General features: G+C 32.2%; 2 protein-coding genes and 1 long non-coding RNA gene across 4 annotated transcripts; 2 read left to right on the top strand and 1 right to left on the bottom strand.

Annotated features, from left to right (window-relative positions):
- The first annotated feature begins 5,944 nt into the window (after positions 1-5,944).
- LOC120257177 (glutamate synthase 1 [NADH], chloroplastic) lies at positions 5,945-20,035 on the top strand. The gene is given in 26 exon segments (XM_039264755.1): positions 5,945-6,014; positions 6,320-6,931; positions 7,038-7,157; positions 7,447-7,560; positions 8,165-8,317; positions 8,427-8,527; positions 8,780-8,876; positions 9,365-9,474; positions 9,606-9,709; positions 9,879-10,058; positions 10,145-10,488; positions 10,606-10,676; positions 10,789-11,005; positions 11,007-11,259; positions 11,498-11,901; positions 11,903-12,368; positions 13,168-13,322; positions 13,597-13,758; positions 13,947-15,317; positions 15,319-15,513; positions 16,204-16,419; positions 16,574-16,842; positions 17,053-17,358; positions 17,852-18,119; positions 18,547-18,801; positions 19,340-20,035. Coding segments are annotated over 25 exon segments (6,579 nt in total). The 5' UTR covers positions 5,945-6,014; positions 6,320-6,559; the 3' UTR covers positions 19,616-20,035.
- Positions 20,036-41,841: 21,806 nt separating this feature from the next.
- On the bottom strand, positions 41,842-49,262 carry LOC120257178 (spermine synthase). 2 transcript variants are annotated; one of them, XM_039264756.1, is made up of 12 exons: positions 49,105-49,262; positions 47,843-48,066; positions 47,694-47,738; positions 47,462-47,538; positions 47,215-47,337; positions 45,705-45,809; positions 45,543-45,615; positions 45,263-45,334; positions 44,001-44,196; positions 43,590-43,719; positions 42,352-42,414; positions 41,842-42,218 (listed from the first exon to the last, which is right to left on the bottom strand). In XM_039264756.1, exons 2-12 carry the CDS (start codon positions 48,033-48,035, stop codon positions 42,213-42,215), a joined length of 1,083 nt encoding a protein of 360 aa, XP_039120690.1. In that variant the 5' UTR covers positions 48,036-48,066; positions 49,105-49,262; the 3' UTR covers positions 41,842-42,212. The 2 variants fall into 2 exon arrangements, with proteins under 2 accessions (XP_039120690.1, XP_039120691.1); XM_039264757.1 differs by lacking the exon at positions 49,105-49,262 and adding an exon at positions 49,002-49,083.
- A 3,048-nt stretch (positions 49,263-52,310) lies between these two features.
- On the top strand, positions 52,311-56,476 carry LOC120257179. The gene is made up of 3 exons (XR_005535559.1): positions 52,311-52,573; positions 55,750-55,850; positions 56,175-56,476. It is a non-coding gene; the product is annotated as an uncharacterized LOC120257179 (long non-coding RNA).
- Positions 56,477-72,089: the final 15,613 nt, after the last annotated feature.

Genomic DNA, 72,089 nt, shown 5'->3' with positions numbered 1-72,089 from the left:
AATTTCTTGTTTGGTTGGTAACTTAAGGTTTAGATTGATATTAAATAAAAGAAAATTCTAAAAAAATTAAAATTTATGTTGTTTTTGTTGAATTGAATAATTTATTTATTTATTACACATCTAATTATTTGTCAAAGGGCACTTAGTCCTATGGCACCCTGGTCCCTTTGTTCAGATAAAACGTGAATTCGACTTCCCGCCCTCGTAAAAATTGAGGATATGTGATGGTTGAACATGCTCTTCGTTGATAAAGCTAGGAGAGCACCTCCTGTGTGCATGTTCATTTCAGCAATGGTTTATCCACCTTGTCAATACATATATAATTATTTTTATATTATATAAAAGTTTTGATGTAATAGCTAGTCTAGGGTGATCTTCAATAGAACTTTAGGTATCCATGATATTGGGTTAACTAATGTCATTGATACACCTAACCTTTGAAACCTTGTTAGTGTTGGGTCCCATGTGATGTGAAACCTCATAATGGATGTCTTTGAGAAACTTTATCTCAACTTGACTTAATATTGACTACATAAAGCCTTTATAAAAAAATATATATATATTTTTAACTCAATCTTGTTGAAATTAATGGTTAAAATTTGTTAATGATTTTTTAATTATGAATATATATATTTTTTTGTTTAGTTGATTAAAATTTTTCTGCAAAAATATTATTATTTTACAATATTTTGTTTGTCTTAGAAAATAAAATGACTCAGTTCATAAATTATTTTACAAGTGACAAGAAATCATATAAAATTCTTTTATACATAAAAAAACTTATATAGATAATGTTAAAAGCATAATTATTTACTGTAAAGATAAAGTATTTTTTTCTCTCTTGATATATTTCTCTTAATATATGTAATTTTTTTTTAAAAGTTAGAATTTTAAATCTGTTTAATTTGTAAATGAGAACAACACAATACAAGTAGTTGAGTTATAGTGAAAATGTTTGTAATATATATTAATGAACAGTAAATTTATAGTGCCAAATTTTTTAATTTTAACCAAAGATAATTTTGTTTTTTGGTTGCTCTATGATTTTACAAAATTTTTATACTACAGTTTTAAGAGTCCTGAAAATTTATGAGATTTGTACACTACTTAATTACCTTTTTTTGCTATACTTTATCTTATTTATAAAATAAATAGAAAAAATATTGTACTAGTTTGTACTTCAACATTTGAGTTTTCAAGGACAAACGAACAATTAAATATTAACGTTGAATTTTTTTAGGATTGTTGACAAAACAGGAGTTTTTTAGGCTTATATATAATTAACTCTTATAATATATAAATTTGAAAACCCCTTAAATTTTTTTTTATATTTAACACACATAAAAATTTATAATTATATCTTTAATTTGATTCACCTGCCATGGCATGTTTACAAGGTTTGAAAAGGCTTGTGCAATTAGTTCCTTGCTAGTGTTTGTTGAATGTCTTTTTCTCATTAATCCCAAAATTCAATATTTTGCTTGTGAAGTTGGAATTGTAGGTTTACTAAAAAGGAAAATTAAAACATTTATTTTTCTCAACTAATGCATCATAATAACTCATTTTATTAGTTTTATGTGTGAAATTCAACCGCTAAGATATATATTTTGTATACTTAATATGTTGTCACACTCAAAGACTTTGAGGAAAAAATTTAAAAATATTTTATTAGTCTATTATTATGATAGAAAATAGAGGACAAGATGGACTTTGTTTATTTAAAATATTATAATTTTCCTTTAACATCAAAAGTAAATTTGTACACTTCTTCTACTAAAATAAACCAAAATATTATTTATATTACCTATGATCATATATATATATATATATATATATCCTCACTAAAGTATTAGTCAAACAATAAATATAAACATTGCGAATTGCCGCATATATATAGTTAAATATTTAACTTATAAATAGTATCAAATTCAAATTTTGTTAAGTAAAATAAGAGAAAATTATTAGAAACTCTTTGTAATCATAAAGTCCTTTCCACTTCTCCATTTACTTTTTAGTTGTTAGTTTTTGATTTTTTTTTTCTATTATGCGCTTTTTAATATTTTAATAAAATAATAAAAAAATATAGCACCGACACGAGCAAATAAAGTGACATTAAACGTGAGTGCCCTGGTGCCAATGCCTCCTTGTAAATTTTGCAAATTTTAATTTAATTTAAATTAAAAATAAATTTTTTTAAAATCAGTCATGTTTTGAAGATTTGATAAATTTAAAATTTTTTAAAAATAAAAAATGAATATAATAATTTTATTTTAATAAATATATATAAATACATAATTTTTAAATAAAAAGTATTGATTGAAGTGATCCCACGGACTCGGGTTCGTGATAGTTACGACTTATCCTCACCAGTTAGATTGCCTCAATTTAGTAACTTTTTAGAAAAAATGTTGCAATTTTTTAAAGTAATTACCAATTGATATCTATATTATATAATTAAAAAAAACTATAAACCCATGGCTAATAATGAATCATGTCTTGGTTCCCAGATAGTTACCATAGAACCAAGTCTATTGAATTATTATACATTTGATTTAGGAAAAAAAATTGATAATGAACAAAAAGTCCCTATGAAGTTTAGTTATTCATAAAAAAAAACATTTCTGAGTTTGAGTATTCACTTTATTGTTCTGACAACCTACTTTTCTGTCTTTTTGTCATAAATGTAACATACATTTGATGGAAATACCTTCAGTTTTTTAAACAAAAATACATAATATTAAATGAAAAGGTCATATATTAAATTGGTAGGTCAAATTTTTTTTAAAAAAAGTACTATATATTAAACGAAACTTATGTGATTAAATGAAAATATGAAATATTAAACGGAAACTATATAATTCAAGTAGAAATTATATGTTGTAAAATAGAATAGACTGTCAAAATGAGCTTTAAAAAGTAAATTGAAAAAAAAAAATCGTCACCGTAAATTTAAATGTTAGAAATTCTGATTGGAATGCTTTACAACTTTATTGTACTTATAATTTATTTTTCCAAAAAAAAAAACAATAGATAGGAAAATTCAAAACATTGTCTAATTAGGATCAAATCAAATTAAAAGGACAAAATCCAATCCAATAATTGAAGACAATTTAATAATTTAAGTGTCCAAACTCCAAACGGATGCAATTGGCCGCATGAGGCCTTCTTGCGTCATCTATGACGAACTATGTATGCTTGACATTGTCAACTTCCGACCTAACTTATCAAGACTGATATTCGCATTTATTACTTGCTTATTAAATATACTTCCTCAAATTATATATATATATATATATTATTTTTTATATTTTTTTAAGGGAAGTTTAATGATCAAATTTACAAAATCACTTAATCTATTTATTTTTTCCTTCAAACTTTTTGCCGTTTTGGTATGTTATTTTTATATCCTGTGGTTAGTAAACAAGTTTAGTGGTAATTTAATAATTTGATATGAATTCAGATTTAGAAGTACATCTTTGGAAAAACATTGATTTTTTTAAGATAAAAAAATTAAGATATTTTTTTAATGATTAATTATGTTAAAAAAATTTAAGTTAGCGTTTAGATTCAAACATAGAAGGAAAAGTAAAGGAAGGAAAAAGAAGAAAAAGGAAGAGAAAAGAAAAAAAAGGTTCAACCCTTATTTAGATAAATAAATTTGATGGAGATAAAAAAAGTTGAGTTTTCTATAAATCTTCTTTGGTTAAGAAAGGGAAGGGAAAGAAAGGAAAATGATATATAATAATATGATTTATCAATGATATCCTTATTATTAAACAAAAGATTACTCATTTTTACTTAAACACATGCATTATAAAATATTTTAAATAAATTCATATTTTAAGTAGATTTTTTTAATAAATATTAAAATTATTACAATTAGCATTATTAATTGATTTTGATTTTTATACTTTAATTTTACCCCTTTTCAAATACTACCATTTATTTTCTCCTTTCGAAATATATCATACATTATTGTCTTGTATATGAAAAAAATATTATTTACATCATCACAATCGACTGATGCTTGATTAGGCATACTAATATATAAAATAATTAAATTAATATAAAAACAAAAAAAAATACATAAAAATAAGGATTTACGATGGATGTCATGTGAATATTTGATTAAAATAAAGATCAAATTTTAAAAAAAAGTGAAAGAATAAACTTATGAAGTGATAATATAAAATTAATTTAAAAAAATTAAGGAGGGAAGGGCTCACTCTGACACTCCAAAACCCTCCCTTTATTTTACTTTCCCTCGCCGACTCTTAATCCAAACATAGCATAAGGATCTCTTATTATTTTTGACTTTTTTTAAATCGTAAAAGATTTATATATATATACATATATATTGAATTTTGATTAGGTGGACTCGGTTCAGTGGTAACAACCATGGAACTAAGACTGGCCCATTCTTAGCCATGTGTTTATAAATTTTATTATTTTTATTATATAGTATAGGGATATGTTAGTAAATATCTTAAAAGATCCATGCCCTTTACTTTAGAAGTTATTAAATCGAGATGATTCAACAGGTGAGGTCGAATCACATATCTCCATAAAATTTTAAATTTTTCTAATAAATCTTTTAATTAGTTTTAAAAAAATATTTAATAGTTTTTTGAATGTTAATATTAATAAATATTTATTATTATTAAAAATAAAAGTTTAAATGTTAAATGCCCTTTTATTAAGCTTGGATGAAAACTTTCATCTTAACGGAATGTTTAAACTAGAAAAATGGTCTTTTATAATAGAACGGAGGGACGAGGAAGTAAATAAGCTTATAAAATCTTTTGGCATTAGTGAAACTGAGTTCAAATCTTTTATCCATGCCGTGTTGGCTAATTTGTGGCTTCTAATATAACACATATCCTAATTTAGTTAATGTCATAAATCTGACTATGGATAGTCATTGATAGGTCCAAGCAGTCAATTATCTATTTTCATATCTCCTGTGTTATTTTTATTTAAAGTCATATAATATTGTATGTCTATTTTTATGATTGTTGAAAATGAAGTTTATCAATTTCAAACATGGCATTCATAATAAAAATTACATTCACTGATTAGTACCTCCATAGCAATAAATAAAAATATATAAAAATAATTAAGAAAGAAATGAAACTAAGCATCTCTATTTATAGAATAAATAAAAATTTTCCATTTTCTTTAAACTCAGTGACTGATATTGTAAATAATAAAAACATAAAAAAGCCAAATTAAATAAGTTTTTTGTTTAATTTTTAAGAGCATATATATATTAAATAGTTTTTTTAAAACTTTTGAGGGAGGGGCCAAAAATGTCTACTGCAGAATGCCTCTGTTTACCCACATTAAAAAAAGTAGATAAATATGGAGAAAAATGTGCGTGAATCTATAATTAAAAAATAAAATAAAATTTACTATTTCTGGTTGACCACGCACACCAACCAGCCTCACCAACATTTTTTTTTCATTTAAAAAAATAATCAGGAGTAAAATAACTAAATCATTAAAATTTTTCAAAAACAAATCTTCGAAAGCAGTTTCCGTTGACTAGTTTGACGGTGATCATAGAAAAAACTCACACCGGGGGGTGACTGTAACCACGTTCGGATGAAGAGAGAGAAAGAGGTGTTTTGAATGCGTCGGCCGCGGAGGTTCGGGCCCGAGCCCGAGCCTGCGACGTGGCTCGGCGGCGGCGCCCACAAGTATCGCGGCTGTCGCGTGCCGCATCGATGATGTGTCCTCTTCATGGGCGCCAGCTGTCACTATTTTAGCGGCCGGCCCTCGTGGGCCCCGCCCTCTATAAAAATATAAAAAAATAAAAAATTACAAAATTTAAAATAAAAAAATGGGGTTTTTTTTTTGGGAAATTCTAATATCGAGCGTGGTAGATGAGGTGGTCCCCACAGCTATCTTGCCTATAAAGCTCCGCCCTGGCCTCTCTTGTTTCGCCGTGTGAGTGTGAGAGAGAGAGAGAGAGAGAGGTAGGTGTCGGCGGAGGAGGGTCTGAGGCGGTGGAGGTTGCGCTCGATCTCCCTTGCTTTGATCTTTTGATGATCGTTTTTTGATTTGGTTATTTGGTGCTGAGTTTGGTGGAGATCTTGATTTTATTTTATTTTATTTTTCTCTTCTTTCATCTTTGATTTTGTGTTTATTTGGTGATTTTTTTGTCGGACAAAAATGATCTAGTTTGAGTTTTGGGGTTTTTTTTTTCCTCAGATTTATGCTGGGTTTGATTCGGTTAGGGGTTAGGTTTGGTTTTGGTTGTATGTGCGTGTGTGTCAGTGTTTTTCTTCTGAGTTCTTGGATTGTTTTGTTTTTGCAGAGGACGATCGCTGATAAAAGTTTCTGGTTCTCTGGAAACGGAAGAAAAAGGTTCTGAAACTGTGTTTTTGGGGTGGAGAACTGAGAGATCTGGTGTTTTTTTCGGATAGTTTTCGTGGGTTTTATTTGGAGATTTGGAATCCAGAACTCTGTAAATCTGTTGGCCTTCTGGGCTAGAACGCCGTCTCTTTGATCTGATAAACAAAGAGAAAAGCATACATCTGGGTAGGTGTGTTTATCAATGGCGGCTGTCCCGGGCTCTTCTCTCCAGCTTCGGAATGAGCCAGTGGCCCTCTCATCGTCTCTGAACCGTCAGAAGGTCTTCTCGGTAAAGAGCCGAGCAGTGCGATGCTTGGCTTCGAGGCGATGGGTGCCGAGCCCTGTGTCCCTGGAAAACAGGTTCTTTGGCGCTAGACTTCGCCCTTCAGAGAAGATCCAGCTATGGTGGTCCGATGGACCGAGCCGCCCCTCAAAACTGCGTGTCTTGCGCCCATCCATGGCCTTGTCAAAGGTGCCGGAGAAGCCCCTCGGGCTCTATGATCCTTCCTTTGATAAGGACTCTTGTGGCGTTGGCTTCATTGCTGAGCTATCCGGTGATCCCAGCCGGAACACGGTAGATGTTTTCTCTGAAAATATATATTTATATATATATATATATATATATATGATTGGATGTTGCGTGATGTATTCATGAATATAAATTCGGATACGTTTTCTAGGTGGCTGATGCACTGGAAATGTTGGTTCGTATGACCCACAGAGGGGCATGCGGCTGTGAGGCCAACACCGGGGATGGAGCTGGCATCCTCGTCGCTCTCCCGCACGAATTCTACAAGGAGGTATATGGTTTTAATATCTTCAGAAGATTACTTTCTTGTGAACTTGCCTTTGTTATGTTTTGATCTTTGTTGTCGTTGTCACTTGTGTCTTTTCATTGTTGCTAATCGCCAGCCTGTTCCCCCACTCTCGTTGATTTTTTATTTTATTTTATTTTTTTGGTGATGTGTTACTTGGATGGTCTTTCTTCAGACACCTTAGTTTGTCTATGGTTGTTCCTATTATAGCAGTTGGTTATTAATCAATGTACTGACTTGTTTGTTGTTTGTCTGGGTTTGTTGTGGTTTTCAGGTTGCCAATGATGCTGGGTTTGAGCTGCCACCTCCTGGTCAGTACGCTGTTGGTATGTTCTTCCTGCCCACAGATGGAAATCGGCGTGAACAGAGCAAAGTTGTGTTCACTAAGGTAAAAATTGTAAATTCTTGCTTTTGTTTGTGCAGTATGTAGTAAATTTGTAGGTTTCACCTAGAAGTTTCATTGTCTTGAGCGAAGGTACTATTTGGAAAAAAATACTATTCATGGCTTCTCTGAGAACAGCCAGGCAACCAAAAAGCTCTATTTTCTCTCCCTTAATTTTATTAGGAATGTTTCTCCATCTTGACGTTGGTTCTGATGGTTCTGTATTATTTTGTTACCTTAAAGTCTTCTTATCTACAAATTCCTTTCTTGATTCTGTTATCTAAAATCATTAGTAATATAGATGTTAAACCATTAACAGTTAACAAGCTAAGAGTTGAGTTCAAACTATTATGCCTGTATTGTTGACCTTAAAATTATATGTAAAGGAGTTCTGCATTTTGCTTTTCATCCTCTATAATCAAGAACTTTAAATGCTTTTCTTCATAATTGATCTGACCCTAGTATAGATATCTGTTCTATATGGGTAAACTGATTTGCTTTTTGTTATCTAAAATTATGATTTTAATTTGAATTTATCATCAATACTTTTAACTACCATGATTATCTTGATTTCCTTAAAACCGTGTTATTCATCCCTTATTCTGCACAGGTCGCCGAGTCATTGGGGCATGTTGTCCTTGGATGGCGCCATGTGCCAACTGATAATACAGGTTTGGGCAAATCTGCTCTTGAGACAGAGCCAGTAATTGAACAAGTGTTTCTCACCATAAGTCTGAGATCAAATGCCGACTTTGAGCAACAGGTCCTTTAATTCTTCAATACTTGGGGTTGATATGGGAAAAGATTGTTTAAACATGCTCCACATGGCTTGTTCTAACTATGCTAGCCTTTATTTCCATTGACAAGTGCAGATGTATATATTGCGGAGGGTCTCTATGGTTGCTATTCGAGCTGCACTAAACTTGCAGCATGGTGGAATGAGGGATTTTTATATATGTTCCTTGTCATCAAGGTTTTGTTTTTATCTTCTCTTCCATTTTGATCTTTTGCCTGGCCAAGTGCAAAGAACTTTGAAGATGCCCTAAAAAAAGAAAAAGGGTTCTATGCTTTGTCTTATGAAATTTAACAGATATCTGATGTCCACTTCTATGTTTCCTCTTTTTTTATGTATTAATTTTTTGTTTTATATTTTATTTTATTTTTACTTCCATTTGGGAAATCTTGTCGTTGCTCAATCACTTGGAACCTTTTCTTGCTTTGGCAGGACTGTTGTCTACAAAGGTCAGCTCAAGCCAGTTCAGTTAAAGGATTATTATTATGCAGACCTTGGTGATGAAAGGTTCACAAGTTACATGGCCCTGGTAAATATATTTCCCAATTGATATGCTTCCTTTTGCACAGACATTAACTCTGCATTTCAACGGCGACCTGCTTGGGAACTCTGGTAATCAATCTGATGTAAGATTAAGTGATGTGTTCTGTAAGACATCAGGCTTTGTATATTTTCTGTTCTGATGTATTATGTGCGATTTTGAATTTGGGTAATGGATGCATTGGGTAAGTTGAGTGGAAGCTCTTGATAGTTGATACATAGTAAACCATGTTGCAGAATCCTGATGCAGTGCTTCTTGTGGTCAGTTGAGGATGAGACTTCCAATTTGGAGGTGGAAGGGAAATAAAATTGGTCAAGGTAGCTTAGGGTCCCATGCTGCTTTGCATTGGCACTGAAGATTAAAAGGGCCTGTTGTCTTGATGAGAACTTGTTCTTCTTCCAAGAAATATTTTAAGTTAAATGGAGTCGTAAGAAGAAAAATTGAATAATTGGCTAATGGTCCTTGTTTTGTTGCAGGTCCACTCACGATTCTCCACAAATACCTTCCCAAGCTGGGATCGTGCTCAGCCTATGCGTGTCTTGGGGCACAATGGAGAGATCAACACACTTCGTGGAAATGTCAATTGGTACGCTATCAGATTAAATGAATGACAATCCTGTATTTAAATTTGTGTATGTAAACTTAGTTGCTGTACATTTTATGTTTGTATAATCAATGGTTAATTTTGTTGATATCCATGACTTCTCTCCCAATTAGGATGAAGGCACGCCAAGGTCTGTTGAAGTGCAAGGAACTTCGCTTATCACAGAATGAAATGAAGAAACTTCTTCCTATTGTGGATGCTAGCTCATCTGATTCAGGTAATTATTGCACCCTTAGGCTTGATAGGAATGGAATGAACATATTATGTAGGTGGTATTATGCCCATGATATTTATGTCTGCGGAACGTTTTTGACATGTCCTTATTGATGAATATCTCTACATAATCAATTGAAGTCCTCTAATGTTGAAACTCTTTGTTATTCTAGGGGCTTTTGATGGTGCCCTTGAACTATTAGTTCGAGCTGGTAGAAGCCTACCAGAAGCTATCATGATGATGATCCCTGAAGCCTGGCAAAATGACAAAAATATGGATCCAGATCGGATGGCTTTGTATGAATACTTCTCTGCCCTTATGGAACCATGGGATGGGCCTGCTCTGATTTCATGTGCGGTTACTTCTATGTTTTTACAATATTTGTTTAACTCCAAAATCGGTTGTTCTAACTTGTATTATTGTTGATATTGCATTCAGTTACTGATGGTCATTACCTTGGAGCAACATTGGACCGTAATGGATTGCGGCCTGGTCGGTTTTATATAACTCACAGTGGACGTGTTATCATGGCCAGTGAGGTTGGTGTGGTGGACATCCCCCCAGAAGATGTTTCCAGGAAAGGGAGACTCAACCCTGGGATGATGTTGCTAGTAGACTTTGAGAATCATTGTGTTGTCGATGATGATGCTTTAAAGAAACAATACTCATTGGCAAGGCCTTATGGTGAGTGGTTGAAGAGGCAAAAGATATCCCTCGAGGACATTGTCAAATCTGTGCCTGAATCAAGTAGGCCTGCTCCTGGCATTTTTGGAACACTTCCTGTAAGTGAAATATGGTTATGCAGGTTTTGTTTTTGTTTTTTTTTTTAATGGATAATGGCATCTACTTTCCTCGGTAAATCTCAGCTGACCTACATATCCTCTCATGCCTTATTTTAGGTGCACACTCGAGATGATGACATGGAAAATATGGGAATTCATGGTCTCCTGGGCCCACTGAAAGCCTTTGGGTAGTTTGCACTTAACATAGTCTTTTTTTTTTAATTTATTTTTTTTATTTGTGTGTATACAAGAATTGTTTTAATGGTTTTGAAATATTTGCATCTGAAATGTTACTTACAGTTATACTGTAGAAGCTTTGGAAATGCTGCTGCTTCCAATGGCAAAAGATGCCACTGAAGCTCTGGGCTCAATGGGGAATGATGCTCCTTTGGCTGTCATGTCAAATAGAGAAAAATTGACCTTTGAGTATTTTAAGCAGATGTTTGCTCAGGTCACTAATCCCCCAATAGATCCAATTCGAGAAAAAATTGTGACATCTATGGAGTGCATGATTGGTCCCAGAAGGGGACCTGACTGAAACCACTGAGGACCAATGCCATCGCCTTTCACTGAAAGGACCTCTTCTTTCCATTGATGAAATGGAAGCAATGAAAAAGATGAATTATAGAGGCTGGCAGAGCAAAGTGCTGGACATCACTTACTCCAAAGGGCGTGGTAGGAAGGGTTTGAAAGAGACACTTGATAGGATTTGTTCTGAAGCTCGAGATGCTATTCGGGATGGCTATACGATTCTGGTACTGTCTGACAGAGGTGAGGAAGCTTAAGCATTTATATAACAACTAAAACATCCTTAACTTCTCTCTCCCTTGTATTTGTGTGCCTTGGTGGTCTTGAATCATCTTCCCATGCACTCACCATGAAACTGAATTATAATAAGCGGTTGTTGAGGACAGAAATTATGGCAAACTAGCATATGCATTTCGCTGTATTTTTGTGCCTTATGTTTCCATTTTTACTAAGATCCACCTTGATGTTCCTCGTGCTTCAGGTTTTTCATCTGAAAGGGTTGCTGTAAGTTCCCTTCTAGCTGTGGGCGCTGTACATCAACATCTAGTTTCAACTCTTGAGCGTACACGAATTGGGTTGGTTGTGGAATCTGCTGAGCCTCGTGAGGTCCATCATTTTTGCACTTTAGTTGGATTTGGTGCAGATGCCATTTGTCCTTATTTGGCCATAGAAACCATCTGGCGGTTGCAAATTGATGGCAAGATTCCTCCTAAAGAAAATGGAGAGTTCCATTCACGGGAGGAGCTGGTTAAGAAGTACTTCAAAGCAAGTAACTATGGAATGATGAAAGTTCTTGCTAAGATGGGAATCTCCACTCTAGCCTCTTACAAAGGTGCACAAATATTTGAAGCTTTGGGTCTTTCATCAGAGGTTATCCAGAAGTGCTTTTGATGGGACACCAAGCAGAGTGGAGGGTGCAACGTTTGAAATGCTTGCTCGAGATGCACTTCGCCTTCATGAATTAGCATTCCCAAGCCGAGCTTTACCAGCAGGAAGCGCTGAGGCCATAGCACTTCCTAATCCTGGTGACTACCATTGGCGCAAAGGAGGGGAAGTACATCTCAATGATCCTCTGGCTATTGCAAAGCTGCAAGAAGCCGCCAGAGGAAATAGCGTTGCAGCATATAAAGAATACTCAAGGCGTATACAGGAGCTAAATAAGATGTGTAATCTACGGGGCATGCTGAAGTTTAAAGATGTTGCAGAGAAGATCCCCTTGGATGAAGTGGAACCTGCCTCTGAGATTGTGAAGCGTTTCTGCACTGGAGCCATGAGTTACGGCTCAATATCCCTGGAAGCACATACTACTCTAGCTATCGCAATGAACAAAATTGGAGGGAAGTCTAATACTGGTATGATATTTAGAAATCACAATAGCAAACTTTTTATCTTTTACTTATTCACAATTTATCAAAACTCAACTGATTATGCCCCTCCTTTTTAATTCTTACCACCGGCGTGATGGATAGTTCTCTTGGTCAAGGGATAAATATGGGATATGCCAAATTCATGCCCAATTGCCTCATTGAGAGTTTGGTAAACTGGAGGAATTGCTTTATCACCTTTATGCCACTTTCATCAAAGAAATATCCATTCAAGTGGTTACAAGTTTGGGAGATAGTTGGGATACATCTATACCAATTTTTGCGATTGATTTCTTATTTTAGATATCTTGCCATTGTTCCCTATAAAACTAGAGTATCGAAGGGTGGACCTTGTTTGATCTAGAAAGCATACTATAATTTTTTTCTCTTTTAACTTTTTGAGGATGCTAGATCTAATTGGATAGTTGCTCTCCAAAATGTTAGCAACAGGCTTGTCATTTACCTTTTGTCACTATTCCTTGTCAAGTCTTTTGACAATGATATTTTGAGCTCCTAAAATGCCTTGCTAGAAAAAAAAGGGAACATATTGTTTGCATTCACTGTACTTAGTAGTGATGGTTGGTTCAATTGCAGCACTTATTTTTCACAAGCTGACATCATAAAATCTGTGCTGTTAGTTGTCTCTTATGTAGTACTCATACATAATTGTCACAAATCATCCAACTTAGTTCAATGTTGGAGGATTAGTTGTTTTGGGAAGCTGAGGCATTAAATTTGAGATTTTGTTGTTTTTCTCTCAGTACATCATTTTCTTTGAACTGTTTAGGTGAGGGAGGTGAACAACCTTCACGTATGGAGCCTCTTCCAGACGGGAAAATGAACCCAAAAAGGAGCGCCATAAAACAAGTTGCAAGTGGAAGATTTGGAGTGTCAAGTTACTACCTTACCAATGCTGATGAACTACAAATAAAGATGGCTCAGGTATTTTCCCTGAACAAAGAATTTATTATTTGTCCTATATTGTGCTCTTCGTAGTCTGTACTAGGTCTTCTTCTTCCTTTGTGCTTCATATCTTCCTGCTGGAACAAGAGTTCCTCTTTTTTATGAAGCTATGTTCATGCACAGATGCTGCTGAAACTTTGCATCTTTTAACTGATGCATACCTTGCTGTTTGGTGAGATTATGTATGCTTGGAATTTGGTTTTGCATTTTTATTTTGCTTTAGGTCTGACAATCTCTTGACCTTGCGTAACAGGGAGCAAAGCCAGGTGAAGGTGGTGAACTGCCAGGCCATAAGGTCATCGGTGACATTGCAGTCACTAGAAACTCTACTGCTGGTGTGGGCCTCATTAGTCCTCCTCCTCACCATGATATATATTCAATTGAGGATCTTGCTCAATTAATTCATGATCTCAAGGTATTTATGCACAGACAACTCTTCAGTTAGGTGCTAAGGTTTTCTTAATATCACATGTTAAAAACAGTGTGTGGCGCTTTCTTTATTTTCTGCTTTGTGTATTTTTATATCTCTTATCTGACAATGAGTAATTGCTATTGATCATTGCTAATATGTGGTAAAAAACTAATTCCTTTTAATTTTTGTAGAATTCTAATCCAGGTGCTAGAATTAGTGTCAAGTTGGTCTCTGAGGCAGGTGTTGGAGTAATTGCCAGCGGTGTTGTGAAAGGGCATGCTGACCATGTCTTGATCTCAGGCCATGATGGAGGCACTGGAGCCTCCCGTTGGACAGGTATCAAGAATGCTGGGCTTCCTTGGGAGCTTGGCCTGGCTGAGACACATCAAACTCTAGTTGCAAATGATCTTCGAGGCCGAACTATTCTTCAAACTGATGGCCAGTTGAAAACCGGAAGAGATGTTGCAATCGCAGCTCTGCTTGGTGCAGAGGAGTTTGGTTTCAGTACTGCTCCTCTTATCACTCTCGGATGCATAATGATGAGGAAATGTCATAAGAACACCTGCCCAGTTGGCATTGCCACCCAAGACCCAGTGCTTCGTGAGAAGTTTGCTGGAGAACCAGAACATGTTATAAACTTCTTCTTTATGCTGGCTGAAGAATTGAGGGAAATTATGGCTCAGTTAGGAATTAGGACAGTTAATGAGATGGTAGGCCGTTCTGATATGTTAGAAGTTGATGAAGAAGTGATTAAAAGCAACGAAAAATTAGAGAATATTGATCTCACATTGCTACTTAGACCTGCAGCCACTATTCGGCCAGATGCTGCTCAACATTGTATTCAGAAACAAGATCATGGTCTTGACATGGCTCTGGACCAAATGTTGATTTCTGCATCAAGTGCAGCTCTCGAGAGGGCTCTTCCAGTATACATTGAGATGCCAATTCGGAATGTGAATCGCGCTGTTGGCACTATGCTTAGTCATGAAGTTACTAAACTGTATCAGATGAAGGGTCTTCCTACAGATACAATTCATATCAAGCTAAATGGAAGTGCTGGCCAGAGCCTTGGAGCTTTTCTATGCCCTGGTATTACACTTGAGCTTGAAGGAGACAGCAATGATTATGTTGGAAAAGGATTATCTGGTGGGAAGATTGTTGTTTACCCTCCTAGAGAAAGTCAATTTGATCCAAAGGAGAATATCGTCATTGGGAATGTTGCTTTATATGGTGCAACGGGAGGGGAAGCATATTTTAATGGAATGGCTGCAGAGAGATTCTGTGTTCGTAATTCTGGTGCAAAAGCAGTTGTAGAGGGCGTTGGTGATCATGGGTGTGAGTACATGACAGGAGGTACTGTTGTTGTACTTGGAAAAACAGGTAGAAATTTTGCTGCAGGTATGAGTGGTGGAATTGCTTATGTTCTTGATGTGGATGAGAAGTTCCATACTCGATGCAATACTGAGTTGGTCGATCTAGATAAAGTTGAAGAAGCTGAGGATATTGCAATGTTGAAGATGATGATTCAACAACATCAACGCCACACTTCAAGCATATTAGCAAAGAGAAGTGCTTGCAAATTTTGAAAATCTACTCCCAAAGTTCGTGAAAGTATTTCCACGAGATTATAAAAGGATCCTTTTGAAGTTGAAGGCTGATGAGCAAGTTGCCAAAGAAGCTGATGAGCAAGAAGAACGAGAACTGATGGAGAAGGATGCTTTTGAAGAACTCAAGAAGTTGGCAGAGAAAGCGAATCTGGTAATTTATTTTTGATAGTAAAGATTTTTTTTTTGGTTTAGAGATTAACTCATCAAGAACCCATTATATTGTTAGAGTATTATTGGCTTTCTATATTGTTATATTAGAGGACTTAGGGATATAATTTCTTGATTGTTCATTTTGTTATAGTAGTGTTTTCAATCAGTTAATTGGGAAAATCATTTGCTTCCCTGATTAGTATATTATTATTATTATTATTTGGTGTTTGACACATCGGTTGCTTAAGAGAGTGAGGCCCTTAGAGCCCTTCAAGGGGCGTGTCTCTCCCGCAGGTTTTTTTTTTGCATATATAAATATTTGAATTTGAAACCACTTGGTTAAACTACTCAAGCCTCTATCACTTGGACCAACCCCCATTGGTGTATATCTCTCCCCTGGGTGTTATTTGCATATATAAAGATTCGAATTTAAAACCATTTGGTTAAACAACTTAAGCCTCTATCACTTAGACCAACCCCTGTTGGTGTATATATTTTTATTTTCATCAGAAACATTCTGAATGTCATGATATGAAGTTTTGGTACGCTGATGCTGCCAATTATGTAGAAAATTAGGGTAAAAGTGTAAGTGTTGATTTAATGGCAAATATGACATAAAAATTTTGCTTTTTAGATCTAGTCTTTTTACTGAATGTTACGTTGGTTTCTAACATGCACTTTAAACAAACAGGTCGAAAGGTCAACAGCACCTAAGAGGCCAACTCAGGTTCCTGATGCTGTCAAGCACCGCGGGTTTGTTGCTTATGAGAGGCAGGGAATATCATACAGGGACCCCAATGCTCGGATCAATGACTGGGAAGAAGTTGCTGAAGAGTCGAAGCCTGGTCCTCTGTTGAAAACACAATCTGCCCGCTGCATGGATTGCGGAACACCTTTTTGTCATCAGGTAACTGATACAAAAGAACCTAAAAATGTTGCTGGTGGCAATGCTTGTGGGTTATGATTATTTTATTTGTGTGATATTCTTCATGGTGCTGGAAATAAATATAAATTAATGTTCTTAAATGGGAGGCTGATCCCTGCAATTCTATTGTCTTCAGGAGAACTCTGGGTGCCCTCTTGGTAATAAGATACCGGAGTTCAATGAATTAGTCCATCAAAATAGATGGCGTGAAGCTTTGGATAGGCTTTTGGAGACAAATAACTTCCCAGAATTCACAGGACGAGTATGTCCTGCTCCTTGTGAAGGCTCCTGTGTTCTTGGCATCATTGAGAACCCTGTATCCATTAAAAGTATCGAATGCTCCATCATTGACAAGGCATTTGAAGAAGGATGGATGGTGCCCCGACCTCCCCTTCAGAGAACAGGGTAAAAAAATTACTATTCATTATTTTCTGTTTTCTATATTAAAACATAATTTTGTTCGATGTGGCATTATAATACCTCTCCTGGTTGCTCATTTTGTTTTCCTACACTGTCCGTTCAGATTTTTGAACTGCCCATTCAAATGTTGGAAGTTTGTATTGTTCAATTCAGTGATGTTATCTGACATCAAGGAAATTGGAATTGTTGATGCAGGAAGAGAGTTTCAATTGTAGGAAGTGGCCCAGCTGGTTTGGCTGCTGCTGATCAGCTAAATAAAATGGGACATCATGTTACTGTTTTTGAGCGTGCTGATCGTATTGGAGGCCTGATGATGTATGGAGTTCCAAACATGAAGACTGATAAGGTTGACATTGTTGAGCGTCGTGTCAAGCTCATGGAAAAGGAGGGAGTTAATTTTGTGGTGAATGCAAATGTTGGAACTGATCCCAATTACTCTCTTGAACGGCTTCGGGCCGAGAGTGACGCAATTATATTGGCTTGTGGAGCCACAAAACCAAGGTAACAGTTAAATATTTTTACTTGGTTAAACATTTTTTAATGAACTTATATTTGAACTGTATAGTTTTTTTTTTCATGGGCATACACAAACTGTTCAGTGACTGGACAATGTTTAACAATATGATAATTAACTAATAATTGATTCTGGGGTATCACATACCTCCGAAAAGATCCTTTTGGTAATGTCTGGGTGTTTCGTACAAGTCAAAAATTGCTGTTTTATAAGTGAAGCTCTGCTAATGAATTGACATGGCTGGTAAGACTATTGCAAACAAGAGGCTGTGGTAACGCTTTAATGCCCTTTTTTTTTTCTTAAAAATTCTGTAATTTCTTTTTTCTTCCTCTATTTTTTATAATAGCTTTAATACGTATTGTACACTAAGTAATTTCATTTTGTTCATGAGATTGTGTTGGGTAAGTTGGGTTATGATCCAGTCTTTTAAACATGTTATCTTGTTTTTAGCACATGTTACTTACTTCAATTTCTGTTCAGGGATTTGCCTGTTCCTGGGAGGGATCTGTCAGGAGTTCATTTTGCGATGGAATTTCTACATGCAAACACCAAAAGCTTGCTTGATAGCAATTTACAGGATGGTAAATACATATCAGCTAAGGGGAAGAAGGTGGTGGTGATAGGTGGAGGAGACACAGGAACAGACTGCATTGGCACATCCATCCGACATGGCTGTACTAGTCTTGTAAACCTGGAGCTCCTCCCTGAGCCACCTCAAACAAGAGCACCAGGAAACCCTTGGCCCCAGGTTTGGCTCATCATATGTTCTTATACTTCGGATTTCTTTCTGGCTGTCTTTCTTAATGAAAGTAACAACCTTTATAAGCATTATAGCTGGCTTCTGAGATTAAACAAGCAAGCGAAATTGTTTTACCCATTTGTGATCTCACTAAGCGTTTATGAAATTCTGAATCTTTTTTTGTTAAATGTCCAGGCATGAAGCTCTATTTTTGTGTTTGTGGGCATATTAATATATTATTTTCTTTCCATGCTGGCCATTATGATAATTGCTTTTCTGATCCTTAATTATGGTGATTGAAGTATGTAATTTGCCTTTGTTCTCTCAAGGGATCCTCTAGTTTTCACCAACATCTACGCAAATACATCTGCAAACTTTATCTATTTCACAAAGAGTGCTTGCTCTTCTTTCTTAATTTCATCTTTTTTTTTTTCAGTGGCCTCGTATTTTCCGTGTGGACTATGGTCATCAAGAAGCCATCACCAAATTTGGCAAAGATCCTAGATCATATGAGGTCCTGACAAAACGTTTTCTTGGAGATGAGAATGGGGTCAAGGGACTTGAATTGGTGCGTGTCCGCTGGGCAAAGGATAGTAGTGGGAAATTCCAATTTGAGGAAATCAAAGGGTCAGAAGAGATAATTGAGGCTGATCTTGTCCTATTGGCGATGGGTTTTCTTGGTCCTGAACCAGTAAGTCTCCTCTTGATTTTAACTATTGTTCTATGTTTGATTGTTGTAATCTTATTCTGTGTACAATTTCCTTAGGTTTATCATAGTTTGTCCAATAACCTAGGGTTTGGTGTAGTGCTCGACTACTTCACTATCTAGGAATCTGATTATCTTGTTAGATACCCACATATAAGATTTCCTGCATTGAGCATAGTAACACCATTTTCCTTTTCCTCAATCTTCCACTCAAACTTCCTGCCATGATTAGTTTTATTCGACGATTTTATCTTTGAAATTATCCTGCTGGCTTCCTATTAGTTCCCATTTCAAGTAGGGGTATGAACTATTCTGTTTCTGTTCCTAAATCATACATGATACTTGCCGTCTTGTTTAGTTATTTCAATAGTTTCATCTTTGAAATTGTCTTTTTCTCAGATTCATACTAGTTTACACTATGAATGCCCTCATAAAACTTCCTAAATATAGTGTGGAATGCCTTTAGTATAACTCTGCAACTTCAAGAAAGATCATGTGACAAATCTTCAAAACTTTATTATAGACAATTGCTGAACGACTGGGACTAGAGCGAGACAACCGCTCGAACTTCAAGGCAGAGTATGGACGTTTCTCGACCAATGTGGAAGGAGTTTTTGCTGCAGGTGACTGCCGGCGTGGTCAGTCACTGGTTGTTTGGGCCATCAATGAGGGCCGTCAGGCGGCCTCTCAGGTGGATAAGTACTTGATGAAAGAAGAGGTTGATATTAACACTGAGAATGGCTCGTGCCAGGGAGATGTGGTCAAGAGTTTTGACAGCAAACAGAGTGTAGCTGCTTAAAGGCTTTCTTCCTCTAATTGCTACTATTTTCCTTTCTTCCTTCCAAATATGTGGGTTTAAATCCTGATTCTTACTGTAGAATCTAAAGCCATCAGCAAAATTTTAGGGTTGGCGAGCTGACTGAAGAATGGGTGTGGATTCTATTCTCTTCCTTTGAATTGGCTACGGTGGAAGATGATGCAAAGTTGGAAAAAGTTTTGTTAGGGGGGGCATTGCGTAGCCTGTTCTTTGTTTATTATTAGTATTATTAGTATCATTATTTTTCTTTTGTTTTGGGGTTTTAAATTTGTTTGTAGAGTTGCGTTTCATGGCTTGATAAATAATGTACATGAATGTATTTGTTTTGAAAATAATAAATATCAGGCATTGTTGCTGAAGGTTAGCAGCAGTGTATGAACATGGGCATCTCAGTTGGCCGGACGCTTCCTCTTTGTTATGCAACTTTGCTATTGTTCCAGTTTTTATTTTCAACTCTGATCTGATATGCATGTATATGTATGTATATATATATATATACTAGCAAGCGGTCCGTGTTTATGTTGCACGTGTTTATGTTGCAAGTATATGTAAATATATAAAATAGTTGGTTTTGTAGGCATATAAATAATTATTTTTTTATAAATTTAATAAATCGCAGATAGATAAGGGTTTAATAATAATAAAATTTAGTTTGAACTTTTATTTTAAAATAGGAAAAATTATTTTTTACCCCCTAATAGTTTAAAAAATTTCTAGACAACCCCTCTGACTTTTGAATTTGTCGGACATCCCTTCTTTTTTTGTTTCACTTCATTTTTTTCTCTTTCAGCTAATTCCGTCTAATTCATTTGATTGAATTCCATTTTTACCCTCAACAATGGTGGAAAAAAGCACATCATCTTTTTTAAAATAACCCAGTTTTTTCCAATCTTTCAAATATTTTTTGAAAGACCTTGAGCCTCACCGCGGATCTCTAGTGGCCTTCGACCATTTTCATCACCATCTTCTGTTGCTATGGGTTCTTCGGGTTTGCCTTGACGATGAAGTCGATGGGAAGGGCTCGGCCTTGAAAAGGAAGAGACCGACGAGAATCGATATACTAATGAGAGATGTGTTGTACTTTAGAGAACCGAAGAAATCGGACGAACGGAAGGAGGATGAGGAGGGGGAGGGTATTCGGTGTTTTGTAAGAGAGGAAGGAACGATTTAGAACTTATGTCGATCCCCTTGGAGATTCTTAATTGGTATGTGTGTTTTTTTTATTTCAAATTCATCCGATTTATGTCAATTCTTTTTGTATGGATAAATTTGAAATTGTCGGAATGTTTATGATGGGGTTGATTGCACAAACCAGGATTGATAAAAGAAAACAAAGTAATTTAAACAAAAATAACTATTGTTAAATAGAAACCAAGACTATTAAACGGAAATGCGATACCTTAAAACGCAAACCATAATTATTAAACAAAAACAAGATAACTTAAACAAAAACCTATTGTTAAACGTATAAAGTGTATTCGCAAACAAAAACCAAAACTATTAAACAAAAATTAGTAAACTTAATCAGATACGTATTAACATATAATGTAAAACTATTGGAACCTAACAAATTAAAAATAAAACATTTAACAATGCGCTCTAACATAATCGGATAAACAAAAATGAGTAAATTAAACAGTAACTGAGACTGTTAAACGAAAACGTGTTAGCTTCAACAAAAACCCGGATTGATAAACGGAAATAAAATAACTTAAACAAAGATAACTATTATTAAACGTAAAACGTTAAAATTTATCATTATGTTTAATGTATTTCTAATTTCGGAAAAAAATATTGATTGGAATCTACAAGATTTAAAAGAGTACTGGTAAAATAGTCTAAAGTTTATAGAACAAGAATTAATCCATGGTAAAATAGTCTAGAGATTTATCCATATATCCATAAAAAAGGTGATTCTTTTATGTTCTAATTCCCTAAAGTTCTTATTCCAAGATATTTTCTTTTAAACATTATTTTAAGCATTTATTAAAAAAGACCAATTGGATTTGAGTTTAATTTTGATTTTGATTTTTAATCTAATAATTTCTAAAGAGTTTGGGGATCTAAATTAATCAAAATATAATGTATTATTGTACTAGTAGCTTAACTTAGTCTGCTTCCACTTAATAGTGTATGTTTGTGTATAACTAGCCTAGTTTTCGCTTAAATAACCCAGTTTCTGCTTAAGTAACCCAGTTTTCATTTAAAATTGTATGTTTGTGTTAAACGCTACTTTGTAACTTAAACATGAACCAATATTATTAAACATAAACACATTTTTTTAAACAGAAAATACCTAAGTTACACGAAAACACATATATTTAAACAGAAACATACTTTAATCTAAAGTTTTCTCCTAATTCATCTCTGTCTATTTCTTCCGCAACTACATTCACCCTCTCCTTTGTCTCTTCAACCAGAAACTTAGTATGATTCTCCAAGTTCTCACCTTCCTCACTCTTCTCCTTCTCCTCTTCCAATGCCACTAGCTCCTCAACCTTTCCAACGATCTCCACGACCTCTTTCTCCTCAACCCCAACACCAGCAGAGCTTGTCTACAGATCCAACTCTCCACCAACGGAGTCCTCTAAAGGGTTCTTCGACTTCAAACCATTGATCTTTGTGTCTATAGTTTATTGCTGCCAAGAAAATAAAACAACATGGCAAACACCCATAAATCCAAGAAATGATTGAGGTCCGCTCCGGGGATGGTGCACTTCCGTCGAACTCCCACGCTGTCGCCGGCGGATCTAGTTGTCTCCACCGTGACTCCGATCTCCAAATCGGATCTGCCAACCCAACCCGAGATCTCACAGATTCCAAATGGAACGAGCAAACATGCCAAAAAAGAACAACCAAGACTCCGGTTAGAAGAAGACCTTTCTTACAAGTAGATAAAAGCCTGTATTAAAAAAAAGGTTACGCTAGTAGATGAAGGTCATTGTTGTCAAAAAAATTCCCAACCAACTCTGTTTAGTCACTTTAACGACTTGAAGGGTTTAAAAATAAGTGGAGAGAAAAGGAGGGTTTTTTTGGGATACCAAAATTGGAGAGGGGAAAATGTATATAAACGAAACTTTCAAGGGGTATTTGGCAATTAACACTTTAAAATAAACACAAATATGAATTTTTTTACATAAATAGTAGTGATTAAATATTATAAAGTTTGTCAATAATATAATATAATACAATAAAATGCACACATATAAAACTATTTTGATATTTGGTTTTTCTCACTTTTTATTGTTAGAAACTCCATACACATCGTTTCTTTGCCTTTGCAAACAAATGTAATGCATTATTATTTTCTCATCAATATAAAGAAAAAAATCATTAATCTTTTTGGTCACTCGCTTTATAATTTTTTATTATTATTTTTTTTGGTTATCAAGGGTAAAGCTTGAATTTGATGTTGTAATGTTGAAGTTGAAACATTATCTTCTATTTTTAGTTGTTTAGCAATTAGCACCATAAACCCTATGTTAAGTGGTTTTTCTTGGTAATACTTTCTTTGAGAGGCCTATAGTAGAATTAAATCTCGTTTTTCAATTGGGTTATGTTTTCTTGTACTTTTGACTTGGAGATTTCTTTAGCAAATGATAATGAGGAAAGATATGTAAAAGTGAGAATTTCAGCTTGTTTGTCAAAAATAGTTATTTGCATTTCTTTAGTGTTGTCCTTAATAATTAATGGAAGTCGTATTCTGTAGATTTATAAATAAGTGTGTTAGAGTATATATATAAATTAAAATAGTGAATAAGCATAGAAAAATATGTATTTTGAAGGGGGTCAACGTTATTACGTTACTTTTTGTGGTTTTGGGCCATGTTTTTGGCAAGAAAAATTTCCTTTCCATTCTTCAAGTTTTTTCAGGCATTCAATGCAAACAATATAGTACTAACATCTAGATATGTCGATATCTTCGATTTTAATGGCACATTAAAATTGAGCTTTCTGGAGTAATTTGGGAAAAAAAAATGTATATATATATATATATATGTATGTATGATTGAATTGTAAGATATAAATTTTAAGTAAATTATTCTTGAATTTTCGTAGAAGGGAAGATATTTACCTTGATGCTGTTTGGATCAAAACTTAGAAGTTGTTCAATTGTTGTTATTGTAGTTTGGTTATTTGAATAGGAGCCTCAATATTTTCATTGTCAAAGATCTGAATATTTTTTATAGTAGATGAATCCATGTATATATTATTGTATGGCTGATGAATATATATTTTTTTATGGTAGAAATGCATTTGATATTTTTTTTTTAACATGCATTATAATATACAACCACTAATTATGCATATCTTGATTAATGTTTTGAGTTGCCTATATATATATATATATATATTCATATTTTGAGTTGACTATATATATACATGTTCTGACTTTTGAGCTGGCTGCAAAGAAATTAGGTGAGACGAATTATTGGCTCAACTAAGTATTATATAAGATGTGTGATTAATTGATATTATGCGATTAATGAAGAATCAAGTTTTCTAAATGCAAACACAAAAGATAATAGCTTTTCATGTCTAATAGGGACAAAACATCATTGGGATGAGAGTAAATAATGGAATTTATGACATATTATAACATATTAGGTGAGATCTAGGTGTTGATAAGTTGGGTGAGTTTTAAATTATATACACACATAGCTCATAAGGAAGACCAAACCTTTAATTAAAAATGTACCATGTGTTAGCATTTGAGACCATCATGGGATGAAAAAGAAATTATAAAAAATGCATTGAATGTCTATTTATATTTATGTTTTAGTCCTTGAAAATGCATACATAAATGTTGATTGCTTTGGGAGAAGGGGATTGGTTGGCATGTGTCTGGGTCTAAGACCACCAAAAAACCTCCTTCACCTTTATATCTTTCATTACATTTAAATATAAAGATATACACATGAAGATATAAACATAAAGATATTAAGAATTACTTAGAATTTTTTGAATGAATTTGCAATATAGTTTGAGATTTACATATGTGTTTTGATAAGAATCTAAGAGAATGGATTATTATTTTTTTTAAAAAATCACTTCTATAAATGTAATGTTTTAAGTTTTTGTATAAAATATAATTTGCAATTTAAATTATTGTATAAGATTTAAGTGAGTTTTGCATTTAAATTTCTATTCTAATTAAATAGAACAAACTATATTATAACAAGATAGTGTTGATGGAAAGTTTGATAAATATTGCAGCTTTATAAGTATTAGTTTTTGATAATAATTGTTCTTACTATAGAAAAAAATTAAATAAAAATATTATTTACATAAATACTTATTCCAAGTGAAACAAATAAACATCTTTTCCCTACTTACATCCACACAAATTATAAATCATGTGTAGACCTGTCCATGGGCCGGGCCGAGCCTGGTTCGGGTCGGGCTTTATCTATAATTATTAATTACTAAAATTCAGGCTTGACTAAGTCCGGCCCGGCCCAAACATCTGAGCCTTAACCCTTGCCAGAATCCATTCAAATTTAATAACCTCAACACAAGGCCCACCCAAGCCCGCCCAAATAGGTTTTTCATCAAATAATATATAAGTTATAAAAAAAAACTTAACAATAATATTAATATGTGAATATGACCAAATATTATTCTACAAAACACTGAAAAATTAAAATACCAAATGCAAATATTTATAAAATTACAACAACTAAAATTCAAACCATTATAATCGATGACAATCAACAATAAATATATATTATATAAGTATATACAAAATTAATTAATAAATAATCAATGGAAATTCAAACCATTATATATATATATATAAGTATATACAAAACTAATTATTAAATATATTTTATATTTCGGGCCGGGCCGGGCCGGGTCGGGCTTTAAACAATGAAAACTAAACCCGGCCCATTTTTAAAATGGGCTTCTTTTTAGTCCAAGGCCCGGACATCGGGCCTTATATATTTGTCCAAGTCCTTCCATTTTTCGGGCGGGCCTTCGGGCTTGGGTGGGTAGCCTGCCCTTTGGGACAGGCCTAATCATGTGTTAGGTTATAAATTCATTAAATATGTATAATGTGTTGCTATATTTTGTAGGTGTCTATAATAGAAAACTTATATTAATATTTATACATTATCTATAATGATAATAAAGTAACTTATGATTAGAAAATGTTAAATTGATTGATTAAAAGAAAGTATTAAAAAAATACCTTACAAAAACATTGTTGGTTTTTTTCTTTATTTTTATGTTTTATTTTTCTTGATTTTGTTTTCATTGTATGTGTTGTTGAGTTGTCGTCATTAGGAACATCAATGAATGAAGTTTTATAATATTGCTTTTTTTTGTTTATATTTGGTAGAAGAGCAATAAGATAAATTTTTAATTTTTATATTGTTGTGATTTTGTTATTTATTTTGGAAACAAAAACAAACGATTTGTAAGAAATATTTTATTGTAAGTTGTGCAAGTTTTAGACTTGCATTAGAGGAGAGGATTGAAACATTCCAATAATTGACAAAATGCCGAATTGGAAAAAAATATTTTACATCAAGAACAAAGTTAATAAAAACAAACTACAAAATTAATTTTTAATCAAACGAAAAAATAATTATGAATCCTTCTTCACACATACCTTTTAATCTTCTTCTCCTCTTTCTCCTCTTCATCTAAAGAAAAAAGCAAAAACTAACAATCTCAAATCTTGAATCAAAATTCAAACAAAAGATATTTAAATGAAAAAAATGGTTCTTGCAATTTTTTTCTTTCCAATCTATAACATGTCAACAAATAAACCAAACAAAATCAAATATTGAATCAAAATTTCATGGGAGAAAAACAAATAAACAAAAAAATTTAAAGAAAATGGTACCTTTTTGAGCTCTTTTTTTCTCTAATATCCTACCTCTATGAACAAAACCAAAACCAAAATAAAAAAAACCTTCAAACTTTGAATCACATTTCAAGAAAAAAATAATGAAGGAAAATAATACCTATCTTTATATATAGTATTTTCTCCTTAATCTTATACCTATGAAATAAATCTTCTATGGTAAATTAAAAACCAAATCAATTATATTTGTATGTACCACCAAAAATAAAAAAAATTGTATATTATTATGCTCTTGAATTTTCAACAATGAAAAGAACTATTTTAATCATTAAAACCCAGAAATAACCAAAAAGTTTACTGATCCTATAAAAAAATAATAATCAAGGATCACTTTGTAAAACACAAAGCTTAAAATTAGAGCAAGAATTTAAAGATTTAATCATCGAAGTCCATATTATATATAAAATTAACAAAACGCAACTCGCAAAATCTATTTACATAAAAGCCCCTCCATCATTCGCAGGGCTTCTCGAAGCTCTCGTTGGCAGCCGACGAGCAATCAGAGGCTTTCGTAGGCCATCCAACGGTCCAAAATCCTTAATATTGCACATCCAAACCCATAGCTCCAAACATCCATGGCTATTCTCGTCGGAGATCCAGCCATCTGTTTCACATCAGACCAAGGATTTAAAAACCGGATCGGACCGGCCTGATTCAACCGGGAACCCGCCGCCAGTCCGGTTCAACCATATATATTGAATTGTCTCTTGATCAAACCGGTTATGAACCGGATTTAGACCGGGAACTGGCGAACCGGTTCGACCGGACCAGGTTTAAAAAAAAAAATTCAATGTGGCAGACTGTCTCTCACTCACGGACATGATGCCATGATCTCACTTCTGACTTCTCACAGTTCTCACTACCTTTTCAGTTTTGACTCTTTTGAGTCTTTTGACCATTTCTTGCTTTCTTTGTGGAGAGAATACAGTATAGCTTGAGGGCCTCAACATAGAGAAGAAGAAGAACGACGAGCGAGAACAGAGAATCCACGGGCTTTGTAGTTTGTAATACCTCTCTTTCCCTTTTTGTTTTTTGGTCTTGATGTTTGTTTTTTGTTCAAAGTATATGATCTATTATTTATTTGGTTCTGATGATGAAAGTTGTGATCTTTTTCTTCAAAGTATATGATCTAATGTATGCTTAGAGGTGATCAAGTTTTTGTCTTTATGGATCTGAATGTTGTTGATTTAATCTCTTAATATTTAATGCCAAAGCTTGTAAATTGTTTTGATGTTCTTGTTTCAACTCAAAACTCAAAAGCAAGTTGTTGTCCATGTTGTTCTCTTTTGAGATGATGATGATGATGTATCTCCTGCGTTGACTGTGATTGCTGAATTCCTTCCTTCTTCCTAATTATTAATTACTAATTTTTAATATGTAAGTGTTATATAAAACTTTTGGAATTAATTAATTAATCGATCAATCACCAACCAAACCAATAATATTGTTTCCTAATTTGAAGTCTCACAATTGATATTATTATATAAATTGTTTAGCATTGTTAGTGCAAAAGGGGTTCATATCAATTCATTAATTGTCATATAAAGTATATACTGTATTTTAAAAATAAAATTCATTTCTTGTAGGAATTGTGACTTGTGGGCTAGTAAAAGTAATAAAATTTTAATTATATAGTTATATTTATTAAATTTCTATTTTTCCCTTTTTTTATTTTTTCTGGATTCTTTTATAATTTTATGAAATTTTCTTTTTTTTTTTTTTTAAAATTTTATATATTTAAAAAAATAAAAAAATAAAAAACTGTTGAACCGGCCGGTCGAACTGGTTGGACCGGTTGAACAGCAAACCGGTTGGCCAACCCGTTCCCCGACCGTCCGGTTTTTAAATCCTTGCATCAGACTACTCAAATTAGTTCCATCACCATCACTGATCCGTTTCTCAAGATCATCAAGTATAACCATAGAAAAGAGAGAAGCTATTACGGTGGAGCCTATCGGGAGCCGCCAAGCTCCGATTGTAGTTGGCTCACTTGGTGGGGTTGGAGAGGGTGGTGCAGGCGGCTTGGATGCATAGGAACTCATCGTCAGAGGAGCCCTTCACAACGTCGGGATGACAGAGAGAAGATCTGAAATTTTTTGGGAGAAAAATTCACAATTTGGCATGGCGAGTGTTTGAAATAGTATGTTAGCCTGCTCTCTCATTAGAACAAAAAAAAAAAAATTCAAAAAAATAATCCTAATAGGCACCACTATGCTTCGCATACGCATAATGAACATACCAATTTCATATTCTAACATACTATTTCAAACACCTCATTGGCATAATCTCAAAAACAAATCCTTAATATAGACAAGCTAGGATAACAAGCTTCTCAACATCATCGTCCACCGGTATCCATGGTGGCTCCCGAGCCATGAAATCAGCCTCTGGCGTCCTATCACCGCTTATCCATTCGCCAGGGAAGCGGAGCTTTTCTTTGGCACACGATGAAGAGAGGAAGAAGGCTATGATCATCTTTGATTCTTCTCTTATCTCTTGATTTCTTCTTCTTCTTCTTTAGATGATGCTGGGATTGTTCTTGCTCTATGTATGGATGCTTGGATTCGCCATGCTTGTTGGGTTTGGGTCCTTTTAATGAGAAATCAGAATTGGAGGAGTTGCTGGGATACAGAAAGGATGGGGAGGATAATCATTTTCATAGGCCACTAATTAAGCATAAACAAACATAGTGGAAGAGGTACAAAAATGGTGGAGAGATAAGCCATCATTGTTTATTTTTTATTTTTATATTTTTATATTTGAAAGATGTTCCGAAGGGTTTAGGTAGGGTTTCTTCTCCTGCGGATCATCAGACCCTTAATTTTAAATCCACCATGTGTTAAGTTTTTAGATCATTAAGGGATGAAATTAATATAGAGTATAGATATATATATATTTATAAATTGTTGAGGATTCTTAATTTTAGGGTTTGAGCATATGTTACGTATTTTAATGACATGTATATGCTGCTGGTGAGTTTGTTTCTTATGACATGATTGTAGGCTGTTAGCTTGTTGCAATGTTATGTATAAGATCATATCCAATTTACTATGTTTCAGGCTTAGAAGTATGCTATTGGCATTGTCCATTTAAATTAGTCTGTATTCATTCCGGGTAGAAGAATAACTGATAATGTCCTTATACATGAATTGATGAGAGGATATCATAGAAATTAGGATAAATATAGTGTTTTGAAAGTAGACATTTAAAAAGCTTATGACTGAATTTTTTGAAATTTTATAGTAGTTGTTTTGCTAGCCTATAGGTTTTCTCTTCATTTCATTAGACTAATAATGAATGGAGTGATAACTTGTATGTTAACTGTGAAGGTTAATGTGCAGTTGGACAAATATTTTAAAGGTGAGCAAGGCTTTAGGTAGGGAGACTCAATCTCTCCCTTAAAGTCTGTGTTTTGGTATGGACTATTTCACTAGGGTTGTGAGTCATTGTTTTGTGGATGATCTTTTTGTCTTTGCAAATGGTGATGTGGGAAGCATTAACATTATGAACGAAGCTTTAGTTTCACTCAGTAAGCCTCTGGTTTGTACCTAAATTTACAGACAAGTACTATTTTATTTAATTGCATTGATGAGTATGATAGAAAGGGGATTATGGCCATTTTGAACTTTAAGGAAGGGTCTCTACACATGTGAGGTACTTGGGGCTCTCTCAAATATCCACCAAACTGTCAAAGAATCACTGTAAAGACTTGACTAGAATCTTAGCTAGAGTGTTGAATTTGGATGCTAAAACCCTCTCATATGCAAGGAGATTGTAGCTTATAAACTCGTGCACATTTATTGGATCTTAGTGTTTCTACTTCCTATGGCTGTTGTGTATGAGGTTGAGAGTATCTGCAGGAAATTCTCAGGGTATGGATTTACTGAATGTAATAAGGGTGTGTTGATCAAGTCGAAGATGGTATGCAAAAGCAAATGTCATGGTGGCTTGAACGTGAAATATGTGCATATCTAGAATCAGACAACAATTACCAAGTGTATTTTAGGATTTAATTCAAGCAAAACCTTCGTTATGGGCCAAGTGGGTGATAAAAAACAAATTGTGGAAGTTAAGTTTTTGGGGTGTAAATTAAACAATAGGATTCAATTGGAGTTGGAGGAAACTATTAAACTTCAGACCATTGGTTAAGGAATGCTTTGATTATGGTTGGGCAATGGGAAAAGGTTTTCATTTTGGTTTGATCCTTGATGTGAAGGCATGTCTTTGGTGAACAAATTTCTTAGCTAGAATCAATACAAAAGATTTTGATGTAAGGAAGAATGCTCTAGTATGTGACTTGTGAAAAGATAAAAATTGGGTCTTCCTTGATCCTATGAATGAACTTTTATGTTTGGGATAATATTGCTAGTAGTTTTGTAAATGATGATAATAAAATTGATTGCATAATTTAGAAACATGATAGGAATGGGCTATTTAGCATGTCAAGCACTTGGAAATTCTTTATGCAGGATAGTTAGATGCTATACTGAGCTAGTTTGGTGTGGTCTATCAGTAATATTCCTCATCATTCTTTCATTTTGTGGCTAGCAATGCACAATAGATTGCTGACAAGGGATAAGTTAGTTCAGTGGGGAATTGCTGAATGAATTTAAGATCCATGTTTTGTGTAATTACGTTAAGGAGGATGTTGATCATATGCTTTTTAGTTGTAGTTTTTCTAAAGGTGTGTGTGGATGAGTGTGTTAATAGCAATCAATATTAAAAGCCAGCTCTTAAGCTGAAGAAGGGAGGTGAGTTGGTTCTTAAGGAAGGTAGGTGGTAAATGTTTGTTTTTTCGGCATGTGTTTGTATGTTGTGGAAATCAAGAAATGCCGTGATTTTTCAGCATCACTGTCAGAGCATGAAAAAGGTGTACAAGCAAATTAGTGACACTATCTTCTTAAGATATAATAGCCAATTTAATTGTAGTAATGGGAGGGTGATACTAAATATATGGCTGTGAGTGTTTCTTAAGCGAAAGTTTCTCTGTACAAGAGTTTTATACTTTTGATAGGTAAGGGTTATCGCTGTTGCTAGCTTTGCTTTTCTGTTCTTTTATTGCTAGACTTTTGTGTGGTTCGATGTTGAAGTTTTAGATTGGTTGCGGTGTTGAGGACACTTTGATTAATTTTTTAGCATTATGTTTCCTGGAGGTGTGGGACTACTTTGCTAGTCTTCATATCAATTTGTCTTTCCTATTCTTATCCTAGTTTCTACCATATTCATAGTTTTTGATTTGGGTGGGTGCCTTGAATGACTAAATGCTGTTGGTGGTGATGGTTTTTTAAAGTTCATAGAAGAAAAGATAAGAAAGAAAATAGTGCACATGTTTTCAAGGTGTGGAAGACACTTTCTTTTAGGCTTAATTCTCTTTCACTTATTTTCAAACCTTGGGTGCAAATTGGATTGGATGGTAAATCTGCCTTAGGACACAATGAAAACCCTTAAGTATGGTTTGCACTCACAAAACTCAAGCAAAGACAACAATAATTTTTACAAAGTAATAGTTTGCTTTTATCTTTTGTGCACTCAAAAAACTAAGCAAGTGAATTTATGGAGTGTGTTCTTCATTCAATTTCTTGAATGTTGGCAGGGGATGGTTTTTATAGGACTGAAGTGGTGTTTAATAAAGAGACACGCCACTTCAATAATGAGTGTTTAATAAAAATACACACCACTTCAATAATGAGTGTTTAATAATGAGACACACAACTTCAATAATGAGATATAACTTTTCAAATAAAAAAAACAACTTTCTATTAATGAAATTACAAATGACAACCTTTCATTTATCATATTACAAATGTTATTTATTACATCTCTTCATCTTATATTCTTTCCAAGTGTCTTTAGGAGTTTTAATTACCTTTAGTATTTTAGTGTTGTGTCTTCATGAAAAGACAATTAACTTCCTATATGACTCTTCATATAAGTGCCTTAAAATTTAAAAGGCATGATTAAAAGATACATCTTTTTATATATACCTCCTCAATTTTAAAATCCTCTCACAAATGCTATGTTGGATTCTCACATAGATTGCCATCTAAAAATGGTGAAAGGTGTTTTGTGGTGATTATAACACTGGTGAATATTTTTTATATATCTCAGTGGTTTGAATGATGGAAGAGAAATACTATACATGCTTATTTTCTAGGCCGAAATCGCAGACTAAATGATGTGGTTGCCTATGTGGCATGCATGCCATCTATTTTCTCTCTCCTCTAGATGAACCTAATTAAAAAAAAACAACTTTCTTAAATCTCTCCCCTTCTCGGACAGAAGCAATCCTCTCAAATGCCTTTTTCTTCTTCAAAGCCCGTCCTCTGTGAAACATCTCCGAAGCCACTCTTCATCTCTCCCCTTGTAAGGCAGAAGCTCTCCTCTCAAACGCCTTTCTCTTCAAAGCTTCTCCTTTGCGAAGCATCTTTGAAGCTGCTCCTCATCTCTCCCCTCGTCGGACAGAAGCTCTCCTCTCAAATGCCTTCCTATTTGAAGTGTCTCTTCTACGAAGCATCTCCGAAGCCCATTCCAAATCTCTTCCCTTCTAGAAACAGAAGCTCTTTTCTCAAACATCTTCCTTTTCTAAGCCTCTTCTCTAAGAAGCATCTCCAAAGTCCATTCCAAATTTCTCCCCTTTTAGAATAGAAGCTCTCCTCTCAAACGCCTTCCTTTTCGAAGCCTCTCCTCCACGAAGCATCTCCGAAGCCGCTCCTCAAGAACCGGCAATATCTCCTTTGTGATGCATCTTCGATGTCGCATTCCGGCAATGCCTCCTTTCTGAAGCATCTCTAAAGCCGATCTTGACACCAATCGATTGAGGAATTAATTCATCTTTCTTATTGTAGATGATAGCCATGTGATTTGGCCAAAAGAATTTTTTTTTTTTTGCCTAATCTTGTCTTTGTTCATATATTCGTTAGCTTTAGAAAGATAAGTTTTCAAATTTGTCTTGTGATGGGGAAGATTTTATTGATTATATTTTGTTTATTATCGTATAGGAAGCATTATTGTGAAAATTTGTTAAGAATATTTGCAACATGATCCTTATCCTTATCTATTAATTACTTACGGAGAGAATTTTTGTTCATTGATAATATTTTATTTAGAATTGAATTTAATACATTAACTGTTTGCATTCTATTTGTTATAAATTGATGTTTGTTATGTAAAAAAATTCATTTAAATAAATTTTATTTGAGAAATGTTGTTCTGAATGTCTATCCTTGTTAAAAACAAAGCCTTTGTCATTAACTAATTTCTCTTTTTTTAAATTACTAAATTACGCATTATATCATGAAAATCTAATCACTCTAAAAGATTCTTAAGCTGAAAAAATTTATAACACGGTTTTTTCTATTCAAATCTTAAGATAATTTTAATTTCAATATTTTTTGTTTTTTACAATTACTCAGTTTTTAATATTCTTATGTTGTAGTTTTACTTGTTTATTATAGATACAAATCAAGAACATTATGGTAGAATTGGAACCTAACTCTTCCAAACAAGTGAAGAATGCGAAAGAAGTTGAATCTTCTAATACAAATATATTGAACAAAGAGAAAGAGAAATTGGTAGAGTTAGAGAACCCAAAGGCAGGCATGATGTTTAATCCGGAAGAAGAAATATACAATTTCTATGTTGAATATGCTTGACAAGAAGGTTGTGGTATTGCTAAAAAAAAGTAGAAGATCTGAAGATGATGGAAAATTAAAATATTATGCACTCTCTTGTGTGAGAGGTAGTAAAAGAATATCTACTGCAAAAAGTGCTTTCAACCCAAGGTTATCTACAAAAACAAATTGTGATGCCAAGATTAATATTATTGTTAATAATGATGGATGTTTTAGTATATCTAGTGTCAATTTGGAGCATAATCACGCATTTAGTACATATAAAGATCGTTTCCAAAGGCGTAATAAAAAAATAGATGCATATGTCGTAATAAAAAAATAGATGTATATGTCAAAAGAAGGCTTGAATTAAATGACCAAGCAAGTATAAGTTTAAGTAAGAATTTCTGTTACTTGGCTGTTAAAAATTGTGAGTATGAAAATTTAACCTATATTGCAAAAGATTGTCAGAATTATATTGCAAAAGTAAGGCAATTTAGACTTGGAGTTGGAGATGCGGAGACACTTGGGAATTATTTCTCACTTATGCAACAGAGAAATTCTATGTTTTACCATTTGATTAATATGGATGAAGAAGGCCATCTACAAAATATATTTTGGGCAGACACAAGGTCGATAGCAACATATGAAGCTTATAGACCATATGAAGCTTTTGGTGATGTTGTATCTCACAACATATTTAACAAATAAATATGATATACCTTTTACTTCTTTTGTTGGAGTAAACTTTCATGGACAAATAATATTATTTGGATGTGGATTATTGTCAAAAGAAGATACGGAAACCTACATTTGGTTGCTTAGAACTTGGTTGGAATGTATGTTGGGGAAGGCTCCAAAACCAATAATTACATATCAATGTATGCCTATTCAAGGTGCAATCAGAACAATGTTTTTAAATTCTCATCACCAACTTTGTCTTTGGCATATTATGAAAAAAATTCCAGAGAAACTAGAAGGGCTATCTCATTACAAAACAATAAAGAAGATTTTAAAACGGTTATTGTTTATGAAATAGTAGATATTCAAGAATTTGAAACCTTTTGGATGAAGATGATAGAAGATTACAACATTGGAAAAAATGAATGGCTAAATTATTTGTACACAAATCATCATCGTTGTGTTCTCGTTTATGTTAAAAGAGTTTTTTGGACTAAAATGTATACCACTCAAAGAAGTGAAAGCATAAATGATTTCTTTGATGGTTATGTTGGTCCAATAACATCCTTGAAGCAATTCATGGACCAATATGATAATGCATTAAAAAGTAAGATTGAGAAGGAGAACAAAGCTAATTTTCTACTTTTAGACTCAAGCTTTCCAATGCTAACTGATTTGCCACTTAGAAAAACAACTATATAGAAGCTTATACAAGTTAAATTTTTAAGCTATTACAAGATGAGTTGAGAGGAATGCTATATTGCAATCTTACATTTACCTGATCAAAAGGGGCAACAAGTATATTTTCAGGTGATAGATATTTTAAAAGGAAAAGATGGTGGAGTTAGACGGTAAGTGGGCTTTAATATTTATCAAAATGAGCTTGAATTTGATATTAGATGCACATGTCGTTTATTTGAGTTTAGAGGAATTATTTGTAGATATATATGCAAAGTTTTTCTTGAGAGGAATGTGAAATAGATACCATCTCAATATATTTTACCCCGTTGGAAAAATGATATTAAACGCCGGCATACTTATGTGAATAATTGTTATGAAGACATATAAACTAATGAGCAAAAAGTGCATTACAACAAATTATGCTCTAACTTTTCTAAGGCTGCTGAAATTGGAGTAGAATCTATTGAAAAATATAACTTCTTAATGAAGTGTGTGGATAAGGCAATCGAGAAACTCATGGATAATGCAATTTTTGGTAGAATTAGTTGAACCAAGTTATACCACCAATGTTGTTGGAAAATAATCATAAGCATCACCAAACAACATCTTCAAGGTTTTTAACTCCTTTAAAAGTGTGTAGTAAAGGCCGACCACTGTTGAAGAGAAAGAAATCAAAAGTTGAAGAAATGATCATTAGAAATTAAAAAAAAGTACTTAGTTTTTTACATAATTCTTCTTAGTGTTTTCATTTTTTTTACTAAATTTAATATTTTCTTTATAAAACTCAAGCAAAAGGAAATGTACAAATGCAAAATGGCCCACAACTTGAACTTTAATTTGTACTCAAGAAAAGTGTGGTAATGTTTGATTATTCTATATTTATATTTGTTTAGTTTTGTATAAGATGTTTTTAATAAATTAGATACAATTTGTCTTATTAGGTGAACTCCAATTGTTTTCAGATGTGTTCAATGTAGATATTTGTAACTTCACTTGCCAAAATGTTGGCATTAATGCTTCATCATAGGTAATTTAAAAATATAGAGTAACTCTATTTTCTAGTGCATGGTGTGACATCCCTTTATAATTGCTTTTTTTTATACAATGTCGCACACATGGTTTTTGTGATTGAATTATATGTAACAGGGTAAACCATCATACTATTCAACACTCATTGATAGTGTTGATATGGTTCCAAATGAAATTGGAATATCTACTTCATTTGATCAAGAATCAAATTTAGCTTTCATGGACCAATGCCAATTCTAATTCAGGTGTTTAAAAATTCCTCTTCTCTAGGCATTGGACATGCACTTCTTTCGCAACATCTAATTTCACCATTTTTTTGATTTTATGCACACATTCACGTGTAGCTGAATTTTTTTTAGCATATATCAAGCTTTGTAATGTTGAAACTAAGCATTTAAACTGAGGATGACATGTTGAGGCCTAGCTTTCTAATAAAGGATTAGATCTTCTAATGATGAAAATTTAATTATAGAGTAAATCAGGATGGTCTTTTGGCAATTAGGAGTAAGGATGTTCTATCTTTTCAATGTGTCCTTTGGACTGGAGATTTGCTGATGTATAAATAACCCTTTTTATTGAAAAATAATTATTATGCAATCATAACTTTTTGCATATTGGATTAACAACATGGTAACATTAGCAGTAGAGTACTCCAATTGAAATAAAACCCATACATAGATTCTTTCAAGGAGATTTTTTAATTGAGAGTAATGTTGGTCCTCTTTATACACAAATTTTGAGGTTGAATCAACAACCTAATCAAAATACAAGAAAAAGTATTGTGGCAATCCTAAGACTTAAATATGAAGAAGTTGCTGAGAGAAAGCTCAAACTTGAATCCACCCAAGTTTAATCCTTCACCTGAAAACATATAATACCATGCCCATTAAACTCAAACTAACTAGTTGTGCTTTTATAATAAGAATACATAGCAATGATAAAAATGAGACAAAGGATACATAACAAGTATCATTAAACTTCAAAAGCATAGTTGAACAAGAATGTAGACAATAAATTGGTAAGTAAACTCTCAACAAAACTTGAACAAAGAATAATAATCCACCAAATAAATAAATAAGTAACAAACAAGCACTTTAGGCTTTGCTTGGATGAAAGTGTAAGAAAGTTTTATAAAGTAAGGTAAAATATGGTAATGGAAGGTAAAAGAAAGTTTTAAACCCTTCCTTGCTTGGGGCAAGGTAAGATAAATGGAGGTTTTGAAACCTTGTTGTGTTTGATTTGAATGTGTTTGATTTGAAGGTAATTGGAGATAAGGTTATATTAGTAATATTACTAAATTACCCTTAGGATAAAAGACAAAATTATAACTTCATTTACTAAATTACATGAAACTTAAATGATTCTCTCCATTGTTTAAATAAATCTCTCCCTTGATTATTATAAGAATTAATTTTGTAGAATGAAATTAATTAATTAACATCATTACTAGATTAATTAATATTATTATATAGTTTGACAATATTAACAACCAACTAATAAATGCTTGATATTTTTTAAAATAAATAAAATAAAATAATTTATGATAAAGTAACACTGGGATTTTTTTATAGTATGAGGGGTAGTTTGGTGCACAAAAAATATAAGCTCCCCCAAAACCTCTCCAACCCACCACTTTGGAGGGTTGAGAAATGGGGGTTAAATGGGGACATCCATCTAATCCCCTAAACCCTTACCTTCCTCAAAAACCCTCCTCCCAAATATGGGTTTTTAAAAACCCTTACCTTATCTTACCTAGGAATTTATTTGAGCCGAGCTGTTCGTGAGCGGCTCGGTGTTCGGCTCGATAAAGGGCTCGTTCGTGTTCAGATCATATTGTAAACGAGCCAAGCTTGAACATTATTTTCAAGCTCAATTAATAAACGAGCAAGCTTGAGCAGCTGAAAGCTTGGCTCGTTTTAGCTCGTGAACACAGCTCATAAACAAGCTCGTTTATAAGCTCGGTTGTGAGCTCCTTTATATATATATGTATATGTGTATTAAGGTGTATATGTTATTATGTCTTTGTTGTCAATTTGAGTCACACATATAGGGCTCTAAACTACTATTCAAAGGCTCAGCTCGTTAAAAGCTCGGGGTCAGCTAGTTCATTAAGTTAAATGAGTTTGTAAGATAAACAAGCCAAGCTTGAACAACACCAAGTTCGGCTCATTAAATCTTGTGAACAACTCATTTATTGTATAATTAAAAGCTCGTTTATAGTATCATTTACAATTTTATTTGTAACAATCATTAATATAATCATTTATAGTGTCATGAACAAGCTTATTTACCGGATCGTTAATAATATTACAAAAGAAAAATATTTATAGATAGTTACATCACAATGTTTATTTTGTTATTATTGTAATTATTTGTTAACTTATTTAATGAATATTTTAACAAGCTTGAACTCAAACCTTAATGATTCCATAAACAAGCTTAAATTATTCTTTTACTATAATGATCCTCAAACTTAAATCCAGTTGAGTCACACTTGAGTTGAGTCACACTTGATAATGATACATTAAATAAGGTTTAAATGATAATTTACTAAATAAAAAAATAGAGTATAAAAAAATAGTCAAGCCTTAATCAAACTAACGAGCCAAGTCTAAGCTTCGAATTTTCTTAACAAGTTGAGCTCGAGTATGAAGCTCGAAATAAGCTCGATTAGAGCTCGAGCTCGGTTAAAATAGTAACGAGCCAAGCTTGAACATGAAAAATAAAGGCAAAGCTCGGCTCGTTTACAGCCCTGAATTTCTTACCTCCAACCAAGCAGTGAACCAATTACTAAAAACTCATATCACTACGAATATTATACGGCCTGCATTACTCATCTTGCAAATTAAAACTCTCAATCTAACCTAATATACAAAATTCATCCTGTGAAGGTTAATATTATACAAATCACAATCAAATCCTAGCATTCATTATAATTCAATGGAACTAAGGATGAATCTAACAAGAAAAATAAATAAATACCTTGAAAATTGAGAGGCGATTTCAAAGTAAGATCTCACTGTTGATCTCGATGGAAGTTGAGGAGACGGAGAGAAAACCAAGGGTGAGGGAGAGGGAGAGGATTCTGACGAGATTTCTTCCTTCGAAGTATTTGTCAGGCTACTTGTTTAAAGTCATTAATCTAGGCGAAGCTTTTCTTGTGATCGATCTTGCGGAATATCGCTTTTCTTTTCTTTTTAATTTATTAAAGAAAAAAATTAGTCAAAAGAGGAGATATTGCTTGGAGTTCAGAGAGGAGATAGCGCTGGGCTTGATGTGTGGCTTCAGAGATGCTTCGTAGAGGATATATCGCTGGAGAGATGAGGAGTGGCTTCAGAGATGCTTTATAGCAGAGAGACTTCAAGAAGAAGAAGAAGAAGAAGGCGTTTGAGAGGATTGCTTTCGTCCGAGAAGGGGAGAGATTTGAGAAATTTTCTTTTCTTTTCTTTTTTTAATCAAGTTCATCCCAGAGGAGAGAAAACGGATGACATGTATGCCACACAGGCAACCACGTCATTCTGTCTGTGATTTCGGCCTAGAAAGTCGACATGTATAGCATTTCTCATGAACTCTCGAGTGCTATGGTATGTTTTGTTTTTCAGGTGTTAACCAATGTGACCATATGTTTGAGGGATAGGGTACATTGTCTCAGTATGATATTTTGTGTTTGTTTTCAATTGTAATTAATTGTTTGAAGTTATTTATTTTAATAAAATTCTTGTTTGATTTTGACTTATATTAAAAAGTACTTGAAAGAAAACTTAAGCCACCATAGCAATGATTGAGCAGTAAAGCATTTGATTCCCATGACGAGAGGTCGAGGGTTTGACTCTCTTTTAATGCATGCTTGAGGCATAAATAAGGTGTGTGAGGTGATTTGTTCACATTAAAAAATAAATAAAAAAATCTCAAAGTTATATTGAATATATTATCCCATTGCTTTATAAATATAAACATTATGACTATTGATATTTTTTAAAAGCCCGTTGGTGTTCAATTATCATCATTATAGTATTTGAGTCATTAGCCACATGTTGATGTGAGTTTTCTTGTGTGAAGTTATTTGTGCTAGACCAAAAATATGAGCATTTTGGTATACGACTCAGCAATCAAGATTAGTTTCTTTTTTTCAATATGTACTTAAACATATAAATATAATAAAGAATATATGTGATATTAAGACAACATTGTATGAGCATTGAAGACCAAAAATCATGTTTTTTGTTTTTCTTCTTCCAACTTCAAAGAAGCCATTGAAGTACTTACGTAAGAATTTATTTAGAACAAATAACTTAGAGTTTAATGTATTTAGGATAAAAGAAGCAAGGAACACACACCCACACCAACTTTTCTTTGGAAGTCAAAATTCGGATCGTTAAATATAAGGTTGGTTTTAATGAGGATTTGATTTAACTAAATTTGCTTATTTGTTGAGAATGCATTAACATGTATTCCTGACAAAATGAAACATAATGTAGCAGCAGACATTTTGAAACTTGTCACACATATTAACATGTTATGGGAGCAGTGAACCCAGTTGATTGTATATCTTAGCTGTCTGCTTTTATGCTCCAGGGCCCTTTTATTTTTTTATTTTTATTTTATTTTATATAAAAAAAAATGACAAACACATGCTTTTTTTATAACTCGTGAACGTGGATTACGACATCACTTATGAGTTAATTTTTCTAATGTGAATTCGAACCATTATCACTCTGCATTTTTTTAAGTGTTTTCTAATTATTTGAACCAAGTAGTTTTGACCTTTTATTTATATAACCTCTTACAATAAAATAAATATATAAAGTAAAATAAATTCCAGACCTGTTTCTACCAAATCACTGGAATGTATACATTGAGAAGTGGGGAAAAATACATAAATAAACAACTTTATAATAAATGTCATATGATGCTTGCATTCAAACGCTTATGTACAAGTGTAGGGAGCACATTCGGTTTGCTGAGATGCAGCCAGATGTATTCAAATGCTTGTGTTGCATTTTAGCATATGGGCACGAAATTCATGCAGCTATGTAATGCTTGTGTTGCATTTTAGCATATGGGCACGAAATTCATGCAGCTATGTCAAAAAAAAAATCACCTAAAAGCACATGAAACTCTATGCTCAAATTTATATAACTTCATATACACACACAGACACATCCTGCAATAACAAATAATTGCTAGTACACCTATGTAAAAACCATATTTATTTATATACCTTCAAACATAAAAGTTGTTTGCTTATATACTCAAAGTATAAAATCAATATATTTTTTTAGAACTTCACTCTCTAATAAAAGATTTCAAGTTGACTTTTGAGTAAAGAATCATACAAGAAAAATTACAATGGCTCACAGGCTTGTATAAGCAAATATGATTGGTACAGTGGGTATAAAAGCAATTACGGACTTTTGAAGGGTTACATCCTTACAAAAAAGCCATAGAAGAACACCAAACAACAACTGCTAACAAACCAAACAGGACCTAGATTAATAAGAACAAGAAACTTAACAGGAAGCAATCAAGGTTTTCTATCCTCTCTTAAGTTTTAGCATTATTGATACAATAAACTCAATAAACACATAGTAGTAGATATAATGTGATAGGTCTCCTAGAATTGGTCTTTCATTCCTAATAATGTCACACACAAAAGATATCTGCTGGTTCTTCACTGTGTTTCCCTGGATACTTATAATCTCAGTCATGCCTGCATATATTTAAAATGAGAGTAAGTTTGTGAATGACGATAAGAAGGGGAAAAAAAGATATCATTGCGTAGATATTCAAGGGAGTCAGATCTTTAAACTTGGAGGAGACAAAAGGGGATAAGAAGTTTGTACCCTAATCAAGGAACGAAGCTCCCTCCTTGCGAAAGATGGCAATGCAAATGCAGCTCTGTGTATCTGTCGCAAAGCAATAGCAATTATCCATAGATGAAACAATGCATTGCGTATTATATATAAAATAAGGCAGCCAAACCACTTTAAACTAAAACTTAAGAATTTGAAGAAGAGATGTAGATGAAATTATATTAAAGAATCATTGAAGTAGTTCCTTGATGATTGTCACATTAATATCCATTGGATATAAACTAATCAAAAACTTGTTTGATGATGGTAACAACAGCAAATTTCATTGTGCCCCATATACAAAACATTTTTTTAATGCGCCCCATATAAAAAATGGTTTCAGAAGAAATTGTGATTTTGAAATTGACATCCTCATCTATCTCAAAAACCAGAAAAGAAATCATGTTCATGATAGTTGATACTTGATACTGGAAAAGTATGCTTCAAGGTATCAACTGATTTTAGTCCAGTGGTCAGATACCACAGGTTTGGATAGGATAAAAAGGACAATCTTGGTTAGGTTTTCCTGCACCTTTCCTGAACAATTATTGCATCTAATGCCAAGGTCTACCCCCCATTTCCCTCACAATATTTACAGTTAAGCATCTTAAACAACACACCATATACTCTTGCATCATCACTGGCTAAGCAATGACATTGGGCAAACTGCATGTTTAGTTTAGGTTCAGCATCCACAGTATTCCAGAGTAAATCCAACCCATGCATAGATCTAAGAACTTATGCAGAATGTCAAAATATTCATTGAGGACATCAAATCATTATTTTCCTAAAACCCCACTAAAACCATATCCAGATGCATAACTCCTTTTTCGAGTTTGGAATTATTTCAAAGGCAGATAGACTATCTTTTTCTTGCATTAACTTTTGTTAAATCTATTTTTACATGTATATATATACTTAAATTGAGTAAAGTTGCAACTTTATCCTTAATGATTTTATTGCCAGTGTAAAATTACCACCAGATACCAATTTAATAGGATATAATAGTAGTAAAAAACAAAGGTAAATTGAAACAATAAGTATGAGTTATGGCTGTTAATTGCAAACAAGAGCCATAAAGTTCATTTCATTTCTTTAATTGATACAGCACGCTTTTGCAAAATATACCTGCAAAAGAATTGAGCAATACTTCATGAAAAATAACAGGCTTAAGAGACGGCATCTGATTAAGGTACTATTTAAATTGATACTGAAACTATATATAGTACCTCTGAATTATAGAACCTGAGTTCCCTCCTGGAGTTGAGAGCGCCTTTTTGTTTCTCGATCGGGTTTATTGGGCTCAAGAAATTGATAGGCGGTCCATCAGTTGAGCATAATATAAATCCAATCACGCCACTGCCAAGTTAGTGAGAAGTCACCCTTTAACAAAGCAGACTTATGATATGCATGATATGGATTACATTACCATAGATTAACAATTATTTAACATATTTCGTTGGGAATATAACATGAAAGGTGGATTAAGCACTAGCTTATTTCTAACTAAAAACAATCAAAAAGCAATCAGTAAACATAGAAGTTAGTCAAGCATGCCCACTGCATCATTAAATCCTCACTAAAGTAATGTTTACCTAAGATGCGTAAGTGTTTACTCAAGCATCAAAAGATATATTCACCTAGGATAGGTAGGAACACTTGTCCAGGCATAATGGACAGAGCCCTTAAATGTTTGATGACAGACCGAGAGCATATCCTGAATAAGATGGGTATGAAGCCATAAGCTCTCTGCTTGATTGCAAAGAACACCACCAGGCCTTAATGCCTTTGCTATTGTCTCAAAAAACGGTTTTTCAATTAGCTGTTGAGCTGGACCTGCAATAAATCAAATGATAAGAGCGCCCACAAGAACAGGACCAACCAACAGAGAAATTCAAATATTTTGGTCTAATAAGATTTCAAACAAACAGCCAGAGGGCTGTCTAGAACCTTCATGAGAAAGAAAAATTAAGCAGGAAGAAAATGAAGAGTGTTACCCAATGAATTCTAAATTAGAAGCACAGTGAGAACCAACTCAATCATTTAAGAGAATGTTAGAAAGTTCATTCTGCCTGGTCAGCAGTTCTCACCAGATAAAACTCAACTACTAAACGGCCCACATCAAAATGTTCTTTTCTGGGAAACTCATACCAACTTCCAACTTATATGAAGACTATGAAGTCCCAACCATAACCATAATGTCATTTTATATTTTTTATGAGTAAAACCTTAATAATTTTATCCAGAAATGCAATTTGTTAAATTCTAAGTAAAATGATTAGCTGATACCATAGTAGGTCCACAATTTTTATTTTCAATAATTTGGTACTAATATTAATTAAAAATTCAATCTTCCTCATACTGCTATAATTGAAATGAGGAGGCCACAAAACTATAAATCTGAAATTATTATGTACATGAACAACATTTAGATTAACTAACACGGTCATCTAATTCTTAATTTAGTGAGACATTTCTCTGGTTGGCATTCTATCAGTTTTTATCTTGGATTATTATTATGGCCATGTTAGAGATGCATACTTGCACATATTTCCTAGAGAGCTGCTAAATTCCATGTATGCCAGGCTAAGGTGATGATATGTTCAAGATTTCAAAGAGCACTTTGGGGCATTTATCATATGGAAACCCCATGATCTAGCATATTGGGGCCAAAGCTACACAAGAACATGTCAACAGCATAAACCATTGCAATTAGTGAGCATCCCAGTTAACCAATTAAGCATTCAACTCATAGATCCAAAATAAAACTGTTTTATAATAAAAAATGCTTCCATACATGATCACATTTCCCATCAAAAGAGTCTCAATAACTCCAGTTTATAGATCCTAAAATAGCAAAGTTTTAATAAAAATATTTAAAACCTATAAGATTGTAGCATACCTATTGGGTCAGAGGAATCAACAATAATGGCATCATACATCCCTTCTGGAGCATTTCTTAGAAACTGTACAGCTGCATGGAAACTGATGTTAAAACAGACGAAAGAATAAACACAAGAACATCAGGTGCAACCATAAAAAAACAAAGACTCTTCTAAGTCTTCTGCAACCTTGTGTTTTATAGAGATCTTTTCAACCGAAATGAATAATTGATTACATTAGCTGAAAATCTATCATGAACAATGAATAGAAGATTGGAAATGCTCTATTGTACAACATACCATCACCAACATGAAGTCGAACTCGAGGATCATCAAAACCGACAGATAAATCAGGAAAGAATTTTTTGCAAACCTAAAGAGAGTGGACACACGTAATAGTGAAATCACATTAATTAAGCACACTCTTCTATTCTTTACGCAATAAAGTTTAAAAAATCTTACATCTATAACTAAATCATCTATTTCACAGATATCTATTATCTCCACGGAACTGTGACGGGAAATCTCCCGAAGAACTCCACCATCACCACCTCCTACGACCAAAACCTACAACATGAAGATAAATGAGTGAACTAAAGTACGACTTGATAATGCGACCGAATTGCTAGAATACTTGCATCAAGTTCAAAGTATCAGCTATAGAAAATTTTGAAATGAGGTACTATCAAAGCACCAACCAACAAAGGAGACTTAAAACACATAGAATACAATGCAGTACAGTATAACTTCCTCTAATTCTTTGCTAGGATAACAAGCAGAGATTGGGTATAGAAGGACATAATGCCGTTTTATGCCACGATAAATCCTTTTTCATATCAGCAAAAATAAAGTTAATGTGCAAATGCAACACAAGCAAAGCACGTGACAGCAAAAAAGAGAGTTGAAACATATAGGATATAACCTAAAATCTGGTACAATTTTCGCATCTTTACTAGGATAACAAGCAGAGCCTGGCAGTGGGGTGTAAAAGGATGCATTGCCATTTTATGCCAAATTAACACAATATTCATGTCAGCAAAAATAAAAAAAGCAAAATATTAGCATATTTGGGATGCACGCATGGGCCCTAGATTCTAGACCATATATAAATTAAGGAATATAGATATATGTTATATACTGAAAAACTGATGCATCAAGTAGGATAGTCACTACAAAGACAATATGCTAGCAAAAGTTCTTCCTTTAAGAGGGATGCATTGCGCAAGTTTTTCTATAGAGTTATCAGTTAATCATTTGCCATAATACTTGACCTCCAAATGGTGCCATTATGGAGAACATAAATGAAATCAATAATACACCACATCCTAGATCTTATCTATGCCCAGAAAAGGCTTTTCAGAGGATTGATGTTTCTTGAGGCACTGCAGAAACAGAAAATAAAATAGTGCAAATTGTAGGATCAACATGACAGAGGGACAACATAGATAGAGTCATGGCAAATTGTGGGTTGTTCAGACTTTGTTTTAACAGATATCATAATCAACCTTATCAGTGAAGCGCTGAAATTAAATGCTGAAGCTCTAATAACACAACAATCCTAGACAAACCGCTAACAGTAGATAGGTTTTTGTATTTCTAGTGATTTGCAGTAAATTACAATATAAATTACTAAAGGATATGCAAGTTTGTAACTAATTTTCTCCAGATGCAAATGTATGAGAGTTGGACAAATCCCACACAGTATGGCAGAGAAAAGCATAAAAATAAATGAAAAGTCCTAAATGGATTTTTGATGGAAACCTAGGGATCATTTGGAGATTTTGTTACATGCAAAGCATGCAAGAGTAAAATAACAAAAAGCAAGATATCACGGTCAATTAAAAGTGCAAAATTTTCATGGCACTTGATTGAGGAACGCACAACTATATAATATGTGAAATCTGCAAAAAGAAATATAATTGGCCAGTAATCAATAAAAAAAAAAATGTTACATCTAAAATATATGCATTACAGTTTTGGGTGATGGAATTGAACAGAGAGGAAGGTGAGCCATCATTTCTTGGTAGGCACATTCATCTTTTTCAGTCAGTTGTACAATGCCATCAAGAGCAAGCACTTTTCCATATGTCAAAGACTGCAGGAGAGTGCAATAAATAATAAATAATAACCTAATTATAAAAGCTACAAAAGAGTAAAGCTAACTATGCATACAAGCAAGTCTGGAAGCTCAAATGTTTGCATTAAATAATAATATTAACCTCAAAGACCAAGATCTCTTGGTAGTCTGACTTTCCTTGATATAAAATCTTTTCAACCTTCAATGAATGGGCCTCTCCTGCAAAGAAATTATGCATTTAAAGAAATGGCAAAGTATAACCAAAAAAAGAAAAAAGAAAAAAGTACAGGGAGATCATTGACCATCTATGAGCCATGAAGTGATTATAGTAAAACAGGCAACAGAGCTAATTATAAGATCTCAAGAAGGGGTACCTGGCCACATAGGGTTGTTGTAATACAACAACTTGCCCATTTTATCTGCAAATATAGAGAAGTCACTAAAAAGAAAAAGAACGCCCAAGATATTAAGATGGCTACAATATAATGAAGTAAGAGCTATGATAAAATCATTAGCTAATAACCAGAATATAAACGAGACTCTGAAAACCACCCCGAAACCACTGTAGCATGACACTTGGCTTCAGACTCTGGCATTGCTGCTATTGCTTTCTTGCAGCATAGGGGGATGGATTTGGGGGAGCCATTCTCCCCCTCCCCATTCAACTCCAAAATCTTCTCGAGGTCGAAGCCTCTTCCTGCGCCATTTCCCCCCATGAATCCTGTTTAGCTTTGTAGTTTCCAGTCTCTATTCCATTCAAGAAAAAACATCAATCAGTATTACCAAACAAAACCCACATATAACTATAGACAAAGATCCCAATTAAAAAAAAAAGTCATATTACACTATGCTGTTAAAATTTCTAACTTAACACTTCCCACACTTTCCAATACCATCAAAAATCAAATAAAAAAAAACACCTAAATACATGATAGACAGGCAAAGTTGAACATTCACCTACCTCACAGTTACTAAGTAATAAAAAACACAAAGATTAAATATAAAAATACGTGGCCAAATCAACCATCTCCCAAACTTAATTAAAATTATAAACTTCTAAATGAGACACTCTATGGAGGAGGAAAGCGAATTATCAAACTCGGAGATATAATCTTCTACTTTGCAGTAACTAAGTAATCAAAATCACATAAGAAAAATATCCAAACAAAACAAAAATAATAAATATAAATCAGCCAAAACTGAGATATATTCCTCTAGCTCCAAGTAACCAAGCAAATCAAAATCACACAATAAAATTCAAAAACAAAACAACAATAACAATGAAAAATCAGCAAAAACAACCAAAGACTCATCCAAAAACTAGAGACACTCTGCGAAGATCAGAGACAATTAATCATCATATCCAAAATACACTCACTAACTAAGTGCTCAAATTAACACAATAAAATTCTAAAAAGCCCTCATTCAAACTCTAAAACTAAAGCTAGAACTAAAAATCAAGAAATCAGAGCCAATTATCAAAACCCAAAGCACATTATTCTACCTTTCAGTAACCAACTAATCAAAATCACATAAAAGAAATTCCACAAAAACCCTAAAAACTAAAAAGGAAAAAAATCAGTAAAAACAACTAAAATCTCACTTAAAACTCCAAACCCAAAACCAAGACTAAACCCCAAGAAACAAGACACAGCACGAAGATCAGCACAAGAAAATCACACCCAAAATCATCCGATACTAAACTAGGGTTTCCAACCGGCTCTCTTTACCCAAGTTCCAAGAAGCTAAAGAAAAGATCAAAGTAGCGAAATCAGAAGCGCTCACCTGGCTTTAATGGAGGACGAGGGGCTGGACGATGCCGGCTTCTCGGAGAAGTTCAGGATCGATGCGGAGATGCTTCGCTTTCGATATTCGAAATTATGGATTCGATTTAGTGTTTTTCTCTCTCTTTGTTGTGCTCGTGGAGTTCGTGGGAAGGAGAAGCGGTGGTATTTTATACTTGAGTTAGGTACGAGGAGTCGGAGCTAAGATGACCGACTTGCCCATGGAGCGTTTTGGAGAGGTATAGGGAATAAAGGGTAATCTTGGCCGCTAGAAGTGCCTCGTGATCAGCATTTTCTTCAATTGTCAAAATACTCGCACCTGAACTTTTTATTTATTTTATATTATTGTTATTATTATTTTTTAAAGTGTCTCACGGCTCTTGCACCATCCGTCTCGGAACCGTTTCACAAGTTTTAAGAAAAATTATTATTATTTTTATTTTATAAATCTCAATCTTTTTTATTGCTCTCGCGGTTTTTCTTCTCTTACTTCTGGTCCACCATATACATTTAAATTTTAAATTAAAACACTAAAGGAGTGATGAAAACTATCATTGAGGATTTCTTCTAAATTTAACATTTGGAATCAAGAATGAATTACCATATGAGTGTGTTCTACTCAATGAAGATAAAAAAGTTTTTGAAAACATAATGAATCTTTCAGCTAGCACTTCGCACTTTTTAAATCTCATTAATTTTTAATAACATTTTCTTTTGAGATAATATATGAGATGAGTAGATATTTCTTTTTCCTAAATTTTGCATCCAAAAATACGTCATTTGAATTATTTTATTTCACATGTTGTCCTTAAAATGGAAATTGTTGCAACACATTTGGTGGTGAGAGTTGTGTGCAGTAAGTGATATATTATGATGTACAATTAGACTTATATTTTATAATCTTAGATACTAATATGTTTATTGTGTGGCTTAAGGTTATAAATATGGTTTTGAGGTAACACTTTTGAAAAAAATTAATTGTATCTTCATTTAGTTTAATTAAAGGCAACTCTTGTTTTGAAATTTTATGCAAATTAATATGAAGTTTTAGTCTAAAATAATTTATATGCCCTTAATAGTAATTTCATGCTCTAGAAGTCCTTTCAAGTGAATATGCCCCAATACATATAAAAAAATTACAAATGCTTCACTTACTTTTAGATGCACTTAATATATTTGGTATCCAAAGATGGATGTATAAATCAAACACTTAAAAGTTAAAAAAAAAACACTTAAAAAATATAAATTGAGCATATTTTACACAAAGGAATAAAAAACCCATTCCTAAAACACTAGGAAACGTGAGCTTCTAAGAAAAACTGTTATTCCATTCGAAGGAACTATATATATATATATATATGGAAAAACATCATCTAGATAAGTCCCTAGATTTCAAATCTAGGGATGTTTTAAATCTAAACCGTTGGATCATCATCTGATGGTTGATTGTTTACATAAACACTCACTACAAGAAATACAGGAAAAGACAACGGAAATATTGCTACGAATTCGTTCAGTTGCTATTTTTATACATTGGCGACGGAATTAGCGTCGGACTACCAACGGAATTGTATAATATAGCAACGGAATGTTGATTAATAACAACGGAAAATATAGCAACGGATTTATTCCGTTGCTATCCTTTGTGAGAGCTTACGTGCCTTAATTTTCCCGCGAAGTTTTGTTGCTAACAAATTACTACGGATCCGTTCCGTCGGTATTGGCAAACATTGGCGACGGATTCAGTTTTGAATTACCGACGGAATAAAACATCATAAATCAACTTATTTTTATTACATTAGCGACAGAAATGTAAAATATAACAACGGAATTTAGATGAATAGCAACCGAACATAGCAAAGGAATAAGTCCATTGCTATTCCAAAAATTTTTAAAAAAATAAATAAAATATTATTTATTAATATTTGAGATTTATAATTTTTTTATTTATACATTTTCACTTTATAAAAAAATATTTGATTTTTCCAATTTTATAAATTAATTTATATATATAAATTAAAAATATTAAAAAAACAAACTTAAGTCTTAAATTAAATATTATTTGAAACCCAAACTTAAAAAAATAAAAATATTATTTATTAATATTTATAATTTATATATTCTAATTAAATCAATTTGATTTTTTATTAGGTCACATGACCCACTAACTAATTCTTTATTCTTAATTTTTTTAACTAATTAATAGCCCACTTAATTAAATAATTGATTAAATTTTTGAAGTTTGGTGTCTCCCAAGAAAACAAATTTAAAAGAGACATGCATCCAATTGTAATGAAAGGCACTAATGAACCTGTTTGCCTCCCTTGTTTATTGCATGCATGGCTCTTTATCCTGGACCATAGCACTACCAAGGAAGCAACACCATGTGCATCTCATATGCCCAACTCTCAATCATGGATCCGGATCCAATCTAAGTTTATTATTATTATTATTATTATTGTTGTTGTTGTAATAAAAAAATTAAAATAATTCATAATGCATTCAAAAATATATAATTGAACCTTTTAATGTGTACATATATAATCAAAAAAGTTTGTAGCTTACCACCTTTTAAAAATAAAAAAATTAAATTATTAAAAATGCAATATATTTTGTTCCTAATTAGAATATAGAAAACATGGAATCTTAACCACAATTTGTTATTTAAAAACCTTTAAACCTTTAATTTTTGAGTTGGTTTATATTTAATTTTTTTATTTATTATAAATCTAATTTAATTCGATCTATTTAATCGAGTCTAACTCATATACCATAACATAATCATCATACCACAAATATTTATACACACAATGCGAATTTAATTCTAAACAGATTTTATCTTAAAAACTTCATTATTAAAAAATATATTAATAATTTATGTAATTATTTTGTTAATAAAAAACATACTATATATTTTAATTATTAACTAATAATTATATCCACCCTAGAAGCTTCATTAACTACAATTAAAGCAATCAGGAAACACTATATGCACATTATTATATAATAAAGATACAAAAGAATAAATAAATAAATAAAAGCTTAAAAGCTTGGATTTATTGAAGTGTCCAAACTTAAAAAAAAAATTCATGCTGGGTTTATTACAATAAAAGCTTTTTACAAAGTTCAATTCATTATGATATAAACTAAATAAATAAATAAATAAAGGAAAAAGGAGAAAGCCCAGTTCCCTCTCTCTATCTCTTAGTGTCCGTGCTTTCCTTTTTCCTTGGATATAGGTTTAGGGTTTTAATCCACCCTAACATCTCGTCGATCGGGTCTGCTCCGTCATCTACAACATCTCCTCTCTCCGGTGCGCGGCGACAACCTCATTTCATGATCTGCGGCTCGAGAAAAGCTTTGTGATTTCTCTCTCTCTTTCTCCTGTGCAATTGGGAAGCGAAGAGGTTTTTTGTGGACTTTTGGAGGTGGATTTGGGAGAAGCTAGGGTTTCTTTGGGAGTCTTAGAGGTGAGGTTTTCTACTGTTTGTTTGTTGTTTTATTTTCTTGATGGTTTCTTTTAATGTCTGAACTTTGGATTAGGGTTTGAGGGTAGGATTGAACTATTTGGATTTTGATTGTTGTTTTTTTGGTTGAAATGGATGTGAATGCGGGGTTTAGGGTTTATTTCGGGGTTTTGATTTGTGAGGGGTGTTGGAATTTGTCTTTTCGTGATCATTTCTTGTTTTTGTGATTGGTAGTTGGCGGATATAGTTTCCAGAAGGTGTAAAAAAAAAGCACAATCTTTCATTGATTGTTCATAACCTGGTAATTAATTTAATGGTTAAATCAAATGTTCATATGAAGCAGCTAGCATCCGGAGAATGGGTTCAGATTCAGTTAAATCAGGTTCATGAATTAGATAGATTGGATTTAAGAATATATATAAGTTTTATGATTCAATGGAAAAGAACTTTCATTAATAATACATAATATATACTTGGCTCAAAGTCACATTAAATGATCAAGACAAGAGAGTGAAGGAAAGTATTAAATGTTACTCATTTTTCTACAATATCTCAGTCTTTGTTTTAGTTATTAATTTCACTGGGATCATGAAATACAAGCCCCAGTATACCAACTTCTTTGGCGGGACATACAGTAAGTGAGTGTCATGTGCCTTTCAAATTTCCTGGGGAATTGCTTTACCTTATCTGCATAACTGGACTGGTTGCCTTCCCAGAATGCAGTGCATGGCTTTTGCATTGATCCATCATAAAATATATTAATTGTCAGATCTTCAACCTACCAATAATGTTTTAGTTACTATTTCACTGTCCTGAAACAGAAACCTCATGCAGTATACCCGCTACTATGGAGGGATTGGTTGGTGGCATGTGTCAAGTTATTTATTTATTTATTTATTTAAATAGGTTATAATTTTTGATGATATAATTTTTTTTTTTTTGAGTGCTTTCTTTTGAATCTTTTCATTCCTTTATATATATATATATATATATAACACTTTATATCATCCTCGAATTCTCTGAAAATTTTCCAGATCTGTACATAATCTCTGACCAGTTTGGTTTCTGTTAGTATTCTGTAGGAATTAAATAGATGATTCTGTATGTATTATCACCAATCAGCATTATTATTGGTGGTAGCTTCTCGCAATTGGACATTTGGTTGGCAATTTTTTGCTTCAGCTCCTATGATCTACTTTTACCAAATCTCAATTGAAAGACCTCTTTATTCTAGTTGTTATTATGTTAGACATGATTGGTTTTGAAGAGCAAGTATCATCTCTAATATGTTTGTAATGTTTAATTTCTCTACCTTCTGATCTTATATATATATATATATATATATGTCAGTAAAGATTCAGTTATTATCTATAGGTTTATTTTAAACAAATAAAACAAAAAATGATTGTGGTGTTAGCTAATAATAATATTGAAAATTTTAAACAAAAGTTTAGTTTTGAAATTTCATTTTAGTTTGTTAGATTTGTTTATTTGTTTGTTTTGATGTTGTAAGATCATATAATTATCTTAATATTTTTTATTGTTCTTTCAATTTTAATAATATTTTTTCAATTGTTTTGTTACCTACACCAATGGCATAATACCCCTTATTAATAAGAGACATAAGAAAAGTTCAATTCTTATGAATTTGCGTGCATATTTATTAGGACAATAAGAAAAAATTTGCATATATATATATATTTGTATACACACTGACACACTCACACACACAGAATTTTGACTGTTTTTTTCACATGCTATTTTTCATGCACACAAGCATCTTTTCCACTGTTTTTCACTATATGCACATGCATGAGTTATCACATTAATTATACACAACTCATCAAGATGATGTTACATGGATATCTTTAATTTAACACCAGTGTTCTTTTAATGACATTTCACTTTCTTCATATCACCACAAGCATCTTTTCCACTGTTTCATTAAGCCTTAAGAAATGCCATATGTCTTTCACTCATACAACAAACATATATTATATCTATGTATTACTTCTTTAGTGTTCTGTAGGGGTGGACATGGGCCGAGCGACCCATGGGTTGACCCGAACCTAGCCCAAAAAATACAGGGCCTGGGTTTAGAAAGTTGGCCCAAAAAACTGGGTTGGGCTCAAATGTTTTGGCCCGATTGAATTTCGGGCTGGGTTTGGGTCAGATGAATTTTGACCCAACCCGACCCGGTCCGACCCGAATAAATAAATAATATATATATCATATATTATTTATAATATATAATTATATACATATAATAGTAATAGACTTGAAAAGAGTAAACATTTATAATACTTGTGTTGTATTTTTTTTTAAATGTTTGAAAAAATTTTAGGGGTTGTAGTAGTAGTTTTATTTAGTTATTTCAATTATTTCATAAAAAAATTAATTATTTTTTGGGTCGGGTCGGGCTGGGCCTGGGCCTAATGACAATCAAATGGGTCGGGGTTTGGATCAAAACAATTTTAGCGAACACTGGCCCTACCAAACTCGAATATATTGGTTGTATATTTGAGTCTAGCCCAGCCTAGACCCGACCCAGCCCGGCCCATGTCCACCCCTAGTGTTCTGATATCATAAGCTGAAATTAGGGCCATGATGCATTGCTTTAGTATTCATGGTACTATATAATGTTAGGTGAAAGGGGCATGATGCATGTTTTTTTCTTGTGGGCATGATTAGACACGTCTACTTTTTCCATATGTTTAAAAATAAATATAAGAAATACAAGTATTATATATTTATATATATACATTCGCATTCACATATAAAATACTCCTTTTCAATTTAATTTAAAAAAATAAAAGTGATCCTTTACATAGATTAACTATAAGCTTATTAAGTTTTATGATAATAAAATGATGGGGATTTTTAATATATACTCGTCACATTTATTTAATTTAATTTATATTATTTCGTGATAAAAATGAAATTAATTTTTTTCTTAAATAATTTAAGTCAACTCATCAATCACAACTTGTCTTTAATCCAATTATATTATTTAAATTAATTTAAATCTATTTCATATTTATTTTATTTATTAAATATATTTTTGGATTTTAAATATATTAATAATTTTGATGAAAAACTTATTATATAAATTAGATGTTAAAATTTATATATTCTTCGAATTTATAAATAATATTCAGTCAATTCTTCCGTGATTGCAGATTAGGGTGGACAATAAATTTCAACTTCTTTGGTGGTTGGTAGTTTTTGGCTTCACCGACTTCATAGGATTCCCAAATTGAATTTTTCACTCTTGTTAACGGTACACATTTATTTTAATCTCTTTTTAATTTGTCATAAATTGCAATTTGAAGTTATGTGGAAGTAAAAAAATATTAATTTAATCCCATTATAATATTATGAAATGCTTTCAATTTTGATACTAGTTTGTTCTTTTTAAGCATTGGTTTAATGATGGAATTGCATGTAGTCCTTTCACTCATATTTGTATGACCATACCCGCTTACTAGTATGGGGAAATAATGCTACCTTAATTTAATTGTACAAATACTTGATTATTTTAATACTTTTTAATTGTGCAAATAATTTTAATACAATGTTGTGTTTTTTTCTTTTTTGTTGTTAGACTTGAAACATGGTTAGAGATCGGTCTTGGATGTATTGCGGTAGGGATCGGGCATCATTCATCAATGATGAATTTATAAAGGGAGTAGAGGAATTTATTGCCTTTGCATATTCTCAAAATGGTATTGTCAGTGGGGATTCTATAAGATGTCCTTGTCGTCGGTGTGAAAATAGCATGTTTCAGATTGTTGATATAGTTCGTAGACACCTTTACTATAATGGATTTATGCTTGGTTATACAACTTGGACTTCTCATGGAGAATATGAAATTGGGCAATCTTCTAGATATGGAGATGAACATGATGACACAATGTCTCAAGTGGAATCCCAAAATCCATATACTCAAATGATTAGGGATCTTATGGGTCCAACTTTTAATATTCCTCCTTATCATGGTAGTAGCTCAAGTTTTGTGGAAAAAGAACCAAATCCCAAAGCAGCTACATTCTATTCTTTATTGCATGATGCAGATGAACCATTATATCAAGGTTGTGACAAGTACACAAAGTTATCAGCTTTATCACAATTGCTAAATTTAAAGTCTGAGTTTAACATGAGTGAAGCATGTTTTGATCGTCTTGTGGTGATGATTAAGAATATGCTTCCAGAAGATGCATGCCTACCTGACAACTTTTATAGAACAAAACAAAAGATGAAAAATCTTGGTATGGGTTATGAGAAGATTCATGTTTGTCAAAACAATTGCATGTTGTTTTATAAAGAAGCCAATGATCTTAACCATTGTTCTGTTTGTGGGCATCCTCGGTATAAGATGAGACAAACGGGGAAATCAAAAAAGGGGAAGCAAAAGGAGATTCCATGCAAAATTTTACGTTATTTGCCACTTATACCAAGACTTCAAAGGCTTTATATGTCAGCAAAGACTGCTGAAAACATGACATGGCATGCAACTAATCAAAGTGATGATGGTGTACTTAGACATCCTGTTGATGGGAAGGTATGGCAACATTTTAACGAAACATATCCATCTTTTAGTCAAGAACCTCGTAATGTGAGACTCGGGCTATGTGCTGATGGTTTGTCCTTTTGGACCTGCAGCAGAAAATGACGACGAAGACGGGGATGAAGCAAACAATGTGGATGATGGAGATGAATTTGAAGATGATGAAGAATATGATTTTCATTACTACAATGATAATTGAGAGCTTTTATCAATTTGCGTATTTGTCATGAAAAATTATTCATCTTTACATTTATTTTAAGTTTTTGGACTAATCCATCCATAATATTTTTAGTTTTCCAATTGGATATGCAAAAGCTTATGGCACTAGGTTGCAACTTATTCCATGGAAAAATTATCTTACTTATGTTTGCAATTTATTGTGATAGTCATTAATGCAATTTATATGTTGATGTAGTCATTAACATATAGATTAAATGTATGATTTTTTTGTTGTTCATGAATGTTGATTAATTTTTGTGTGTATTCTTTAGTTATTGTGATAGTCACTATTGTAGTTTATATGTTAATGTAGTCGTTAACATATAGACAAAATGTTTGTTTTTTTTTTTTGTTGTTCATGAATATTGTTTAATTTTTCTGTGTATGCTTTGGTTATTATTGTAGATCTATATGTACCCTCAATATGAATATTGTTTAAATTTTGTATTAATATGTAGCTAAAGATTTCCATTGTGAATTGATCCTAACAATTATTATTTTTTGCAATAGTGTTGCAATGGTTAAACCAAAAGACCCCAAGACAAAAAATAAAGGTAAAGGTCAAGCAATTGAAACAAGCAACATTCACTCTACAAGGAATTCTGCATGTCGTCCACCTTTGAAAGTAACTTCCACTATTCAGTCCACTATGAAACCATTTGTGATAGCATCTTCTATGGGTACTCCAGGCAATCAAGCATCGACAAATTATGATCCACCAATTGAACCAATAGTGAATGAGACATTAGAATTAGGTTCCGATGGATTATCAATTGCAGTTGAAGATGTTGCAAGACAAGATATACAACGCCGAACAAGAGGACCCACTTTAGGAAGAATCACTCCAGAAGATGTAAACGGAAAACGTCATTTGACAATTCTTGGTGATAGGTAATTTGAAGAAATTTGGATTTATTGTGATATATTCTATAAGTAATCTTTGGGGTTTATTAACTACTTTTTTGTTTTTATACTTTTATTGTTTAATGGCTAACAATAACTTCTCATAGTGTTTTTGCGGAGAAAGGGTGTCATCATCATTGTCAAAATAATTAAAAATTATTTTTGCCGGGGTGTGACAACTTGGAAAAAGTTCCAGATGATGTAAAAAGAAGCTATGTGGAAGAAATTTGGGGTAACTATCAATTGTGTTACTTTATCTTAATTTGCTTTACTTCCTTAAACCTTAAATCTTATTTTTGTGGATATGACTTCTAATTAGTAATACCCAATTTTTAGGAATATTTTTACTTGGCCCATACGCGAGGAAACCCTAATGTATGAAGAGTATGGGAAAAAGACATGTAAGGAGCGATTCAAAGACACATTGAATGGTGAAAGAACAAAAAGCTATGGAAGAAGCGTGTGTCACTAATGTTTAGCTGATATTAACAAGTGTAAAGGAATGAAAAGGAATGGATGCCAACTAACATTTGGGATGCTTTGATAGATACAGTTTGGATGCAGAGAGTTGGCAAAAACAAATCCAAGAAAGCATTGACCAATCAGCTAACTCAAAAGAAGGAAGTATCACGAAACACACTAGTGGTTCTCGTTCATTTCTTGCTACTCAAAAGCTAATGGTATCTATCTTTTCACTTCATTCATGTCATGGATTTAATTTTGCCAATTTATTATAGGCACATTTGCAATAATAAAATTACATGTGTAGTATAATTAAAAACATTTCTTATGTAGGGAAGAAGAGCTTCAAATCCACCAATACAATATCTAGAATTATTTGAGAGAACTCATAAATGGTCAAAGGAAGTGGTGATTTTGTAGAACCAATAAATCCAAAGTTGTTAGTGTATGTTAATCATTCTTTTAGGGTTGTGAATTGTTTACTTCTATATTTTGGTAAACTTAAATCAATTAATATGTTTTTCACTTGTTATAGGAGAAATATCAATCTACATTATCTCGAAAAAAATATGGTGATAATACTTTCGATCAGTCACGAGTTTGATCCGTAGCATGGGCGCCATCAATTGGAGAAAAAGATGGCTACATCGCACGCATGTATATGGGTTTGGCACCAGTGGTTAATTCCTAAAAGCATTATTTGATACTACTTCTAGTGCAGTTGCATGCACAACTAACTCAGTTTGTGGTCCTTCCACTAGTACTCCGTATATGAATACTCTCTTAATGATGATAAAAATTGTGAGTTTAGAGGAGAAGCTTGAATCATTGACCGGTGATGTGAGTCAAATGAAGAATGCTATAGGGTGATATAAGCGATTTGAAAAATCAATTTCAGATTATGATGAGTTTCATGATGGAGAAATTTGGATCAAATATGCCTCCATCAACAACTAAATGATTTTAGGTATAAATTTGCTCTCACTTATATTAATTTTTGTGTTATATTTATAAATTTCTAGTTAATATTTAATTTGATGGATTTTCAAAATTTTTCTTGGTTTTTCATATAGGAAGACATTTGGGGCAAGAAGATGGGAATAAAAACTCAAGGTAATTGAATATACCTTCATATATTATTTTTACTTTGTTTGTTGTTTACAATTGTATTTTTATAACAATTTGATTTGATGGACTTTAAACTTTTATGATTTTTAATAAAGGACAATGGTCAAGAAGAGGAACACTCAAGGTAATTCAGTGTATGCTAACGATGGATCTTTGCTTTTAACTTTGTTTGTTGGTGATAATTGTATTGATGGATTAGAAAATTGTTGATGATGGATTTTTCATTGTGATGTAATGTTGGAACATTTGTATGGATTATTTGTATTTTTGGTATGAATGAAATGATGGATATTGGATATTTAATGAGATAATTTGTTTTATAGATCATTTGTATGGATAATTTATACTAATTGTATTTGTATGGACAATTTTTTTTTCATTTCTACAATAAATTGTGCAGGTTGTATGAAAAAATAAATTTCATAGCTAATATCTATAATAATCAATAACAAAAAATAGCAACGGATATTCCGTTGCAAATGACAATGATAGAGGGATAACAACACGTGAACATCCGTTACTAAATGGACAATAGCAACGGAAAAAAAAAGAAATTTGTTGCTAGTAGGAAAATAACAACCAAAATTCCGTTGCAATAAGAAAAATAGCCACGGAACCAAATAAAGAAAATCCGTTGCTAGTAGAAAAATGACAACCAAAATTCCGTTGGAACAAGAAAATATAGCGGAAAAGGGGAAAATCCGTTTGCTAACGGAAAAATAATAACCAAAAATTCCGCTGCTAAAAAAGAAAAATAGCAATGGACATAATATGGATTTCGTAGTTAATGAGAACATATAGACGGAACTTTCATTAAAAATAAGATAATGGCGACGGACATTCCGTTGCTAACATAAGAAAAATATTGTTAGTAAAATAAACTTTCCGTTGCTATAAGAATAATAGTAACGGAATAGTTCGCTACTATGCAAAACATTACGGCGGAAATATATAGGGAATTTTTGTGAACCTATGAATATTTTATTATTATATTAACTGACGGAGTTCTTTTGTTTGTCACTGAAGTGTCCCGTCGGCACAACATAAGAAAATAACGACGGAATTTTTATAATCTTGACGAATTCTGAATAGCGACTTGAGAATAAGCCGTCGAATGATTCCGTTGCTGAATTACGATTGCTAAATATATTTAACAACGGAAATGTAGTCTTCGTTGAAAAATCGATTTAAGCACTTTTTCACGTATTTCTTGTAGTGACTTTACACATTTTTACTGTTCATAATCACCTGCTACAATAACCTTGTAGAAACGCGGTTTCTCTTTGTTCGTAATGATAGAGCCATCTGATTACCATCGAGTGGCTATTATGGACATCTAGATTTGAAATCTGCGATCCTAGATGATGAGTCCTCATATATATAGATAGGAAAAACATGCATCTGAGATAAGTCCTAGATTTCAAATCCCAGGGATGTTTCATCTAAACCGTTGGATCGTCAGGCGATGGTTGATTGTTTACATCTTAGTCTTGTCTGGCCTATTTCTTTATTACGCTGATCTTTGTCTGCAACTAGCATGAAACGCGGTTTCTCTTGTCAAATGATGAGACCGTCCGGATTACCATCCGGTTAGCTGTATGGACATCCTAGATTTGAAATCTCAGGGGCGTCCCTAGATGATGGGTCCCGTCATATGTCATATGAGACGACGTCATCTAGGAGTCCTGATTGCACCTACATGTAACTGCCGGCCCATTGACATGATGAGATAACGGCATCTTCCGTATGGCTGACAAAGCTCGATCATGAAAGCTGATGACCAGTGTCGATGATAATCTGATCGACCATGTGATGATGATTGACGGCTTAGCATTAAAAATATCACTGAATTTGAAATCTAGGGACGTCCCTAGATGATGTTTTTCCCTATATATATATATATAGAAATCGCTTCTCTTATGCTTATGTTGATGCTTTTGACTTTATAAAAAAGTTGACCAAATATAAAATATATTATCAATAATTTAATTAAAAATAAACTAAACCACCAACTTTGTAACAATAGCTCATTCAATGTGGACATCAATAATTAAACAATCTATATAAAACTTCATCAAACTTCATCATGTTTGGATTTATTTTTTATATCCATTGAATCAAATAAACAATGCATAATTTAGGGTTTGAATAAAATAGTGACGTTCTCTGTAAAGATATAAAATCATTCCATCTTTATCTAAATGCTTGTTCAATAAATATAAATTCAATTTTATTTATTTTCAAATCCCATTATATGTGAATTTGAATATTTTAACATGTTTGCATAACTTATAGATAAATCTTTTTTCTTAAATTTAGAAATTTAATTTTTTATTTTATTCTCAAATAAAGTAAGAAAATAAGAACAATACCAATTTGATAATCTTGATTTTTTCATTTACTAACTAAAAATTGTAAAAGTGATTTTCATTGAATGGCACCTTTATTCTTGAAGCATTTGTAAAGCATCAAGTCCAAATTTTTTATATCCGTTGAATCAAATAAACAATGCATAATTTAGGGTTTGAATAAAATAGTGACGCCCTCTGTAAAGATATAAAATCATTCCATCTTTATCTAAATGCTTGTTCAATAAATATAAATTCAATTTTATTTATTTTCAAATCCCATTATATGTGAATTTGAATATTTTAACATGTTTGCATAACTTATAGATAAATCTTTTTCTTAAATTTAGAAATTTAATTTTTTATTTTATTCTCAAATAAAGTAAGAAAATAAGAACAATACCAATTTGATAATCTTGATTTTTTCATTTACTAACTAAAAATTGTAAAAGTGATTTTCATTGAATGGCCTCTTTATTCTTGAAGCACTCAGAGCCATTCTTTTATTACATTACTTTAGTATCTGTGGCCCATGAATTAAATGCTTCTCTTTTGGTTTTCAATTGAAACCACAAACATGAATCATGTGATAAAAAAAGAATTTAATGTTATTAAATTTGTTGTTTATATAAAAAAAAATTCATAAGGTCAAAAGACTCATAACTCTCTCTCTCTCTCATGTCTCGCTTTAATTGATAATGTTATTATTAGCTATCACACGCATACATCTGCTAAGGCTTCAACCATCTCGCATGGGAGTCAAATCCTTTAATTAATTAATCGTTTGTACATTGTGATGCTAACTTATCAAAGGAAAAAATGATAAAGGCTTATAATTCTCCACTATTCTCCATATGATTTGGTTGGGGCTAGCATGTGTTGAGAACATCAACTTTGCACAAAAATTAAATTTTATGTCAACTATTTAGGGGTCGTTTGGTATTGTTGTCAATTTTTTTTTTTTCAATTTCATGTTTGAAACAAAACTCAAAAAACATGTTTGGCACTTTGTTTTTGTTTTTAAAAATTTTAGCAACAATTCTCATGTTTCCAAAAAACCAGAAAACAACTTTTTTATGTTTTCAACTTTTTCGGAATCGTAAACAAATCTCTTTCTCCTAGCATGAAACCTTTCCTTTCTCTCTCTCTCATTTTAAATTTTAGTTTTTAAAAATATCATTTTTTTTTTCAAATTAATACTAATAATTTTAAATAATATATTTTTAAGAAAACTATTTATAAAAATTTATTATTTGGACTTGATGTTTTACAAATTAGTTTATATAGTATAAAAATTATATTTTTAGAAAGTATTTGTTAAAATTATTGTTTGACCCTTGCTTTTTATAAATTAGGATATAACATGTAAAATACAAATATATTATATATATTGAAAAAATATTTATGAAAATCTATTATTTGAATTATTGACTTTTTACTTGATCTAAAAAAAAATTATGACTGTGTCTCTATATTGCCCCTTCTCTCTCATTATTTAATTTTATTTTTAAATTGGATGGATCAATTTGAATATATATATATATATATATATATATATATATATATAATTTTACAAGGCAAACCCAAAATATTTTTAATTTCAAAATAGTACTAAAGTTTTATGGAGATAGTTTTCTGCGAAATATTTGTTTACGTCATTATAACTTATTTTGGTTTATTGTGACGAAAGTGTTCTCCATCACTCAGTATATATTTTTTGTTACAACAATTTTGTCACAAAATATTCAACGATTTAGTGGCCACTAAATATTGCCACAAAAAAAAATATTTAACCATGTTATTGGGTTTTTTATACTAAAAAAGTTGATTCACACAATAATTGGATTAGTTGTGACATCTAATTATTTTGTTACTGTTACAATTTTCAATTGTGATAATTTAGTATCCATCACAATTATACATCTTATCTTTTGTGTCAATAATGTTGAATAAAAAAATCCAAATGCGAAGAAAAATATTCCATATATATATTCATCAATTATTTACCAAATAAACAACTATTTTTTTCACATAAAAATACTAAAAGTAACCATATTAGCAGTAAAAATATAGGCATAGCTTTCTCCAATATAGTTTTAATATACCAAAGTAAATTATACTGCATACAGAATTACGATGTTATGATCTGTAATAATCGATCATTTTGTCACAAATATGAAAGTTTTTCGTGATGATTTAATTAACTACTATTATTTAAGTTAATTGTGATGATTTTTTTGTCATTAAAAACTATTATAATTAGTGATCGATTTAGGATCTCTCACAATTACTGATGTCACTATTAATATTTTCATTTATTTCGACGTGGAAGTGTTCTTCGCCTTGGTCATTTTATTTTTGTAGATCACATTTTTTTATCACAAAAAATTCAACTATTAATATCTAGTAAATGTTGTGATAAAAAACCCTAAAGTATGTTTAACATATTTTAGGATCAAATTTGATATGTGTGTGTCTATATATATATAAACGTTTTTTAAAAGAAAACTTATTCAAAATTTAAAAATATTTGTAAAAATATGAGATAAAAATCGATGTAAAAAAAATATTCTCTAAATTCATTGTTTTGCAAATTGTTATTGTTTACCCAATCCTCAAAATTGATATTTTAAGAGATAGAAAACAAGCTTTTAATTAAGACTGTACCTAGGATTTATAGTATTAGAGAAAATTTTAAAAAATTAAAATTACATAGAGTTTGCAAAATCTCACAAAACAAAATCTAGATAATATAATTTTTTTTTAAAAAAATTAAAATTTAAAAAGATATATATCCTCAATGAACTTAACATGTAAAAAGAGGGAAGCCTCGAGTAATTATGTGCCTATGAAGATCGATGGCAACAGTTTATGCAATGGAGAATTAAAGTGACTCAAATAGCTCTTCATGTAAAGGTACATATTATTAATGGTCACAAGATTTACTTATTTTTCTTTTGTTAAATTCTTTTGCTTAGTTTATGCAATGGATAAGAGATAATTATTTTTTTGCTTTATTTTTTTTTTAATCTTCAAAGTTAGTTTTATTGAATTTTTTCAATGATGATTGTTTATTAGTGTTTTCTTTTTCTATACTTTGAATCTTAGGTTCAGGTTCATCATAGGAATATGTTATTTAGTTTTGATTATGTCATTTTCTTTTTCTTATTTTTTGATGATTTTTTATCTATTGAAAATCACAAAAGCCAAATGCAACATGAAACTTGTCTCAATTGAGAAGAAATAATGGTATGAAAATTGTAATTAGATTAGAATTTTTAATTTCTAAAATTATTTCATTATATTCTTAATTTTCTTCTAAATGGGCAGAATAAGCATCAAGGAAAGGGAATGATATTAAAGTCCCAACAAAAGAGTTAAATTCTAGTAGAAGTTGAGGTTGAAAAACAAAAAAAAAAAGATTCAAATGAATAAAGGAGTACTTCATCTCTAAATTTAGGATAATTCCATAATCTTTTTTCTTTTTTTAAAAGGATAATTTTATAATTGTATTTTCGATATTAAAATTTCCAATTTTATAAATTTAAAATTTGAATTTTATATATTTTGATGATATTTATTTATTTATTTTCATATAATGTTAAATACTTTATTTGCTAGTGTGACAATATTTTTGCTACTAAAAATTTGTCTTGACAAAAGTATCTAAAATATAACTTTATATTTATCTAAAGCCGTCACAATTTTTTATTTTACTAACAATATTATTTCTAAATTAATAATTTTATTTGTGACAATAATAAACATATAACAATATCTCAAAGTAACATCTGTGACGAAGTATTGGTCACCAATAAAAATATTACTATTGACAAAAACTTTTTGTCACTATTGTATTTTTTTTCTATGTCAACAATATTGTCACAATAAAATAGATTATTGTGACGGCTTATTCGTCACAATTTAGCATTTTTTTGTGTCAACAAAATTGACACAACAGAACAACTTATAGTGAGCACTTTATATGTTACAATTAAAAGTTTTTGTGTCAATAAAATTGACATCAATAAATAAGGTTATTATGCGCGTGACTTATGTCACAAATATTAAATTTAGTGTGAGTGTCGTGAGAATTGAGTACTTATTTGTGAGTGTGATCTTTCTATTGTTAGAGAGGTGGTGACGAGTGTTTGTACTCGTATGTATTTTCACACCTCTTTTTAGTGGATTGTTTATCTCTGGCAGCTACGGGCGTAAGCGAGTGGACGCCTTGCAACTGGGTTCGATGCCTGTGTGTCTTCTTCTTGCTTGGTTTGTGTGATTGTTCTTTGAGTGTAGTGTTCTTTACACCAGCAACACGCTGGCATCCAGCCGGAACTAACACGATTTTATCTTGAGAATATAAAAATTATAAACTAATTTTTATAATATTAAAAATCAAATATGTCGTATATATTAAACTAAATATTCATCTTTAAGATTCTAACTATAATATTAAGGGTTTTTATTTCAAATAAATAATACTAAAAACATTCCCACTCTTTAGAGTAGAAATTTTCTATTAAAAAGATTATAAATATGTTAGTAATTCCCTATTTTATAGGAATCATAATTTTCAAAATTTGTAAATTAAGATAGTGCTTAACATGCTATTATTCTCTAATTGTTAGATACAATTAAAAAAAAATGTTTGATAAATAAAAGAATATATTTGGCCATGATAACATATAATTACAGTTTTTCATAAAAAGAATAGTGATAAAAATACCTTGTCACTCTATAATAAAATAAATGAGTTGTGAAAAATTGTGAATTCCGATACACTTTATTAATTTGTTTCAAACTGATAGTGATATTTGAAAGCTTTCATACGAATATCAGGACGTCAATGGTATGACATGATTTCAGGGTTAAAATCTTGCGTGAGTACTCAACTATGCCCAAATATCAAAATAGATACTCACCAATTTAATTTGTATGCTAGATATCGTAATATAATTGGCCTTCGCAGAGGAGGGAGTCTAGAGCCCAGCATGTGATTCCGGTGAGTACACATGTAGATAGCCGAGGAGAATTAAACACGTGGGTGCAATTATCAATGACCCGGCGTGGAGACCCAGCCAGACAAGAGTTCTCATCGGCAGTTTTATAATCGCGGTCGGCCATCCTCTCTTCTTCTCTATACTCCTCTAGTCTTCTCCGGCCATGATCCAAAGTCCCGACTTGGGAAGGCTTTTCTACGCTTCAAGGTTGGTTCAGCCACACCAGCTGCGAGACTGACTGCAGGTCGGGAGATTGGTGGTAGTAGTGAGAACTTGTTGTCAGCTTTGACTTTTGTATCCAACAACAACATCCTCGAGTGACATCCGCAACATGGAAGGCTTGGAAGCTTGGCCAACACTGCAAACACTCGACTTGGGGAAGCGACTCGCTGGAAGGTGAGATCACCGGAGTCAACTTGAAAAGCTAAATCAACTCATTTACCTCCCGATTTCATGGCCAGAAGCTTCAAGGCACAATTTCCAAAAGTCTGGGAGACTTAAGTCTTGGAAATCTTGATTTGTTGTGAACCCGACTCCACGAGGCTCACCGTTTCCCGAGAAGAACGCTTCGATTGAGTTAAAGTATGTTAATGTTCTTGATGCTTGTTTGAAACCTGACTTTCGCCACTGTGAAGCTACGCGAGGAACTCTTCACAAAGTTGAAAGCACTTTGCTTCTACACTAACAGATTTAAATGGAGAAATTCTTGTGAGTTTGGTGTCGTGTCAATCTCTAAGCGGGTTGGACTGCGATGCTTGACCTCGGTGGTTTTGATTCCGACTAGAGCTTCGATAAAGCTCTCAAACCTCAGCGATCTCCTTCGCAACAACAAGACTTCCTGCGCACCATTCCGGGGAGTCTGGGCAATCTTAGCGACCTTCAAACACTCACATTGTACCACAATAAGCTCAGAGGAAGAATCCCTGAAGAATTAAGCATGTTGTAGAAGCTTGAGATTCTATGCATGTGATCGGTTGTCCAGATGAGGATCACGAGAAGATGATCGAGCCCAGCCAGCTGATTCGAGGCTTACGAAATGATTGATTTCTCCGTAACTGGTTATTGAGCCGATGACGATACAAAGCTCTCTTGGCATGCTTGAGAATTTAAACTTAACGCGCGTATGGGAAATATGTTTCTACGGTAGGATTCCGGTGTCGTTAAAGCGGTGTCATGGAGCTCCATGATAATAGACTTGTGCCAATAACCCGGCTGCTCTGGTAAGATTTCGATGAGTTTTGGGCAAAGCAGGAATCGCTCCGGCTGACTCATGCTCTATAACAACTCACTCCATGGGCAAACGGCTGGAGGAAAAGCGAGAGAGAGGAGCAGCGCGGAGAGAAAGAGGTGGTGACTTGGCCGATTACTCGCATCTGGAATGAGATCCCTTGTCCCCAGCGCTCTGCATGTCGTTTAACAATCCGGTTGCGCGTGTACCACCCACCGGGTGCATTAGTACTCTACCGGTGAAATGGAGTGCCAATTATAATATGGTCAAACAAAAAGATACTGAAATTAAACTGTGGTCACCCCATTTTGATATTCGGCCATTGATGGGTACCCACCTCAAGATTTTAACCCATGATTTCCTTATGATTTTTCATGTTTATAAAAGGAATTGGATAGTTTGCTGATTGTGAAAAATAAAAATAAAAATTTTCATTTAATAGGAAAATATAATAATCACTACAAGTACAATTAGAGGCTAGTTATTTATTTAATTAAATAGATAATGTACAAATTATAATGCAAGGCTACTGAATTTGAGATATCGTGTGGGATGATTAGAGAAGGGCAAAAGAAAGAATAGTGTTAGATAAAGAAAGCTATCAATTAATAATCTAGATGAGAGAGATAGCTATTTTTGTGTATCTTAATTTTGAATAATCTTTAAATTTATACTGGATTTTAAAAATAATAAAGAAATAGATAAGATAGATAATTAGATTTTACGTGATCCATATTGTTTTCTTATAAAAATAAAAATCATTAATTTCTTTGCACTGGATTTTTGAGAAAAGATCATTTATTGGCGATAACGAGAGATTTTAAAAATATTATAATTCCTAAAATTCAAAACATACCAATCATTTAAAAATCATATATGTATTTATGTTTTTATATTTACCAAATTATATAAAAATGGACGGTTTCCCTCTAAGTCCTAAGTCAAAGGTAGAGGTATATAAGTGATTCTAAAATCACAATTATTAATTTTCACTTTTCCAAAAACAACCATATATTCACAATAATTTAGTTAAGTTTTATCTGATTCTATCATAACCCCAATATTAATTTCTTTTAAGCAAGAGTTATTTTTTATTTAATTTAAATATAACATAGGTGACTTGCATTCGCAATTGTTATGTCTTCTTATTAGAAAAACTTGGACAAAATCTTTTATTTATTTAATATAGGATTTTTTCTCTTAAAATGTTCTTTTATTTTTTTTTTAATTTGCTTAACAACATGGTAATTGATATTTATACTTTTGTTTTCCCTGTAAATTTTAAAATTACACTAGAAAAGTTTTTATGGACATTCATTAAAAAAAGTTTTAAGACAATTTTTTCAAACCCATGGAAATATTTTATTTTTCTTGACACATTGTAGATTCATTATATTCATGTTTCTCATTTAAGTAATACTATTTCTGTAAATTTGAATAAAATGAATGGAAGTTTCTTACATACAAAATTTTTTGTTTTAGAAAAAGCCGGTTAAATTAATTTAATTTGTTTGAAAATAATGCATTTCCTTTTTTAAAGACCATTCTATCTTTTTTAAAAATTGTCAAACCATATTAATATGAATGTTGCTATACTCAAACTTTTTAAATGCTATAAAGCATTTGTAATATTGCAAAGTGTAAGCACTGATTTATCTTTATAAGATATTCGAAAATCCTATTTCAAATATTTTAAAACTAATAATTACTAATTTTTAGATTGTTAAAATATATTTTATAAAAATTAAAGCAAATACATGGAGCATGCAAAATGCTAGTTTTATATTTAATTGAATGGAGAAACAGGATTATTCAAAGAGAAGAAAAAAGTTTTAGTTTAAAAATGAAGAGGAAATTGGAGAAACTAAATCAATTGTAAATAAATAATAAAAGATAAGTTAATTCATTTCATTTTGAAATAATATTTAGCTTTTTCTTATCTATGTTTCACTTTGGATTTTGTAGCATCAAAAACAACTTGGCCATTTTTCGCTAATTTTAGTTTTGTTTGCGACTAAAATCAAATGCAAATTATATCATCAAAATAAAAATTTATCATTTTGGAATTTAAAGTTCATGCCATCAAAATATTTTGCCCAATTTTGTTTATTCAATTGATTTGTTATATTGGAAAATCAAACAAAAATTATATAAATAAAAAATGATATAAACGTATCATATCCAAAAATAATAATATCTATAACATTGTAAGCGAAACGTTTTAAACATATAGATAATTTTTTAACAATTAAAATAATATTTAAAATTTATAATAAAAAAACCTGTGATCGATCTTTATATGCGTGAAGACATTTTTGTAATATTTGTGACGATAGTGATTAAAAAATACTAATTTTAATATTAAAAATATTTTAAAAAATGTTTAAGTTTGTTCTTCAATCTTCAATGTACAATCCAGAGAAAAATAAGAATAATACATTGATTTTTATAATTAAATTTATTTAAATATACTAAATTTAAGAAATATTGTTGTATAATTTGTGTTTAAGAATGTTTATCAAAAATTAATTTTGAGATTAACTAAACATAGACTGATAAACCCAACATATTGCCTCATTTCAATGGTATCATAATCAGAAACAGTGTACAACTACATCTTATGCACTCGCTAAAAAATACTAATATAAATAGATAATTAAGGTTGAATAATATCTGCGGAATTAGATTGGAGTATATTTAAAAATACAGTAGATTTCAGGTTACATTATTTTTAACAATATAATAGTCTGAAATTTTGAATTATAGGATTTTGTATTTAATTGGTGGAATTTGTAAATCTGGTTTATGGTAGGTTATTATGAACATGAGTAAGTATTAAATTTTATTAATTATAAAATACTTGGTTTATTAATTATAAAATAAAAAATTAGGTATATTTTTAATCAATTTAATGCTTGATTATGATTTTGTTACATTAAATTTATTTTATATATCTAATATATATTAGATATATTATACACTATCAAATATTGTTGAGTAACAAGAAATTTGTTTTTGTTGTTATAAAAACTCATAGATGTGATCTAATACTTTTTACTTGTTTTATTCTTGTCTAAAGTCATGTAAAAACATATATCACGCAGGCTTATGATAAAATCTTTTATAGCTAATTGTATAATCCGATTTTTTAAAAAATTTTAATATATTGTTGATACATACTAATAATTATAAAAACTTTTAAAGATATATTTCCTTCATAAAAAAATAAAGAAATATGAAGATGTTAAAAAAATATTTGAAAATTATTTATAATGATGTTGTTGTTGTTTTTTTTATTTTTAAAAAAATGGATAAACCACGTTCATTAAAGAAAAGAGACAGTACAAAAAGGAGGAGAAGTTCCAACAAAAGAGAACCACCAGGGTGGTAAAAAAAGAAAAAGACAAAGTCGAAAAATCTAAAGGGAAGGGTAGTTTCCTTTAGAGATACATGGCATGAAAAACTACATCTCGCGAGAGTTAGGCAGTCGATGGGGCATCATGCCCCACATCACTAGAACTCGAGAAGTCCAGCTTCTCTTGATCTTGGTCACGAGACTCATCAAGCTTTTTGCTTTTTCGATCTCGGGAGTCGCATCAAACCAGGAGATTATCAAGTGATCAATTTTAATGATAATGACAAACATTGAGAGACAGTTGGA

This window comes from Dioscorea cayenensis, unplaced genomic scaffold, assembly GCF_009730915.1.
Source record: "Dioscorea cayenensis subsp. rotundata cultivar TDr96_F1 unplaced genomic scaffold, TDr96_F1_v2_PseudoChromosome.rev07_lg8_w22 25.fasta BLBR01001922.1, whole genome shotgun sequence".
Taxonomy (NCBI): Eukaryota; Viridiplantae; Streptophyta; class Magnoliopsida; order Dioscoreales; family Dioscoreaceae; genus Dioscorea; species Dioscorea cayenensis.
This window is presented reverse-complemented; position numbering and strand designations above follow the sequence as displayed.

What these genes read in the sequence shown, in the direction of transcription:
- LOC120257178 (XM_039264756.1), bottom strand. Translation starts at nt 48,035, where the DNA reads ATGGGGGGAAATGGCGCAGGAAGAGGCTTCGACCTCGAGAAGATTTTG. An exon ending in AGTGTTCCTACCTATCCTAG is followed by an intron (nt 43,720 to 44,000) that starts GTGAATATATCT and finishes CTAACTTGGCAG; the next exon opens with TGGCGTGATTGGATTTATAT. An exon ending in TCAGGTTCTATAATTCAGAG is followed by an intron (nt 42,415 to 43,589) that starts GTACTATATATA and finishes GCTTTGCGACAG; the next exon opens with ATACACAGAGCTGCATTTGC.